The sequence below is a fragment of the Homo sapiens genome, chromosome 6 (genome assembly GCF_000001405.40).
Source record: "Homo sapiens chromosome 6, GRCh38.p14 Primary Assembly".
NCBI classification, from domain to species: Eukaryota; Metazoa; Chordata; class Mammalia; order Primates; family Hominidae; genus Homo; species Homo sapiens.
Window position 1 is genome coordinate 84,949,555 of NC_000006.12, and position 72,089 is coordinate 85,021,643.

General features: G+C 40.0%; 1 long non-coding RNA gene across 1 annotated transcript; it reads right to left on the reverse strand.

Moving 5' to 3' along the window:
- Window positions 1-12,180: 12,180 nt before the first annotated feature.
- Window positions 12,181-18,250, reverse strand: LOC105377881 (uncharacterized). Its single transcript, XR_942746.2, has 3 exons — window positions 18,211-18,250; window positions 15,745-15,949; window positions 12,181-12,259 (listed from the first exon to the last, which is right to left on the reverse strand). It is a non-coding gene; the product is annotated as an uncharacterized LOC105377881 (long non-coding RNA).
- Window positions 18,251-72,089: the final 53,839 nt, after the last annotated feature.

Genomic DNA, 72,089 nt, shown 5'->3' on the forward strand with positions numbered 1-72,089 from the left:
TCTTTTTAGTATTTCTTATAGTTCTGGCTTGGTAGTGGCAAATTCTCTTAGCACTTGTTTGTCTGAAAAATACTTTATCTTGTTTTCATTTATGAAGCTTAGTTTAGCTGGATACAAAATTCTTGGCTGGCAATTATTTTGTTTGAAGAGACTAAAGAAAGGACCCCAACACTTTTTGGCTTGTAGGGTATCTACTGAGAGCTTTGCTGTTAATCTGATAGGTTTTTCTTTATAGGTTACCTCATGCTTTTACCTCACAGCTCTTAAGATTCTTTTCTTTCTCTTGACTTTAGATAATCTGATGACTATGTGCCTGGGTGATGATCTTTTTGCGACGAATTTATAACAGTGCTATTAATTTATTCCACTAATTCTGTTGATGCTAAACTTCAGACTGAAGACAATGCAAAAAATTTTTAAATTATACTTTAAGTTCGGGGATATATGTGCAGAACGTGCAGGTTTGTTATATAGGTATACATGTGCTATGGTGGTTTTCTGCACCCACCAATCCGTCATCTAGGTTTTAAGCCCCACAGGTTCTCACTCATAAATAGGAGTTGAACAATATGAACACATGGACACAGGGAGGGGAACATCACACAGCGGGGTCTGTTGGGGTGGGGGCAAGTGGAGTGATAGCATTAAGACAATGCAAATTCTTCATACAGGAACAAAAGAATAATTAGCAGCCATGATTGACAAGGAAATTGAGGACTGCGTGTTACATTGTAAACCCTGAGAGTAAGAAAACATGCCCAGTATTGGATAATGATTATGAAGAGTACTCAAGAAAATAAATAAAATGGACTGTGTTGTTTTAAAAGAAAGACTGTTAACGCCGGGCACAGTGGCTCACGCCTGTAATCCCAGCACTTTGGGAGGCCAAGGCGGGTGAATCACAAGGTCAGGAGATCAAAACCATCCTTGCTAACACGGTGAAATCTCATCTCTACTAAAAATACAAAAAATTGGCCGGACCTGGTGGCAGGTGCCTGTAGTCCCAGCTACTCAGGAGGCTGAGGCAGGAGAATGTCGTGAACCCAGGAGGTGGAGTTTGCAGTGAGCCAAGATCGCACCACTGCACTCCAGCCTGGGCGACAGAGTCAGACTCCATCTCAAAAAAAATAAAAATAAAAATAAATAAATAAAATAAAGACTGTTATTCCCTCCTCTCAGATGTAAATAAAATTATATTTCTTAAGTTACTGAAACTTAGAAGCATTTCCAGCAACTGTGGTAATAAGCTGGACAATGGCTTGCATGGGAATCATAAACTTCCTTACTTATAATATCTTGATTCTTAGTTAAATAAAGATACTTCCTCTAAGGGGTACACTACCAAATGTAACATTGTCAATATAATATTTTTACTATTATCTGGTTCAAGCCAGATCCCTTCTTGTTTGTTTTTAGTAAAGGCTAAAACCACTAATCTGATTATACAACACTGAGAACTACAGATAGTATAGTACTATATAGCCCTACTCTGAAAACAGAAGTTCATCACTTTTGTTCTTCTTTGAATCTTGGAAAAATTCCCTAAAAACTTTCTGAGCTAGAAGAAACCTTCACAAGTAGGACATTTTCCCATTTACTTCATATGTCAGGTTTTGGCCAGGGCAACAAGGGCACCATATTGCTATACTTTAGAGTCCTTTAACCTCTGGGTCAGGATGATGGTGATGTTTGCTAATGGTACATTCTTTAAGTCACAAATGAGAATGGATCCCTGCTGAACCCCCCACACCCCTCCTAATTGTATAGAGGGCAAAAGGGAGAGAAGGGAGTAAAGGTAACTACACAAACAATTTGAGAATCTCTCAGAATATAATAAATGATAATATTACAATCCCACCCACATTCCATTAGCCAGGACTCATTCACATGGCCACAACCTAACTGCAAGGGAAGCTGTAAAGTATAGCCTTCCTTTGTGTCTAGAAAAAGAAAATTGGATAGTGAACACAGCATTGTTGCATTTATAAGAGCAACTCAACCTCAAGAATAATTAGAGGGATGAAAATTCAAACAGTAAATACAATTTAACCCATTAATTGTCAAGAATTAGAAATTAAAATAATATAAAGGTGGGATGTGGAAATAGAAACAGACATAGACTAGGGGTGGGTTTCTGAATTCATTCTGGTGAGCAGCTAGTGCACTTGAATATGCACATACCCTAAGATCCAGCAATTCTATTTCTGAGTAAATGCTCTATAGTAATTTTTGTATAGATGTCCAAGGAGATTTATATAAGAATGTTGTTTACAGAGTTATGGGTAAAAGTCAAGGCAATGAGAAGGTCTATCAATAAGAAAATACATAAGCAAAATGGAGCATATATCCAATCAGTATAATAATACATAGTGATCAGAAGCAATTAATATACAAAAATATAAACAGATTTTTATGTAAATTTTGCATAAAATTTTAAAAAATATAATAATACTATATATTAGGATGCATATTTTATAAAAATAAGTGAAAGTTGGAATGCAAGGACATGCACAGAATGGGTGCCTATGAGGTGGAAGGGGAATGGTATTGTCTTAGCCCATTTTCTGCTGCTATAACAGAATATCACAGACTGGGTAATTTATAGACAAAAGAAGTTTATTTGGCTCAATGTTCTGGAGGCTGGGAAGTTTAAGAGCATGGCCTCAGTATCTGGTTAGGGTTATCCCATGGCAGAAGGCAGAAGGCAAGAGAGCAGGTGTGAGAGGGTTTGCTTTTTCTCATGAGAACTGACCTACTCCTGCACTAACAGCAATAATCCATTCATGAGGATGGAGCCACTAAGATCTAATCACTGCTTAAAAGTCCCACCTCTTAATGTTGTTACAATGGCAATTAAATTCCAACATGAGTTTGCAGGTATACATTCAAACCAAAACATGGAGGAAGATAGAAAATAAAAAAAATTCCAAAAAGAAGTGGGCAGACCCAGACTTATACTTAGTAGTGTCTCATCAGCTAGGAAGTCTAATTAACAAATTCTGGCTATCTGAGGTTTAGCTCTATTACCTCTGTATACAAACTGTGAGAACCATGGGAGAAATTCAGATTAGGGGATTATGTTGTATGATCATTTCTTCTACTTCTGGTTTTGTTGTTGTTGTTTGTTTTTTGGTTTTTGGTTGTTTTTTTTTTTTTTTTTTTTGAGACAGAGTCTCACTATGTCACCTATGCTGGAGTGCAGTGGAGCGATCTCAACTCACTGCAACCTCCACTTCCTGGGTTCAAGCAATTCTACTGCCTCAGCCTCCCAAGTAACTGGCTGAAACTACAGGCGTGTGCCACCATGCCTGACTTTTTTTTTTTTTTTTTTGTATTTTTAGTAGAGATAGGGTTTCACCAGGTTGGACAGTCTGGTCTCGAACTCTTCACCTCAAGTGATCTGCTTGCCTTGGCCTCCCAAAGTGCTGGGATTACAGGTGTGAGCCAATACGCCGAGTCCATTTCTTCTACTTCTAAGTGGCATTTAAATTATACATGTTTGGATTTAGCTTCCACACATTCTTTGAATTCTATGCCACTAATAGTTTAAGAAGCAGGATTGCTGAAGGAACCAGAGAGATTATCTGGTCCAATCTTATTTCACAGATAAGGAAACTGAGACTTCAAACAGGAAATCTCCAAGGCCTCCTTTTAGTTCTTGGCTTCTTTTTATATGTGCATTTTATTTAAGTTCATTTGAAGAATCTGTTTCCTTTTCTGAACGCTATCTTTCTTCTCTGCAGGATAGCTTTCAGATTCAGGAAAAACAGGAGGCTGAAGAGGATTCAAACCAAAGCTATTTTAAGTGTAAGAATCTAGGCAGATAAATAAGAACATGTTTTTTAACTTACTTAAATTGTGTGCATCTGCATTTATTTGTTTTCAGATTTTGGATGTTCTGTGGGTGGTAGCCCAGGATAAAACACACACAGACATTTGCTTTGGGGCTGCACAGCACAAATAGCATTACCACTGCAGAAAGGAATGTAAAAGCAAAAAGCCAACAATGGGTCAGAATACAGATTTGCAGGCAGTCTAGGCACACGGAAGGTCCATGATTTTCCTCTATCTTTTCCTCCCCTTGGAAGTGAGTCTTCAAAAGAAGCAAACATCTTATTAGTACTTTTAACTAACTACTGCTCTGTGTCCTGGTTACAGTCATCTACTGCCAAGTTGCTATTTGGACAACAATTAATTATCAGCTGTCTGGACTAGCTCATCATAAACATATTACAGTGTTTCATCACTCATGTTTTATTTAATTTCACTTGTCATCAAGGTCCTTGATTGGAGCTTTATGATTTTTTTTTTTTTTTTGAGAGAGGTGATTTTTACTTCTGTTGGAAACTGCCTGTGATTGATCTTATATTTTTCCACAAAGGCATGGATGATCCTCTCTCACCCAACAACATGGCTAAGGCCTGGTGCTCTCTATGGAAGCTCCAAGCAGGAGCTGGACCATTTATTCTAATCATAATGCTAAAGAAGCTAAATGAGAGACACATGAGGATGTTTGGGTGGTATAATCTGTCTTCAGTTACTAATGACATTTCCAGTGTGGAATTGCTAATAGGAAGGCCTCAGGACCACTTCACAAATTTCAGATGGGAGAAATTAGTGAGCACCCATGTAGGTTTTGTGAACAAGGAAAATTTAAAACATGAGATAGTTTTCCATGGAGATGTTTGTATCTTGCCCAATGCTCTGGCAATGATACAGAGCACCCATACTCAACACAAAAAAAAATCTTATGCAAACACTGAAATACACCAAATGATTTTCTCATTACACAGATCACAGGTCTTCTGGTCAGCCTCATAGTGAGGCCAGTGGAATAACTTGGACCAAGCCCTGAAGCTGACACTCAGGTAAGTGGGGACAGGTGTATGAGAGATCTTCTACTGAGATATGTGTCAGTCAGCCAAACACACTCACAGCATGTCCCTGGTCCTCTTCTAACATGGACAAGGTGCATGTGAAATACGCTTCCTCCAGAGGGAAACCACACTCTCCAATGAATTCCTTGATCATAGCCCGTGGGTTTTGTTCCCAGCCAGAAAGGGTAGATTTTGCCCACTGATTATCCAAAGGGATTGAGAAAAGAGCTTTCTATTTGAAGATGCTTCTTGTCATATGAGGCTTTTCAGTCCAACTTTAGGGTTTCCTTCTTTGACGAGGGTTGGAGGAAGGTAAGAATTAAACAATGGGACAAAAGTCTAAAGTCTGTACATATACCACACGCTTAAAACATGAATTTGCCCAAAGACTTTATATCTATAATTTCCCCCAATCAGGTATTATGCACCCATGGCCAGCGTTCTTTGGAGCTGATTCTAACTTTCTAAGAATATTTGAAACAACCCTGTTACTTAGCTCAGGATGATCTGCTTTTGTACATACAAGAGAAAGAGAGAAGGAACTTGAGCTGCAAAAACAGTTAATAAAACTATGTCTTGTTATGAAAGAAACAGCATAATATTAATAATAACCATGTCTTTCATTAGTAAACTACTATGTCTTTCATTTGTATAATTTTGTAAATAATAACCCATAAAATACATTATTATATTGATCAGCAAGAGATATCAGTCATTCTAGATGTACTCAGCAGCTGTTAGTACTAGGAAAAGGTGGGAAGGTAAAAAAGGTAAGTTAGATATAGCTCTTTCCCTCAGGATATTCAGAGTGTACTTTAGGAGTAGATGCATACATGAAATATTGCATAGTAATAAAAGCACTATAAATACTAAAATGACCAAAGGGCTATAGAAACCAGAAAAGGTAGTATAGAGTTTCTATATGAGTATATAAATGTTCCATATATGTATATTGGAATAACTGCAAAAACTTAGTAAAAAGAACGTCTTTTTTTAATCAAACATTTTCTTTATGTCTATTAAATGGCTTTGGGCAAGTTCTTTGGATGAGCAATCAATATGAATACAGAAACCAAAGTAGATTATAAGCTTCATGAGGGCAAGAGTAATACAGGCTTATTCATTACCATGTGATATGGTTTGGCTGTGTCCCCACCCAAATCTCATTTTGAATTGTAGCTCCCATAATCCCCACATGTCATGGGAGGGACCCAGTGGGAGGTAATTAAATCATGGGGATAGGTTTTTCCCATGTTGTTCTCATGATAGTAAATAAGCCTCATGAGATCTGACAGTTTTATAAGGGGCAGTTCCCCTGCACATGCCCTCTTGCCTGCTGCTAGGTAAGACATGCCTTTGCTCCTCTTTCACCTTCCCCTATGATTGTGAGGCCTCCCCAGCCATGTGAACTGTGAATCCATTAAACCTCTTTTTCTTTATAAATTACCCAGTCTTGGGTATGTCTTTATTAGTAGTATGAGAACAGACTAATATAGTAAATTGGTACCAGTACAGTGGGGTGCTGCTATAAGGATACCCAAAAATGGAACTGGGTAAAAGGCAGAGGTTGTAACAGTTTGGAAGGCTCAGAAGAAGACAGAAAGATGTGGGAAAGTTTGGAGCTTCCTAGAGACTTGCTGATTAGTTTTGACCAAAAAGTCCAGGCTTAGGTGGTCTCAGATGGAGAGTTAATTGGGAACTGGAGCAAAGGTGATTCTTGTTATGCTTTAGCAAAAAGAGTGGCAGCATTTTGCCCCTGCCCTAGAGAACTGTGGAACTTTGAACTTGAGAGATGATTTAGGGTATCTGGAGAAAGAAATTTCTAAGCACCAAAGCATTCAAGAGGTGACTTGGGTTGTTAAAAGCATTCAGTTTTTTTTTTATTATTATACTTTAAGTTTTAGGGTACATGTGCACAATGTGCAGGTTTGTTACATATGTATACATGTGCCGTGTTGGCATACTGCACCCATTAACCCGTCATTTAGCATTAGGTATATCTCCTAATGCTATCCCTCCCCACCCGCACCCCACAACAGTCCCCGGAGTGTGATGTTCCCCTTCCTGTGTCCATGTGTTCTCATTGTTCAATTCCCACCTATGAGTGAGAACATGTGGTGCTTGGTTTTTTGTCCTTGCGATAGTTTGCTGAGAATGATGATTTCCAGTTTCATCCATGTCCCTACAAAGGACATGAACTCATCATTTTTTATGGCTGCATAGTATTCCATGGTGTATATGTGCCACATTTTCTTAATCCAGTCTATCTATTGTTGTTGGACATTTGGATTGTTTCCAAGTCTTTGCTATTTTGAATAGTGCCGCGATAAACATACGTGTGCATGTGTCTTTATAATAGCATGATTTATAGTCCTTTGGGTATATACTGAGTAATGGGATGGCTGGGTCAAATGGTATTTCTAGTTCTAGAACCCTGAGGAATTGCCACACTGACTTCCACAATGATTGAACTAGTTTACAGTCCCACCAACAGTGTAAAAGTGTTCCTATTTCTCCACATCCTCTCCAGCACCTGTTGTTTCCTGACTTTTTAATGATCACCATTCTAACTGGTGTGAGATGGTATCTCACTGTGGTTTTGATTTGCATTTCTCTGATGGCCAGTGATGATGAGCATTTTTTCATGTGTTTTTTGGCTGCATAAATGTCTTCTTTTGAGAAATGTCTGTTCATATCCTTCACCCACTTTTTGATGGGGTTGTTTGTTTTTTTCTTGTAAATTTGTTGGGGTTCATTGTAGATTCTGGTTATTAGTCCTTTGTCAGATGAGTAGGTTGCGAAAATTTTCTCCCATTCTGTAGGTTGCCTGTTCACTCTGATGGTAATTTCTTTTGCTGTGCAGAAGCTCTTTAGTTTAATTAGATCCCATTTGTCAATTTTGGCTTTTGTTGCCATTGCTTTTGGTGTTTTAGACATGAAGTCCTTGCCCATGCCTATGTCCTGAATGGTATTGCCTAGCATTTCTTCTAGGGTTTTTATGGTTTTAGGTCTCACATGTAAGTCTTTAATCCATCTTGAATTAATTTTTGTATAAGGTGTAAGGAAGGGATCCAGTTTCAGCTTTCTACATATGGCTAGCCAGTTTTCCCAGCACCATTTATTAAATAGGGAATTCTTTCCCTATTGCTTGTTTTTGTCAGGTTTGTCAAAGATCAGATAGTTGTAGATATGTGGCATTATTTCTGAGGGCTCTGTTCTGTTCCATTGATCTATATCTCTGTTTTGGTACCAGTACCATGCTGTTTTGGTTACTGTAGTCTTGTAGTATAGTTTGAAGTCAGGTAGCATGATGCCTCCGGCTTTGTTCTTTTGGCTTAGGATTGACTTGGTGATGCGGGCTCTTTTGTGGTTCCATATGAACTTTAAAGTAGTTTTTTCCAATTCTGTGAAGAAAGTCATTGGTAGCTTGATGGGGATGGCATTGAATCTATAAATTACCTTGGGCAGTATGGCCATTTTCACAATATTGATTCTTCCTACCCATGAGCATGGAATGTTCTTCCATTTGTTTGTATCCTCTTTTATTTCATTGAGCAGTGGTTTGTAGTTCTCCTTGAAGAGGTCCTTCACATCCCTTGTAAGTTGGATTCCTAGGTATTTTTTTTAAACCTAAATTCCAATTCCAAACCATATCTTTGTGAATACATAAAACTGAATACTTCAAAGAGAATAAAGCATTCAGTTTTATGTATTCACAAAGATATGGTTTGGAATTAGAACTTAGGTTTAAAAAAGGAGCAAAGCCTAAAAGTTCAGAAAATTTGCATCCTGATTATGTGATAGAAAAGAAAAACTCATTTTCTGAGGAAAAATTCAAGCCAGCTGTAGACATTTGCATAAGTAACAAGGAGCCAAATGTTAATCACCAAGACAATGGGGAAAATGTCTCCAGGGCATGTAAGAGGTCTTCACAGCAGCCCCTCCCATCACAAGCCAGGAAGCCTAGGAGGAAAAAATGGTTTCATGGGCCGGGCCCAGGGCCTTGCTGTTTTTGGAGTCTCAGGACTTGGCTCTTTGAGTCCCAGCCATGGCTAAAAGGGGCCAATGTACAGCTCAGCTTGTTGTTTCAGAGTTTGCAAGCCCCAAGCCTTGGCTACTTACACATGGTGTTGGGCCTGTGGGTGCACAGAAGTCAAGAATTGAGGTTTGGGAACCTCCACCTAGATTTCAGAGGATGTATAGAAAGTTCTGTATGTCCAGACAGAGGTGTGCTTCAGGGGCTGAGCCCTCGAGGAGAACCTCTGCTAGGGCAATACAGAAGGGAAATGTGGGGTCAGAGCCCCTACACAGATTCCCCACTTTGGCACTGCCTAGTGGAGCTGTGAGAAGAGGGCCACCATCCTCCAGGTGCCAGAATGTTAGATCCACCAACAGCTTGCACTGTGTGCCTGGAAAAGTCACAGATACTCAACCAGCCTGTGAAAGCAGCCAGGAGTGGGACTGTACCCTGCAAAGCCACAGGGCAGAGCTGCCCAAGACCATGCGAACCCATGTCTTGCATCAACATGACCTGGAAGTGAGACATACGGTCAAAGAGATTATTTTGGAGCTTTAAGATTTGACTGCCCTCAATGGATTTCAGACTTGCATGGGACCTGTAGCCCCTTTTTTTTGGCCAATTTCTCCCATTTGGAATAGGAACCTTTGCCCAATGCCTTTAGCCTCATTGTATCTTGGAAGTAACTAATTTGCTTTTGATTTTCCAGACTCATAGGCCAAAGGGACATGACTTGTCTCAGATGAGACTTTGGACTGTGGATATTTGAGTTAATGCTGAAATGAGTTAAGACTTTAGGGGACTGTTGGGAAGGCATGATGGTTTTGAAATGTGAGGACATGAGACATGGGAGGGGCCAGGGGCAGAATGATATGGTTTGATTGTATCCCCACCCAAATCTCATCTTGAATTGTAGCTCCCATAATCCCCATGTGTCAAGGGAGGTACCTGATGCCAGGTAATTGAATCATGGGGGTAGGTTTTTCCCATGCTGTTCTCATGATAGTGAATAAGGCTCATGAGATCTGATGGTTTCAGAAAGGGCAGTTCCCCTACACATGCCCTCTTGCCTGCTGCCATGTAAGACATGACTTTGCTCCTCCTTCACCTTCTGCTATGATTGTGAGGCCTCCCCAGCCACGTGGAAATGTGAGTCCATTAAAACTTTTCTTTATAAGTTACCCAGTCTTGGGTATGTCTTTATTAGCAGCACGAGAACAGATTAATATACCAATTTCTACCTGTCACAGCACTGAAAAAAATAATGCTAACATAAAATAATTTCAAGTGAAATCACCTAAGAGGAGGGGAAGGTATGGGGTACAGAAGAAACTGGAAGAGAGACCCCAAAAGACTATGGGGGTGGTCTTGCAGTCATGAGATGCACTGCCTTATTAGATGCACTTCCAAGGATGGGAGGGAGAGGGCTTAGGCACATGGTGAAGGCTCTGCGTGGAGGAAGAATGGAGGTTGGTCCTGGGTCTAGCAGATGAAGTTAGATTCCTCTTGGCCCCTCGTCCTAGCCCAGACTTCTAGGGGCTCAAGTAGACACATTATGTTCTTAAGATGGAGGGAAATGGCATCAAGAAGGGAAGTCAGGTCCCAAATAAGGAGAAAAGGATGTTGAATGCATCCACAGAAAAGCCTCCTAAGAAGGAACCAGAGCAAGAGCCCACTGGTGGGGCATTCCACAGGGCAGCTCTGGCTGTGGGAATTGAGGGGTCCACCAGAAGCTGGTGAAGATGTGGCAGAAGAGGGGTGGCTATAGGGCTTTGGCTGGAGATTATGCATCACTCAGATGCGATGCTGGAGGGAGAGAACTGGCCTGAGTGGAGGAGGACAGCTGGAAATGGAGGCTTGAGGGGAGCCAATCAATGCAGGGTTCCAGGGGTGGGAAGCTGCTTTGATAATTGGCTCCTGTCAATCCCGGGTAGGAAAAGCAAGCTGCTGCCAGTCAAGTCCCAGCTCCTAGAAGTCCAGGAAATTGGGCCTTGTCTCCCATAAAGTACTGAACTTTTCTCCAGTAAATTTCCTTGAGGAATGAGGTAGCAGAGTGGGCAAGGTGATACACAGCCAGACTTTGAGTCTGTGTCCCTTGGTTATCATTATCCTTGATGAGACTAACTGGGCTTTAACACGAATTCTGGGAAGCCATACATTTTGGCATTAGAGAGTCAAAGGAACAAATCATTAGGGAAGTTTTTTAACCTGAGATTCTTAGCCCCATCTAGAAAATAGGGATGATAAAGTCTACCTCTTAGGATTCTTGTGAGAATCAAATAATACACAATATACCTGGATTTAACTCAGTGTTAAACCCACAGAGGTTCTCGCACTTTGGGTCTCAGGACACTTTTATACACCTAAGTACTTTGAGGACACCAAACATTTACAATTTCACAAATCTCTTTTATGTCTGCCTAAGTAGAAGAAAGCTGGATTCTTATATTTGCCTCTGCATTCAATCTGTTGCATTACGGTTTTTTGTTGTTGTTGAAGGAAGCAAAAAAAAAATCCAAATTCACAGAGATATGTAGCTGGAAAAGGGCTGAGTATTTTTAATAGCCATTTGGCAATTGAGAATACTCTTCTTTTATACCACACCAAAATTTGATGAGGCTGTTTTCTTTTCTTTTCTTTGTTTTCTTTTCTTTTTTCTTTCTTTTCTTTTCTTTTCCTCTCTCTCTCTCTCTTTCTCACTTTTCTTTTCTTTTCTTTTTTTCTTTTCTTTTCTTTTGAGATAGTCTTGCTCTGTCACCCAGGCTGGAGGCTGGACTGCAGTGGTAAAATCTTGGCTCACTGCGACCTCCGCCTCCTGGGTTCAAGTGATTCTTGTTCCTCAGCCTCCTGAGTAGCTGGGATTACAGGCGTGCACCACCACACCTGGCTAATTTTTGTAATTTTTTTTTTTTTTTTTTTTTGAGATGGAGTCTCGCTCTGTCGCCAGGCTGGAATGCAGTGGCACTATCTCAGTTCACTGCAGTCTCCGCCTCCTGGGTTCATGCAATTCCCCGGCCCCAGCCTCCCGAGTAGCAAGGACTGCAGGCGTACAACACCATGCCCAACTAACTTTTTGTATTTTAGTAGAGATGGGGTTTCACCATGTTGGCCAGGATGGTCTTGATCTCCTGACCTCGTGATCTGCCTGCCTCGGCCTCCAAAACTGCTGGGATTACAGGTGTGAGCCACTGCACCCAGCCAATTTTTTGTAATTTTTAGTAGAGATGGGGTTTTGCTATGTTGGTTAGGCTGGTCTCAAACTTCTGACCTCAAATGATCCATCTGCCTTGGCCTCCCAAAGTGCTGCGATTATAGGCCTGAGACACCATGCTGGGCGGAAGGGTTTCTTTAAATGATGGTTACACTGTGAAATTGAAAATCATATTAATGAACTCAAGTCTGTTGCGTCAAAATCCATTGGTCTATTTGCACTTTGAATAAATATTTTTTACCCATGCCTGGTTTTATAACATCATGCATTGGTCATTAAGAAAATACTGGTTCATTAAAGTATGCGGATCTTCCAAATGTTGATACATTTCTTTACACAATATTTTTCAAAATCACATTTGCTAATATCATCACTGATTTCTTCAGAAAAGTTTTTAAGTATTAGGAGATTTCTAGATCACAATGTCGGATATGAGTTTTCCAAAATCTTAACTTTCATTGAAAGCTAAAACTTTATCTTTAGCAGCAAATATGGTTAAGATGTCCTTCAAACAAGAAGGCCATTTCATTTATTTTCAAGAAAATGTCTGCCAAGCACACAAGTCCAAATAACCATATTTTTCTGTCACTCAATATTTCAAGTAAAAAGAAAATAGTGTCCCAGAAAAAAGGTTGTGAGTTCAGCTTACAACTCAATCACCAAGTGCTTCTCCTCAAGGCAACCATCATACTTGAAGATACAGCAGAAATACTTTATGTGTATACTTCTTATCACACAGAATATTAAAAAGATGTATGATCAACGGATGAGATTTAGTAAATTAACACACTAATTGCTTCACAAGAACATTCTTAGGTAAAGCTAGAATTTTGTCTTATTATGACTGTGTGGTGGTGGAGAATACAGTGATTAAGCATGAATTTTGCCCTCAGCTATTCCCACAAATCACTAGAGTGAGCCCAAAATGAAAAGCCTGTGCTCCAGAAAGTGACATGAACAGACTATTAGGGTGATGGATGTGTTCATTATCTTGACTGTAGGGATGGTTTTAGGGATATATATGTATATCAAAACTTATTGAATTGTGCACTATAAATCCATTTAGCTTACTGTGTGCCAATTTTACCTCAATAAAGCTGTTTAAAGAATGAGTGAAGTTAATTAGAATAGTAGCCATTTAATCTACAAGGAAAGTCATACTTCACCGAGTGGTATGTGCTGGATATAAAATGCTTTAGGAATAAATGCTCGGTGCCATGAAGTGAAACCAGCACTCAGGCAAAAGATTAATTCTTTCAGCAAGGCAACTTACTTCTGCAGAAGGGTGCTACCTGTGTCAATCAAGATTGCAAGAGCACACCAAACAAAGAAGACCAGGGGGTTTTTATCCTTAACGCAGTCCCTACTTCTGTGCCACTCCCCCATGGGCTGGGGTCAGACTGAACAATCTGAGCTGACACGATTGGCTACTTATACATATTTTTCTAAATATAGAAGGGGAGGGGGACGTGAAGTACAAAGGTGGAGCGTGTGAGATGTGCAGTTTCAGGGGAACAATGGGTACAGGTAACCAAGGGAACAGATGTGAGTTATTGATTAGTGCTGAAGGGAAAGGGGTAGGCTGTTTTTTAGTAACTAGGGGCAGGAAGGAACAGGAAAGCTGAGTTTGAGAACAAAAGACAAGGAAGTTAGCAGGCTAAATCTTTGAAGAAAAACTCAGAGAAATTCATTGTATCTTACAATTCCTCCCTTTTAAATTTTCTTATGATTCTTTCTCTTCAAACTTTTTTTTAACATGTCTTGGCTTTGCTGTTCGATTTGATCTTCTCAAAAGAAATGCTTACTTGAATAAGGTGTAGCAGAACTAAGGGAGGCTCTAGTAAGTGCTGTTTGTACAATCCTTTGTATTAGCACACGGATGCATGGTATGACACAACACCTAACAAGAATGAGTACACCTATTACGATTGCAAGAGAAATAAGAATTGAGGCTATGATTCCTTTTCATTTACCAAACCACTTTCCTAGCCATCCTGGAATAGGGTCATTGATTCCAGAATTTTTAGCTAATTAATTGGATAAAGCGATAAGTCCTTGTAAAGCCTTTGTTATGCTCCCTTCGCACACAGTGTTGTTTGGGATGAAGGTACAACATTGGGTTTTAATCACCACACAAACTCCACCTTTTTCGGCTAACGACATGTCCAGAACTATTCTGTTTTCCCAAGCCATTTGGCTAGGAGGCCCTAATTGGTCAGCTACTACTTTGATAGCATCCCTAGCATAATTAATAAACCACTGCTGATTATAATAGATGTAATTTATCCAAGCTACATTTTTAGTAATAGTTACCCATGGAAATACGGATTCAAATCCTGCAGCTATTTGGTCACGGGCTTTGAACATGTCAGGCACTCCTTGTGAGACTCCAATGGCATCTATGTACATTTGAGAGTCAAAAGACCCATAAAGGGCTTCTCTTATTTTTCAGTGTTGTGGTTTTTCTTTTTCTGGTTGATGAACTGCCAGGGTGAAAGGGACAGCCAACTGGACAAGAGCACAAGTGCCACTCCGGTTACTTGGCAGAGTGTCTAATAAGGGTCCACTGTAATACCTCCATCCATCCGTTCGAGGATGACTAAGGGCAGACTGATGGGTAAGCTCTTGGAAGGGCTTAAGCTCACTGCATCCCGTTAAGCTTCCAAGGAACACCAAATTCTCCCCCTGTCCTGAGAGACATGAGGTGAAATTGACGTTGGGAGATAGAAGCTGAGTGGTGCTCAGAGGCTGACCCGCAGGGTGTTGGACTTTGGGATACAGCAGAGAGACAGCTTGGCATGATTTGTTGCCTCAGGCTGTGGAATCCTGGAAAAGAGCTACCATACAGCCCATGCCTGTTTATTGAAGGACCATCCTAGTGGAAAGGGGACAATCTGGGCCTCTGGTCTGCCATGTGCACAAGCATAACAATTTCTTTTGTTTAACGTGCGGACTGAATATTGAATCCATTCCAACCGGGCATTAACATCTTGATATCCTGTTTCAATTGCTAGGGTTTGTCTTCAATCTTTTACTTCTACAATATTTATGTTGGCATTGTTGTTAGGTAGGGTAGAAGGTTCTGATGGAGAAGGAGAAGGGGGATCAATAAAGCGTATTTTAAAGAAGACTGTAGGGTCATATCCATTGGCCTCTGCTCCTGAGCCGTAAAAGCATTCTAAAGGGGGTGCAGGGTTGGTGGAGGTTAAGGGTGTTAATAGAGATAGTTACCGGGTTACAATAGTCAAGTTGACAATTAGAGGAGTTGGTTCTTTTGGTGAGGCAGAGGTAAGATTTTAGGTCAGTACAGCCTTCTGGGGAGGTCCCAACGTGTTCTCTGGTAGTTAGGATGACATCTGCCCATTGAGAACATATCTCTCAACTTGGGGTGCCCTGGTACCCCCACCATGAGCAAGGTGTGGGGTCAGCAGCTTCTCTGAAGGGGCAGAGGTATTTTTCTAAGGTAGTGACATACCTTTGCCAGTATTCATCCTTCTCACAAGGTATAACAAGGCAAGCATCAAAGTTAATGATTTGGGGTGAGTCTAAATTAGTTACATTGATAACAAGGTCAGCAATAGAATGAGGAAAGAAGAAAGGGTAATAGAATAGATAAAAGAGGTTAGACTTTTCTTAACCTTAGTTTGAGGGGGATTTTCCCTTGGATAATGGTCCACAACTTGAGGAATGGTGTTGCTTTCTTGACTCGGGTGTGATGGCTCCATCTTTTCTTGCTGCCTGGACTGCGGTTTCAGTGGTGGGAAGTACTAGGCCGGCTCCTCAGGCTGGTGTTGATGTACTGGGAACTCTAGGGGCAGCGCCTGTACTGGAAAATTTTGAGTTCTGAGGGAAGAGAAAGTGGAAGATAAACCAAGTATGTAGGAATGTTGGCAGTGGATTGTTTTGAGAGGTAGTTTGGAATAGGAAGATAGAAGACATTTGATCTCTGGCAACCAAGTCTCTAGACTTATTTGGCTGAGGGTATAAATTCCTATACACTCATAAACTTTGAGTGTGCTATACATGGCTTGGGGTCTTTAATGGGTCCTCTAATGTAGGTGGGATAGGACTTCCTTCATAAGAGGTTTGAATAACATTTCTCTGAGTTCTCTTTAGCGCCTACAGGAGAAATGGCAGCCAGTCCGGCTTTTCTGATTTGCTAGGTTATTTTCTTGACTCTTGAAAGACAGGCTTTTTGGTACCTGGAGACACAGACAATAGCTATTTTCTTTTCTGGTAACTGAAGGTTATTTAAGACTTACGTGATTAACTCCTCATAAACAAGGCTTTGACTTTTACTATTAATTCAGTCTGAAATTTTCTAAATATATGAATTACCACAGAGGCGTATTTAGAATTAGTATAGATGGTTCTTTCTGGGTCCTGCAGGTACTTTAAAGTTTGACTAAGTGCAGACAGCTTATAAATTTGAATAGACTAATTATTAAACACTTTGATTTTATTTCTCTAGGAACTTTTTTTTATTAATTACTGAACACTTATTGTGTTCTTTTTCCCTTAATCACTTTTGAAGGGGGTTTTTCTTAAGTTTGGCCAGATGTTTGTATGGTACTCACTTAAATCTAAACATGTGTGCTTTCTTTTTAGATTTGGATCTCTTGTTAAGAAATGTGATAGGTTAAGTTCTTAGTAGTTAATGTTAAACCATCCTTTTTAACAGAATAGCTTCATACTTATACATTTGTAATTTTTTTCTGGTGGCACATTTTAATATAAGTGACTTTAAAGAATCAAAGTTCTTTTCTGGTGGATACTTCCACCTTTAACACTGGACTGACCACAATAAATGCTAGTAGATATACCAGCTGAAAGATAGTTCTACTTCTTGCTCAGGAAACTTAGCTGCAGAGATGCCTAGCTGCTTGGAGCCTCAGCTGAAGCCCCGTATTACTTGGCGCTGGCAAAAGTAAGGCAGATGACCTATAATGTAGTCTGCTCGGGGCACAGGCTGTGGCCCAGGCTGTGTGTCCTGTAGAGCCACCGTCAATATGGTGCTGGGACCCTGGACCAGCTGGTGGGGCAGGAGCATGGACTTTGGCTGCCGTGGAGGTGCACTATGGGCCGTACAACTCTGACAACATGTTGCGGCGGATCCTTGATGACAAAAGCCACCTGGCAACTTAGGAGCTTGGAGTCCTTTTGAGGAGGGGGACTTAGGCTGGGGAAGAACAGACTTATGGAGTGATACCTGAGGGGAAGGGGGGGGTGTATTAGGTGGGGGATGGTCTAGGGGATCCTGTGTGCTGTTCTTTTTGCTAGGATCCCCTAAGACCCTTCCTTCACTGTCTTTTTCATTCAAGATGATTCTGTCCTTAATGGGGCGCATGTACAACTAATTTTCCTCCAAAGATTAGTTTTTGACTTGCTCCTTTCAATCCTTGGAGGAGGGGAAAGGACAAGGCCTTGCCACCAACATAGGGCATAATCTATTTCCTCTTGGGAGGCAGGTCTTCTACTAGCAACATTTTCTATTAGAAGTTCACAAATCCATTCCTCATTCAACCCAAATTCTGGCCAGAAAACTAAGGGTTCAAGGATTGATCCTTGAGTCCAATTGGAACAGCAGTATTTTATCATTTGTTGCTCTTCTTATGTTTAATATTTTAATTATCTTTCTAATGTTTTAACACGAGACCTAGGGGACTATCAGGAGGTATCTTTGTTGCTAACTTTATCTTTTTTGCTTGTAATATTTCCCATCCAGGGCCCTGCCTAGGCTCAGTTCCTCGTATTAGGAATCTCTTGCCTAGTGGGAGCTTGCTGTGGCTCAACCCCTCATGTTAGGGATCTCTGGCCTATTTGGGGGGTTCCTTGTTGCTTAACCCTTCATATTTGGTGGTCTCTTGCCTATCCTCCACTGGAAGCTTTGCTAAGGCTCAATTCGTCTATCCTTTAGCTCCACCTGCTGGAGTCTTCTTGCATCCTTCTTTTGCTTTGTCTGCTCTGACTGCTTTCCTCGCGGGAATATTGCAGGTCCCTCTTAGCATTGATGGCAGGTCAGAATAAACCCCTGAAGGGACCCCCTGAAGGGCCACCCTAAGCCTTATGAAGTGACCTCGGAACCGCAGATTAGACTCACTCACTCCGTACAGCAGTAGTGCTTGTTATCATTCATGCACTCAGCCTCCGGAATGCCCCAACCCCCACCCCTAACCACCAAGGAAGTGCTTTGTTGCCCCTGTGACGTTTCCTACATTCTGTCTGAGCACAGAGTTTACCTGGTTGCTGTGGTATTGCAACCCTCTCCTCCCCGCATCGCTGAGAGTCCGGGTTCATTTGTCTCAACGGGGGGGTCTCAATCTCTTGTACCTGAGGCCACTGCAACGGGGCAGTGGGACGCCATCTCCTCTGGGTAGGGTGATGGAAGACCCCTTTCAGAAAGAGAATGGGGATCTCGGACGAGCCCCCAGAATTGTTGGATATAAAATGCTTTAGGAATAAATGCTTGATGCCGTGAAGTGAAACCAGCACTCAGCAAGGCAATTTACTTCTGCAGAAGGGTGCTACCTGCATCAATCAAGATCTCACGAGCACACTGAACAAAGACGACCAGGGGCTTTTTTTATTCTTAACATAGTCCCTACCTCTGTGTCACTCCCCCATCAGCTGGGTCGGACCACACAATCTGAGCTGACCCGATTGGCAACTTGTACATATTTTTCTAAATATAGAAGGGGACGGGGATGTGAGGTACAGAGGTGGACCGTGTGAGATGTGCAGTTTCAGGGGAACAATGACTACAGGTAACCAAGGGAACAGATGTGAGTTATTGATTAGAGCTGACAGGAAAGGGGTAGGCTGTTTGACAGTAACTAGGGGCAAGGAGGAACAGGAAAGTTGAGTTTGAGAACAAAAGACAAGGAAGTTAGCAGGCTAAATCCCTGAAGAGAAACTCAGAGAAATTCACTGTGTCTTACATATGTAAACCCATCTTCAGCAGCTTCATGCGTTATGTAGTTTTTAGCAGATATGCCCTCTTAGAATAACTACTCGCTTTGGAAGTAGACACTTGTGCTTTCTCAGCAGATTTTGTCATCTACCTTTCATGGGGTCATGAATATTACTATGGCCCCATCACGGATGGTATATATTGGCAAAAAATATATATTTTGCAAGTTACACTCTTACCACTTTACTTTTTCAACATAAGTTCAAGTCTTACTTTTTAAGTAAACGTGCACTTTCACCTTTTGAGCTCATTGCTGCTATAGGGTTTATTGTAAAATTTTAAAAGTATAACCTAACATTAGAAAAGTAAATAGCTATAGCTCCTACTGTAAAACAGTCATCCACTATAATAAGAGCCCTCTGACTATCTCTATAGGCAGGACTGCTTGGCCTCTGTTTCCTATCTCACATGTTTCTTTTTGACCTTATCAGGTGGTAGCCTCAAGCCCTTGGCTATTTCACAGGACATGAACAAGTGACTGACAGGAGCAACAGCAACGAATATGTCTCACTACCACTGAAGCCAGTTAGCTGGTCCTGGTCACTTGTGTCTTTACACAGTTTATTAGAAGCCCACTCCATGCTGTCTAGAAAGGGAATATTACATATATTCTAGAATCAGCTGGGAAAGGAGGATTGGGTTATCTATTACTGCTCAACTTTCAGATGTAACTACCCGTTTATGTGTGAACTTACACCTATATTTATGCACTACAGATGTCACAACAGAAGATAGAAGTACAAAATGGGGGGTCTTCCTATTCCTGCTCATTTTCATGCAACTATGAATGATGATAGTACATTGTTTAAAAAGTTACTGGCCTGGCATGGTGGCTCACGCCTGTAATCCCAGCACTTTGGGAGGCCCAGGTGGGTAGATCATGAGGTCAGGAGTTTGAGACCAGCCTGGCCAACATAGTGAAACCCCATCTCTACTAAAAGTACAAATAATTAGCCAGGTATTGTGGCGCATGCCTGTAATCCCAGTTACTTGGGAGGCTGAGGTGGGAGAATTGCTTGAACCTGGGAGGCAGAGGTTGCAGTGAGCCAAGATGATGCCACTGCACTCCAGCCCAGGCGACAGTGTGAGACTCTGTCTCAAAAAAAAAAAAAAAAGTTCCCAACAGAGGTAATGCTAAACCAATAGATCAATAGATGTAACAGGAGCTGTCCTGGGCAAGCTGGGATGTGTGGTTTCCATACTTGCAAGTCACTTTGCCAACTCTATCCACTCTGCTTGAACTCTAAATATTGGAGTGCTCTGCTGGGTACTGGGACCCCTTGACTTCTCCCTGGTTGCTCTCACTTTGACTGATACTGAAACTCTCAAATCTGTATCTCTACTCCCTAAAAATTAAGACTTAAATACCCTACAACCTACTTATATCTCTGCTTAGATATCTAGTGAAATCATCTTACACAGCTCTATGTGTCTCTGAGTAATGAAACACTCAAAACTTAGTGGTGTAAAACCATAACGATTTCATTATGTCCAAGGATTCAGTGGGTAAGAAATTTGGACAGGTCAGAGCAAGATTTGTTTATTTCTGTTCTGTGATGTCTGGGGCCTCGGCTGGAAAAACTCAAACAGCCAGGGTGACTTGAATGGCTGGGGACTAGACTTATCTGGAGGTTTCACTCTCATGTTTGGCGTCTGGGCTGGGATGTCTAAAAAGCTGGGCTCAGCTAAAACTGTCAACCAGACCACCTATATGGGGCTTCTTCATGCGGCTTGGGCTTCTTTTTGTGGCAACTGGGCTCTAAGAGAGGCCCAAGAGGGACCATCCTGAGAGCAAGTGTTTCTCTGCAAAGCTTCCTCTGACCTATCCTTGAAAGTTAGGCAGCATCACTGCCACAGCCTTCTACTGGATATAAGCAAGTCTCTAAGGCCAATGCAGATTTATAGGAAAGGGATGCGACTACACCTCTTGATGGGTGAACAGCAAGGTCACATTGCAGAGGAGCATTCTGGCCACTTTGGAATATACAACCTGCCATACACCCCTAATATGGCTAAAACAGAACTCTATTTCTAATTCACTCATTTCCTTGAATAAATAAAACCACATCTGCCCAATTGCTACAAACTCCAAACCTAGGAATTATTCTTGCTTCCTCTCTTTCTTGCACGCCCCACATTTAATGCACCATCACCACATCATCTCAACTCTACTTCCAATGCATCTCTCAAATACGTTCACTTCTCTGCATCCCTGCCACCACCACCCTGTGGCAAGCCACCACCGTTTCTCACCTAAACCACTGCAATAGCCCAGGAACTGATCTCCTTGTTTCTATTCTTGTTCCCTATAATCTATGTGCTACACAATAGAGAGATTAATACATTTAAAATGTAAATTAGATCATACCACTCCCCTGCATAAAACCTTACTCAGAAGTTAGAATAAAACCCAGATAAATGTCTTCCCCTGGCTTTGACAGTCTTACATGATCTGGCCTCAGGTCTTGACTCCAGCTTCATCTGGTCACCATTTGACCTATCATCTACTCAGTCTCACTCGTATTCACTTTCTTTCCATTTCTCAAATACTCTCAAGGGCTTTATCTCCGCTGTTTCATTTTCCTGGAATATTCGCTGCATTTTGCATGCTGGCCTATTGTCATTTAAGTCAGTTTAAATGTCACTTCCTTGTGGCATATCCAATCTCTTAATATAAAAGTAGCCTATCAGATCACTGCCCTATTCCCTAATTTATTTCACTAATTTAAAACACAATAAGATATAGCAATGTGACACGTAACTTTCTCGTCCATGATAATGAATAAAAAGGCTATAGTTGTATTTTTTACTATTCACATTTTCTTAATTATAGTTCTTTCCTTATTATCAGACACTCCTGTATTCCCCCTTAAAATGACAGCTTCCTAGGAACAGATGCCTTCTCTGCAGACCAGTTCCTGGAAAACCTGCTAACACATCATAGGAGTACAATATTTGCTAGATGATTTGTTGCCTGAAAGTGCTGGTTAACTTACCCATTGCACAGTAAGTGACAAATACATTTCTTTTATAATAATAACCTTATTATTTTAGGTTCCTTAATTTGCTAATAAAGGAACTGAAGCCAGAATGGTCATTTGTCCAGTGTTACAAAGATAGTTGGCAACATCTTTATGACTAGATTACCTTAATTGCTAAAAACAAAAGTACTGCTTTCATACTAAGAAATGAATCTTTTAAAGTCATCTTTTGTTGAGCACCCACTTCATAAATGAGCTGAAGCTGTGATATCTAATTGTAATACTTACTGGCAGTGTGGCACTGGGCAAGCCATGTGGGAGTGTAAAGTCTGGGATTTCTCATTAGGAGACTTCTAAGGACCCTTCCAATAATAAGGATTCAATGACACTATATAGAGACATTCATTTCTTGGGACCTCCCTCACAGGGAAAGCTGAACATGTTACGGGAATGAAAACATCCCTCCCTTACTTTTGTCCATCTTATTTTATCATTCCGTCTCTAATTATAGAATACCATACTTGCACTCCATGGGTGAATGTCCAAGATCAGAAACACATCCTGAAGCAGCACTTTCCTTGGAATACGTGTGACTCCATGAAAAAAGGTCAAATATGATTGGGAAATGCCAAGACCATTCACAGGCACACTAATATTAAAGGATTTGAGAAATTCCTCAGTGGTACTCCCTTGCCCACTTTTATTTTGAAACAGGTTCTCACTCTGTCCCACAGGCTGAAGTGCAGTGGCACAATCATAGCTCACTGGAGCCTCAACCTCCTGGACTCAAGCAATTGTCCAGCCTCAGCCTCCTGAGTAGTACATTGTTTAAAAAGCTGGACTACAGGTGCACACCACCATGCCCAGCTGAGTTTTTAAATTTTATTTTAGAGATAGGGTCTTGCTGTGTTGCCCAGGCTGGTCTCAAATTTCTGGCTTCAAGTGATCCTCCCACCTTGGCCTCCCAAAGTGCTGGAATTACAGGTGTGAGTCACCATGCCCGGCCTAGCCCCCCTTTTTATAACACAATTTTTTCCTAATCCACAATGTTGCCTTAGAGGTTATGATGTATTGAGGTAGAACCAGGTGATTTTCAGGGAATAACTGATTCATGGGCAAGGTTTCCCAAATTCAGTAAGGTGCAAATATGTGACATTTTAATTTCTAGATCATGATTTTAAAATATTTTAAATGTGATTGCAAAAATAGCCTCAATTCTTCACTCTGCCCTATACTTCACCTATGTTCTTAACAATGTGATTTTCCAGCTCCTCCTATTAAAAGGTGGAGTCTATTTCCCTGCCTCTGTAATCTGGAATGACCTTATGACTTGCTTTGACCAATTAAACACAGCATAAGGGACCTTTTGACAGTTGTGCTTGGACCTTAATATGTCTTCCATGCTACTTCTGGATCGTTGTCACTCTCTGAATGAGCCTGGGCTAGCCCTCTGCATGATGTGAGACAATGTGGCTTGGCCATCCTCATTACTCCAACCAACAGCCAGCCAATCACTGGACATGTAAGCAACACCAACCTAGACTAAGCCAGCCCACTGAACCACCAGCTGACCACAGATGAATAAGCCCTGCCAAGATCAGCTGAGCCAGCCCAGACAGCAGAACTATCAGCTAACCTGAATACTTGTAAGCATTAATGCATGGTAGTTGTTTTAAGTCATAATGTTTTGGAGGGGTTTGTTATTCAGGAATTCAATGCTTGATGCACAAGGTGAAACTCATGTTTACTTTCTTTCTTAGTCCATTTTTGCTGCCATAATAGAATAACACAGATTGGCTAATATATAAGGAACAGAAATGTATTGGTTCACAATACATTTCTGTTCATTAGTTAATATGAATAAATTATGTATCATAGTTATTATGAATGAATTATGTATCATAGTTTAAAAAAACAAAAAAGCTGTCTTACTCTCTTAACAATTTGTAACTGAAAAGAGTTTAGAAAAAAAGAAAGGAAAAAAATTCTAGAGAACTATTAAAAATACTGGAAATGAAGCAGCAAATAGAATACAAATATGTTTAACAGCAAAACTTGCTTTTTCTTTATATGGGGAAACATAGAACAATAAATCTACTGCATGCTTATGCTCCCTGGGAAACAACAACAATAACAAAACATAGTGGCCCTAGAAACAAAGAGAAATGATACTGATGGCAGACAGTTGGAAATTAATAATTTTCCTGATCTGCACTCAGGTTTCTCATGCTCCTGGGATACAGGCGGGTGGCCCTTTCAGTGTGTGCACCCCCGGGATTAACATCTGTGTGAACATGGCAATAGAAGAAGGCAGAGTAGATGAATTCCTGAATTGTTCTTACTGACACTCACAGATATGTTTCCTTGGATGATTACAGTTCACAGGTGCAGTGGCCACACACTAATTGAAAGAATTATTTTCTTAACATTCAGTGTCATCTGCAAAGACTTTTGTGAAGAGCATAATTGTTTCAACCAGCTGCTAGGAGCTGTTTTTATTAATTTTTTAAAAAATCAAACGCCAAAGCAGGGGATATTTGTAATATTTCCCCTCTACATTCTTTTAGGGGAATAAACGAAAAACAACAGCCCACAGCTCTATGAGGCTAAGACCTTTGAAGACCAAAGATTTGGGTTCCATAAACAGTGACATCAAAAATGTGTCCTTTTCCTCTCTATTTTTATTCTCACCCCACGATAGGCTATCTTGTGTACAGCATTGCTGGGGAGACACCTGCTGGGATCAGTGAAGCCCAGAGTAGGTCCACGGAGAGTCCATGCACTCTCACTGCCTGATAAAGTTCATCCCAAATTTCCACTGCATATGCTCCTTTAAAGTAGAGAAGATGCTTTAGGTTTCATGATTTCTGTTATTTGAGTGGCTGCCAAATCAATCTCTAAGGCACTGACCCTAATAATGAAAAAATATCCTTATGGAGTCAAATCTCTAATGTGTAAGACTTCCCAAATTTTCCCAAAGGCAACCTGTAAATCACTCTGAACCTAAATGTCACTGCAGTGTCATACTCCTTTCTTTTAATGATTTGCCTTCCCCTTTTTAAGTTTCTCAAGAGGCAAGTGTCTTGGTATGAGCTGCTATAACAAAGTACCATAGCTTATAAACAGAAGTTTATTTCTTGCAGTTCTGGAGGCTGGAAGTCTAATATCAGGGTGGCAGTATGGTTGGGTAACAGTGAGGGCCCTCTTCTGAGTTGCATACTGATAACTTCTTGTATCTTTACATGGTGGAAAGAAAGTTAAGAAGGCTCTCTATTAGTGCCCTTTTATAAAGGCGCTAGTTCTATTTCTGGAGGCCCCACCCTTGTGAAAGCTATACCTCCTAATATATTGGGGGTTAGGATTTTAACACAAGATTTTTTGGGGGACACAAACATTCAGTCCATTGTGGCAAGTTTTTTTTTTTTTTTTTTTTTTTTTTTTTTTTTTTTTTAGGAAAAAAAAGCTCTATAAAAGTGAAAGGTGGGAGAAAAGGAGAAAGTATGCATACTGTCATTCTTATTACAAGGTAGAAGCCATGTATTTTACACCAGTGATTTAGTGAAAGAATTTGGGTGGAAAGTGATAGCCTATACTTCTAAACAATGAAATAAGACAGAGATAAAGATAAAGTCTTATTTTATAATGCAGAATTGGGCTCTCTCAACTATTTGGAATCTTTAGAAATGCTTACTTTAAGCTCAAAATTCATGCTCTGAGCAGGCTTTTGCACATACTTCCCTGAGATTACAGCACTGTTACAACATGGAACTGAAAATCTTAGCATGGTCCTCAAAATGTAATGCATTTATTCTGAAACAGGATTTCTTTACCTACTAATTTTTTTCTTTGTTTCACATTAAAATCAGCGGCAAATTAAATGCAAATGTGTAGAGAAATGAAACACTTGCACTACAAATTTACACACACCAAACCAGAAAAAAAAAGAAGGTTATAGTCCTCTTGCCAATTGTAAATCCCCAGACTTCTAAATACATACACTCAGTGTATTAAAGAACAACTTAACCTTGTTTGGAGGACTTTGACTTTTGCAATTCTCAACATATGTTTGTTCTTCAAACTAGAAATTGCATTTCCATTGGGCTGAATATTAATATATTAGTTTCTTCTAGTGCTTAAGCTACTTGGAAATAAGTCTGTTGCTTTTAAAAATTACCAAGGGTCTTTAAGATAATTAGAATCCCATACAGAAAAGTATGCCAAATGCTAATTAAAATACCAGGTTGTTTTTAAAGACAAAACATAAAGAAGCACTCACACATTCAAAGTCACACAGGGGCAAATTCAGCCATCAAATGCCAATGGCTTTTGCCATCACTCATGGACACCTCTCCCAGCAGGCAGTCTTTCCAGCTAGGTTATTGCAAAGTGTGCCATTTGTTTGACATTAATGCATCACCAAAAGTCACCACATCAACCGAGCCTCACATTATCATTTCGCAAATGCTGGATGTATTAGGTTAAGTGGGGAAATGGTACACTTATACTTTTTAACATTTCTTTGTAATTGTTTCACCTAATGTAGCTCTCAGTCACCCCCATCCTTACTGATCTTCCCAGACCAGAAACAGATGTGCAATGTCATTGTATGCTGGCCATTTAATGATTAAAAACAAAAGAACTGAATAAGGCAGGACAGGGTTGAATGTCACTCATGCAGATATTGAATTTCCTTCTGTATTCAGAGGAACTGTGTGTAAAACCCACAGAGGGAAAGTAGAATTAGAATCAAAACTGCCTTTTGCCTAGATTACTTACATAGCAGAACGCAAAAGATGCCCTTAGTTCTCCCAATACCTCAAGCTATGTATTGTCCATTTGTTAGGAGGACTACAATCCAAGAACCAATTATTTACTTACAAGGAAATGAGCAAGATTCCATACCCCAAAGAGGACTAAATGTAGTTTACTGAACAGCCTGAATATTACAGAGTGTCTTAATCAGTAGTTAAACCCTCATTCTAAAAGATTCAGTTACCTCAGAGAGGAGGCCACCCCGAGAAATGTCCTGTGGAAGCCAAAGCCATGGAGAAGTTGGAGTGTGCTGGGTTAGGGGCAGGTGATCCAGATGTGCACATCTGCTGCAACCCACTCCCTCCCCCAGGCTATGGCTGGGCTGCAGTCTGTCACCAGGGACAGCCAGCACAATGGGGAGGCAAAAGAACAAGGTAAAATGACATTTGGAGGGTTTTCTGAATTATGAGGATATTCTTTGAAATTCCCAGGCATTGTGAAGGGTCTTCAAAGGGATTCTCAACTCCAGGATTTAGTGCTCTGGGCAGTCACCCAGGTACCACAAAATCCCTATGGGTGTGCATCTCCTTTGTTACCCATGTGTATACTCCCTCCCTGACGTCAAAGCCATGTTTGCTCAGCTTGATGAAAATGTGTTTCTTGAAAGCCACATTCTTTTCCTTTTCTGAGCCAGTGAGGTTTCTGCAGAGCTCATGGTGCTGATGTTTCCCCCTCCATAGAAGGGATGGAAAGGACAGTTGTCTCTGTGTCGAGCATATGTTAACCAGACAGGGCTTGTTTGCCTAAGAAACCTTATGTTTATTTTTTGTTTCTGTTTGGCATCTAACCAGCATTGTAGTAAAATGTCTGTCTCTTAGCTTTGTGAATGGGAGGCTTGTGGGATACGTGCCTGTTTTTTATGCATTGGTTCCTTGGTAGAGAATTGTTCTGAGAAATGGTCCTAGTCATAGCTTAGCCTAGCATGTGGCATACCTCTCTCCACCTTGAAGAATAATAAATGTAGGGCTGGGGGATGATAGTGACTCAATGCTATTGTGCAGGGATGGTGATCTTCATGGGTTCTTCCAAGGTCTAAACAAATCTTCTGGACTCTTGCCAAAGTTTTTATTGAATTATAGTACAAGGAGCTGGAAAAAAAGCAAAAGTCATCTTGATTGTCCAGTAGAACTTATTTTAGCTATTTGGAGACTTAGTCATTTACAGCAACATTAAGTGGGATGCCAAAAGTCTTCATCGTTAATTTAGTAGGTATTAGTTTCACTGTAGAGCCTAGAGAGATGTGCCTGAGGCCATCAGCCTGACCTGTTCTGTGTAACCTATTGTAAGACTGAGAAAGGACCTGATATTTGTCACATGTCTATGATGTGAGAGGCTTTCAACATTCATCATCTCACTCTAACCCTATGAGGTGGTTATTTCCATTTCATACCCAGGAAATAGAGGAAGACAGAATTTAACTCAACCAAATTCACATAACTGATAAATGGTGGAGTCAAATCTAATCCCATGCTGCAATGACTCCAAAAATAATTTCAACATCAGAATCTTGAGGAAAAAGTCTCTGACACTATGTACTTCACAGAAAGATCTCATGACTTTATAAGATCTGCTGGTGTTACCGTGGTCCCAGATGTCACTGGTGGTGTTGCCATGGTCATAGATGTCACTGGAAGCTTCTGATGATCTACCCTGTAACTGACTACTCCACCTTAGTGCCCTGACCGCTTTGTTCCCACGCCTCACCTCCCTTACTTCTCAATATTTATTTTCCCATTACAAAAGGGCCTACCTACTCTACAACAAATGCTCTGTGAGTTCCTTGATTGCAAAGGTAAATGAGAAGTCCCTCCCAGAGAGGATTTTGTATTCTAGGGACATTTTCCCCTCACCTCTAAGGACTGAGGTGATTTAAAATGCATTTATTCTCAGAATTGAGAATTTAAAGAATCTCTCTGCACTCATTAACAAAGGCTCACTCCTTTCTACTGTTCTTGGAAGAGTTTTCAACCTGGAGTCTCTGAAATGATAGGGGTATCTATAAGTTATTCAGTCATTTAACTTTGGTCACTAAGAGTTATTTAAAATATTTAATTACATTCAATGGAAATCATGCCTTTATTTGAGATATTTTACAGGCAAATTAAAACATCGATGTCCTTTGTGGATTTATTAGAACTATAGCAAAATATACCTTTGATTCATTAAAATGGGAAAAATAATTGTTAGATAAAAATACAGTGTGAAAAAAAATATTTCCATAGCAGCAATGGCAATGTTGTGAGGTTGGGGAGGGGAGGTACTAATAAAATAACTCCATGGTGGCAAAAAATTGGATGCCACTGATACTTAATGTTTCAATTCAGCACTTGTAGGAAGGGAGTTTAGGGATTATACACTATACTTTGGAAATAGGAAATGAAAGTGATTAACCCAAGATTGCCCCAAATAGTTGCCCGCCTAATGAATAGACTCCAGATCTTCTGATGTCAAGCCCATGATACCTCCTAGAGTACTCTAGTTCAATGAATTTGTGTGCAATGGCTATTTCCTAGAAAATGGTTCAAAGTTCAGACAATATGGTTAAATTTAAACACTTCTACAATTAGATGAACATAATTACACGCTATTTTTTAAAAGATAAATAGTAAAATGCCAAGAGAAACAACATTCACCCAAATCAATTGTGTATTTTCAGGAAAATATTTGTGCCTAGACCACCTACACAACTGTGCAAGCCTCTACCTGGTTGGCCACAAAACATAGATACAGTAGATAGATAAGAACTCAGCCTCAAAAAGATTTCTCAATGAATAGTTAAGAAGTAACAAGATCTGATGTTTAATGAAAATTGCAACCTACAAATAATTTATAACTGTAAACATAGTTTATTTAGTGTCTCATTTCCATTCCTGTCCATTGTTTCCCATATTGAAATGAAGGATCTTACAGGACCTCTGTTACTTAGGATTTTCACCATATTTCTTGATGAAGGAATAGCGCCAAGACACCACAAAGATAATTAGGTCCATGGGCCAAAATGGCAATTATAGCTAAACGAAACAAAAATGAAGGGTGAATATTTTATTCAGTTCAGCTGTTAAGTCTTAATGCGAAGAAAGAGCTTTCTACAAATCTGTAATGGACACCAATTTCTAATCTCTTCCATTATTAGCTTTAGAAAGTCTTATCATGGCATATTTTGGCAGCCAACCAAGCTTGGGATGTTCAGCTTAATAGATTTAAACTGAAATTTTAGGGTTTCCCTTCTTCTGCTATTCAAAGCATACAATTAAACCTCTTGGTGAACTGCTGATAACATTTCTCTAAGCCAAATTTGCCTTTGGATACAAAAGGAACATTCCTGGAGAATGACATAACATTGCCACTGGGCCAAAAGGAAAACATGTTGTGGAAGATTTTTTTTTTAATAACAAAATATATTGTTTCAGGATTATATACAGCAATGTGCTGTATCACTAACAAAATATTAGGACTTTGGGAACTGAAATAACATCCTGCATGTCCATAGTGTGTACGTAGTTAATAGTCATGTCTCTGGGAGACTAGTTTTTTTGACATCAGCATACACAAACTTACTATCATTATAGATGGTGGAGTGAGAAATCAAACTCTAATTAAAAGATTACGTGCTAATATGTGCTTATAAAATTCCTTTGTGATTGCTATAGAGAAATGAAAACACTGCCCCAATAAAAATGAAACCACATAAAAAAATACATTCATTCAACAAATATTTATTGATTATCTAAACTACACCTGGCACAATAACTATGTAAGGAACTAGGGATATAGTAACCTTATTGAGCTTACAGTCTTCTGGGATACAAAGTTATTAATCAAAAACTCATACAAATAATGTCAAATTTCACCTGTGATAAGAGCTGTGAAGAGAATATACGACTAGTGTAGCTTAGCATGCTTTAGCTGTGTGAGCTTGGATAAGCTGCCTAGTTTTTCTGAGCTTTCTTTCTTTGTTTTTAAATGTGATTAATGATGGTCCCGCATCAGAGGGTTGTTGTGGGGGACTGTATGAGATAATCAATGTAAGTCCCTGTCCTAGAGTATATTCTCAATAAGTGTTACCTGTTATTATTGCCATTTTTATTGTTATTTTCATTATTATTAGCAAAGGAGGTCAGAAAAGCCTTCCCTGAAGAAGTGAGCACTAGGCTGGATCTAAGACAAGCTGAAATTACCATAGTGAGAAAGAAAGGGAAAATATTTCTAGATGAGGACACAGCAGGTGTGTATACCCTGTGGAGGGTAGAACCATAGCAAGGAGGATGAATCCAGAGAAGGCTGACATACGAAGGCTGAGACAACACAATGCGAGGCTGCACAGGCAGACAGCATTTGATGCCTTTGTGGATGTAAATATTTAGCTCATCTCTATTATTTATTGTGGATGTATAAACACACACACAAAATACAATTTCCATTTATTGTAGAGAATCTAATTTTACAACGCTATGCAAAGCAAATGTAGCACAATTCTACTCCCGTAATTTCAGAATGGATCATTTATTCATTCATTTATTCACCATCCATTCAGTCTTCTGTGGGCTAAGCATGCAGTTAGAAGCCAAAGTTACAAAGGTGAATCAAGTACCATCCCTGCCATCATGAGGGATTAAAAAAAAATAGACAAATAAAATAACTCATAGAATTACTGAAAAGAGAGATAGACCAATATCTATGAAGGACAGAGGAAAGATTCATTAACTCTGTGGGGAACTGGGTAAAGCATTAAGGAAGAGACTTTTGAGTCATGAAGAATGAATAGAAAGGAAAAGAAAAAAAGGGAAGGAAGAACATGTCATAAGAGTAAAGAGCATGGAGAAGGAGATGTGAAGTGCCCAGCAATGTGGGGTGATCAGTCAAGGTGATCAGGGAAGGAATGGCAGAAGACAAGGTGGGAATGGCTGGAGAAATGCAGAGGATGAGGGCTTCATGGCATTTCATTTGTTAGCAATCTGGAATCAAAAGAGCAAAGCAAGGGCTTCACCACTGGGAGCAAACTGAGACCTTTCCATTTTCTGATTGCACTGGTAACGAAGCCAAAGCAAGAAGAGAAGTTTAGAGAAAAAAGGGTGAAAAGAAATGAACAAAGCCTCCAAGAAATATGGGACTATGTGAAAAGACCAAATCTACATTTGATTAGTGTACCTGAAAGTGATGGGGAGAATGGAACCAAGTTGGGAACACTCTTTAGGATATTATCCAGGAGAACTTCCCCAACCTAGCAAGGCAGGCCAAGATTCAAATTCAGGAAACACAGAGAACACTACAAAGCTACTACTCGAGAAGGGCAACGCCAAGACACATAATTGTCAGATTCACCAAAGTTGAAATGAAGGAAAAAATGTTAAGGGCAGCCAGAGAGAAAGGTCGGGTTAACCACAAAGGGAAGCCCATCAGACTAACAGCTGATCACTCTGCAGAAACCCTACAAGCCAGAAGAGTGGGGGCCAATATTCGGCATTCTTAAAGAAAAGAATTTTCAACCCAGAATTTCATATCCAGCCAAACTAAGCTTCATAAGTGAAGGAGAAATAAAATCCTTTACAGACAAGCAAATGCTGAGAGACTTTGTCACCACCAGGCCTGCCTTACAAGAACTCCTGAAGGAAGCACTAAACATGAAAAGGAACAAATGGTACCAGCCACTGCAAAAACATGCCAAATTGTAAAGACCATTGATGCTATGAAGAAACTGAATCAATTAACGGGCAAAATAACCAGCTAACATCATAATGACAGGATCAAATTCACACATAACAATATTAACCTTAAATGTAAATGGGCTAAATGCCCCAATTAAAAGACACAGACTGGAAAATTGAATAACAAGTCAAGACCCAGCAGTGTGCTGTATTCAGGAAACCCATCTCACGTGCAGAGACACACATAGGCACAAAATAAAGGGATGGAGGAAGATCTACCAAGCAAATGGAAAGCAAAAAAAAAAAAGAAGGAGTTGCAATCCTAGTCTCTGATAAAACAGACTTTAAACGAACAAAGATCAAAAGAGACAAAGAAGGCCATTACATAATGGTAAAGGGATCAATTCAACAAGAAGAGCTAACTATCCTAAATATATATGCACCCAATACAGGAGCACCCAGATTCATAAAGCAAGTCCTTAGAAACCTACAAAGAGACTTAGACTCCCACACAATAATAATGGGAGACTTTAACACCCCACTATCAATATTAGACAGATGAACAAGACAGAAGGTTAACAAGGATATCCAGGACTTAAACTCAGGTCTGCACCAAGGGGACCTAATAGACATCTATAGAACTCTCCACCCCAAATCGAGAGAATATACATCTTTCTCAGCACCACATCACACTTATTCTAAAATTGGCCACATAATCGGAAGTAAAGCTCCCCTCAGCAAATGTAAAAGAACAGAAATCACAACAAACCGTCTCTCAGACCACAGTGCAATCAAATTACAGCTCAGGATTAAGAAACTCACACAAAACCGCACAACTACATGGAAACTGAACAACCTGCTCCTGAATGACTACTGGGTAAATAACAAAATGAAGGCAGAAATAAAAGTGCTCTTTAAAACCAAGGAGAACAAAGACACAATGTACCAGAATCTCTGGGACACAGCTAAAACAGTGTGTAGAGGGAAATTTATAGCACTAAATGCCCACAACAGAAAGCAGGAAAGATCTAAAAATTAACATCCTAATATCACAGTTAAAAAAAACGAGAGAAGCAAGAGCAAACAAATTTAAAAGCTAGCAGAAGTCAAGAAATAACTAAGATGAGAGCAGAACAGAAGAAGATAGAATCACAAAAAACCCTTCAAAAAATCAACAAACACAGGAGCTAGTTTTTTTAAAAGACCAACAAAATTGATAGACTGTTAGCAAGATTAATAAAAAAGAAAAGAGAGAAGAATCAAATAGACACAATAAAAAGTGATAAAGGGGATATCACCACCGATCCCACAGAAATACAAACTACCATCAGAGAATACTATAAACACCTCTATGCAAATAAACTAGAAAATCTAGAAGAAATAGATAAATTCCTGGACACATACACCCTCCCAAGACTAAACCAGGAAGAAGTTGAATATCTAAATAGACCAATAACAAGTTCTGAAATTGAGGCAATAATTAATAGCCTACCAACCAAAAAAAGTCCAGCACCAGAAGGATTCACAGCCATATTCTACCAGAGGTACAAAGTGGAGCTGTGCCATTCCTTCTGAAACTATTTCAATCAATAGAAAAAGAAGGAATCCTCCCTAACTCGTTTTATGAGGCCAGCATCATCCTGATACCAAACCCTGGCAGAGACACAACAACAAAAAAAGAGAATTTTAGACCAATATCCCACACGAACATCCATGTGAAAGTCCTTAATAAAATACTGGCAAACTGAATCCAGCAGCACATCAAAAAGCTTATCCACCATGGTCAAGTTAGCTTCTTCCCTGGGGTGCAAGGCTGGTTCAACACACACAAATTCATAAACGTAATCCATCACATAAACAGAACCAACGACAAAAACCACATGATTATCTCAATAGATGCAGAAGAGGCCTTTGACAAAATTCAACAGCCCTTCATGCTAAAAACTCTCAATAAGCCAGGTATTGATGGAACGTATCTCAAAATAATAAGAGCTATTTATGACAAACACACAGCCAATATCATACTGAATGGGCAAAAACTGGAAGCATTCCCTTTGAAAATCAGCACAAAACAAGGATGCCCCCTCTCACCATTCCAATTCAACATAATGTTGGAAGTTCTGGCCAGGGCAATCAGGCAAGAGAAAGAAATAAAGGGTATTCAATTAGGAAAAGAGGAAGTCAAATTGTCCCTCTTTGCAGATAACATGATTGTATATTTAGAAAACCGCATCGTCTCATCTCAAAATCTCCTTAAGCTGATAAGTAACTTCAGCAAAGTCTCAGGACACAAAATCAATGTGCAAAAATCACAAGCATTCCTATAAAGCAATAACAGTCAAACAGAGAGCCAAATCATGAGTGAACTCCCATTCACAATTACTACAAAGAGAATAAAATACCTACGAATGCAACTTACAAGGAACGTGAGGGACCTCTTCAAGGAGAACTACAAATTGGAAAAAACTACTTTAAAGTTCATATGGAACCAAAAAAGAGCCCACATTGCCAAGACAATCTTAAGCAAAAAGAAGAAAGCTAGAGGCATCATGCTACCTGACTTCAAACTATACTACAAGGCTACAGTAACCAAATTAGCATGGTACTGGTACCAAAACAGATATATAGATGAATAGAACAGAACAGAGGCCTCAGAAATAACACCACACATCTACAACCATCTGACTTTGACAAACCTGAAAAAAACAAGAAATGGGGAAAGACTTCCCTATTTAATGAATAGAACTGGGAAAACTGGTTAGCCATATGTAGAAAGCTGAAACTGGATCCCTTCCTTACATCTTATACAAAAATTAATTCAAGATGGCTTAAAGACTTAAGTGTTAGACCTAAAACCATAAAAACCCTAGAAGAAAACCTAAGCAATACCATTCAGGACTTAGGCATGGGCAAGGACTTCATGACTAAAACACCAAAAGCAATGGCAACAAAAGCCAAAATAGACAAATGGGATCTAATTAAACTAAAGAGCTTCTGCATGGCAAAAGAAACTACCATCAGAATGAACAGGCAACCTACAGAATGGGAGAAAATTTTTGCAAAGGGCTAATATCCAGAATATACAAAGAATTTAAGCAAATTTACAAGAAAAAAAACAACCCCATCAAAAAGTGGGCAAAGGATATGAACAGACACTTCTCAAAAGAAGACATTTATGCAGCCAACAGACGACATGAAAAAATGTTCATCATCACTGGTCATCAGAGAAATGCAAATCAAAACCACAATGAGATACCATCTCATGCCAGTTAGAATGGTGATCATTAAAAAGTCAGGAAACAAAGATCTGGAGAGGATGTGGAGAAATAGGAACACTTTTACACCATTGGTGGCAGTGTAAACTAGTTCAAATGTTGTAGAAGATAGTGTGGCGATTCCTCAAGAATCTAGAACTGGAAATACCATTTGATCCAGCAATACCATTACTGGGTATATACCCAAAATATTATAAATCATTCTACTGTAAAGACACATGCATTCGTAAGTTTATTGCGGTACTATTCACAATAGCAAATACTTGGAACCAACCCAAATGTCCATCAATGAGAGATTGGATAAAGAAAATGTGGCACATATACACCATGGAATACTATGCAGCCATAAAAAAGGATGAATTCATGTCTTTTGCAGGGACATGGATGAAGCTGGAAACCATCATTCTCAGCAAACATCACAAGGACAGAAAACCAAACACTGCACATTCTCACTCATAGGTCGGAATTCATCAATGAGAACACTTGAACACAGGGTGGGGAACATCACACACTGGGCTGTCACTTGGTGGAGGGCTGAGGGGGAGGGATAGCATTAGGATAAATCTCTAATGTAAATGATGAGTTGATGGGTGCAGCAAACCAACATGTCACATGTATACCTATGTAACAAACTTGCACGTTGTACACATGTACCCTAGAACTTAAAGTATAATTTTAGAAAATGCAACCTGTAGTGTCTTGCTCTGAATAGATTGAATAGAATAGATTGTAAACCCAAATGTGCATGAATTATCATTATTGTCTTTAAGAGATTAGTTCTTTAGACGCAATAAAAAGGAAGTCCATACCAAAAGAAGGAAGAGAGTAAGAGATACAGAGAGAAAGGGGGGGAAAAAAAGAAAAACTTGAGCACACTCAATTGTAGCCATTTCTTTAAAGCTGGGAAGATGAATTGATTAAATTATACAAAATCTGAATGCTTGAGAATCTCCTAATTTAAGCTAAGAGCAGAAGGTTAACTCTGTTTTGAGGAATGAACGTCACTAGCTCGTAAAAGTGCAGATACCAAGGCATAAAAGTGGGCAGAGCATTCTTCTATTTCCTGTTAAATCTATTCTTCTGCCTCACAGCCCTTCTTGAGTATGGAGCCTTCCCTAGACCCAATAATCAAAGTGACTTTTCACCTTGTTCTCTGTGTTTCTGCCTCATTCTCCTCCTACTGCATCAAAAATACACAAATACACTCTCAAGAACTAAAGGATGGCTTATCCCTTTTATTTAACATTCAATAGCACTATCAGTGAACCCCAGAAATATTTCCCAAGGGAGAAGCAGAAAACATTTGTCTTACAAGTAATGTTTTCATGGTTATAATGAAGAATCAAAATGTTTACTAAAGTGAAAGAATTATTAGCCGAATCAGTTCAGTCTTTCTTATTAGAAGAAGTTAGGGTTGTAATTGGAAGTGAAATTATTCTACTGATCCCTATGTCAGTTCCAGCTTGTTGACTTTAATGAGGAAGTATAACACTTGGAAATGTGAAAACACAGTGGGTAATATTTATATGAAATCTTCAAAAACCATGGTATTTTGCTCATGTGGAATACTATGGCATTTTGCCTAGATCAGGGAACCAGCAGATTAGCACATTAACACCTTTAGGAAGCATGCATATAATTTGCTTTGAATGTGGTCTTTGACTTCTGGGAGAAATACCTAATGATTTCAAACTGACCAACTACTTTATAAAGCATTTCTTTAAAAAATGCTGGTTGCCAAGAAGCTCCTAGCATCTTTATCATAAAACAAGTCTAAACTCCACTTTTGAACAGAAAAAGTCCTATTTAAAACTCAAGGCAGGGGCACCTGCCATCTTGGAGATTAGGTTGGCTTGGTGGTTCTAGCCTGCCAGGGAGTCCAGACAGTCTAGACTAGGAGGAGTTTCCCACAGTGCAGCACAGCTTCTGTGCCAGATTGTGGTCAGACTGCTTCTTTGAGTGGTACCCCAATCCCCAAAGGCCAGGTCACCTAGAAAGGGAAGCCCATCAGACTAACAGTGGACCTTCATCCCTCCTCACTGGATGGGGCCTCCCTGTGGGAATTTCAGCAACTCTAGCCAGTGTTATATGGAAAGAACTCGAATATTTCCCTGGGACAAAGCGCCTGGGGGTTGGGGGTGGGGTGGCCACAGTTTCTATGGTTCAGTCAACTCAGCCATTCTAACCTGCTAGCTCGGAGAGTCCAGGCAGTCTGGATGAGGAAGTCTTTCCCTCAATGCAGCACATCTACTCTACCAAAAAGCAACCAGACTGCTTCTTTAAGTGAGTCTTCAATCTCATTCCTCCTGACAGGGTGAGACCTCCCAAGATGATTCTCCAGACACCTCCTATAGGAGCATCCAGGCTGGCAACAGGTGAGAATCCCCCTGGGATGGAACTCCCAGAGGAAGGAGCAGATTGCCACCTTTGCTGTTTTGCAGTCTTCACTGGTGATTCCTCCAGGTAAGGGAAAAACCCGAGGCAACTAGGGTCTGGAGTGGTCCCCCAGCAAACCAGTGCAGCCCTACAGAAGAGTGGGTGACTATTAAAAGAAAAAACAAAGAGAAAGCAACAACAACAACATCAACAGAAAAGACCCCACAAAAACCCCATTCAAAGGTCAGCAACCACAAAGATTGAAGTAGATAAGCCCACAAAGATTAGAAAGAATCAATGCAAAAATGCTGAAAACTCAAAAAGCTAGTGAGTACCTCTTTTCCAAATGACCACAGCACTTCTCCAGCAAGGGCACAGAACTGAGCTGAGGCTGAGATGGCTGAATTGACAGAAGTAGGCTTCAGAAGGTGGGTAATAACAAACTTCACTGAGCTAAAAGAGCATGTTGTAACCAAATACAAACAAGCTAAGAAGCATAATAAAACAATACAGGAGCTGATAACAAGAATAGCCATTTATAGGGGAATATAACCAACCTGATGGAGCTGAAAAACACAAGAAATTCACAATACAATTACAAGTATCAATAGCAGAATAGACCAAGCAGAAGAAAATCTCAGAGCTTGAAGACTATCTTTCTGAAATAAGACATGCAGACAAGAATAGAGAAAAAAGAATGAAGAGGAACAGACAAAATCTCTGAGGAATATGGGACTGTAAAAAGACTGAACCTCCAACTGACTGTGGTACCTGAAAGAGACAGGGAGAATGGAACCCAGTTGGAAAACATACTTCAGAATATCATCCAGGAGAACTTCCCCAACCTAGCAAGACAGAGCAACATTTACATTCAGGAGATCCAGAGAACCCCAGTAAGATACTCCATGAGAAGATCAACCCCAAGACACATAATCATTAGATTCTCCAAGGTCAAAATGAAAGAAAAGATGTTAAGAGCAGCCAGACAGAAAGGCCAGGTCATCTACAAAGGGAAACACATCAGACTAACAGTGGACCTCTCAGTGGAAACCCTGTAAGCCAGAAGAGATTGGGGGCCAATATTCCAACATTTCTAAAGAAAAGAATTTCCAACCCAGAATTTCATATCCAGCCAAACTAAGCTTCATAAGTGAAGGAGAAATAAGATCCTTTTCAGACAAGCAAATGCTGAAGGAATGCATCACCACCAGGCTTGCCTTGCAATACCTCTTGAAGGAAGCACTAACAATGGAAAAACGAATCATTACCAGTCACTCCAAAACCACAATGAAGTACACAGACCAGTGATATTATGAAGCAACCACATAAACAAGTCTGCAAAATAACCAGCTAGCATTATGATGACAGTATCAAATTCACATATCACAATATTAACCTTAAATGCAAATGGGCTAGATGCCCCAATTAAAAGACAGAATGGCAAGCTGAATAGAGTCAAGAGCCATCAGTATGCTGTCTTCAAAAGTCTCATGTCATGGGCAAAGAAACACATAGGCTCAAAATAAAAGGGTAGAAGAAAACTTACCCACCAAATGGAAAACATAAAAAAGCAGGGGTTGCAATCTTAGTTTCTGAAAAAACAGACTTTAAACCAACACAGATTAAAAAAAGACAAAGAACAGCATTACATGATGGTAAAGAGTTCAATTCAACAAGAAGAGCTAACTATTCTCTCTCTCTCTCTCGCTCTCTCTCTCTCTCTCTCTCTCTATATATATATATATACACCCAATATATATATACACACCCAATATAGGAGTACCCAGTTTCATAAAGTGAGTTCTTAGGAACCTAAAGAGAGACTTAGACTTCCACACAATAATAGTGGGAGATTATAACACCCCACTGACAATATTAAACAGATCATCGAGACAGAAAATTAACACAGATATTCAGGGCCTAAACTCACCTCTGGATCAAGTGGACCTGATAGATACCTACAGAACTCTATGTCCCAAAACAAAAGAATATGCATTTTTTTCTCATCATTATATGGCATTTACTCTAAAACTGATCACATAATTGAAAGTAAAACACTCCTCAGCAAATACAAAATAACTGAAATTATGACAGTCTCTCAGACTACAGCACAATCAAATTAGAACTCAAGACTGAGAAATTCATTCAAAACCACACAACTACATGGAAATTGAACAACCTGTTCCTGAATGACTCCTAGGTAAATAATGAAATTAAGGCAGAAATCAAGAAGTTCTTCTTTGACACTAATGAGAACAAAGATACAACATACCAGAATCTCTGGGACATGGCTAAAGCAGTGCTAAGAGCGAAATGTATAGCACTAAATGCCCACATCAAAAAGCTAGAAAGATCTCAAGTTAACAACCTAATATCACAAGTAAAGGAACTAGAGAACCAAAAGCAAATAAACTCCAAAGCCCGCAGAAGACAAGAAATAACCAAGATCAGAGAAGAACTGAAAGAGATAGAGATACAAAAAGGCTTTTAAAACATCAACAAATCCAAGTACTGTTTTTTGAAAAAAAATAATAAAATAGACCATTAGCTAGACTAATAAAGAATGAAAGAGAGGGCCGGGCGCGGTGGCTCATACCTGTAATCCCAACACTTTGGGAGGCCGAGGTGGGCAGATCACAAGGTCAGGAGTTCAAGACCAGCCTGACCAACATGATGAAACCCCGTCACTACTAAAAATACAAAAATTAGCCGGGTGTGGTGGTGCACACATGTAATCCCAGCTACTCAGGAGGCTGAGGCAGAAGAATCGCTTGAATCCAGGAGGCAGAGGTTGCAGTAAGCCAAGATGGTTCCACTGCACTTCAGCCTGGGTAACAGAGCGAGACTCCATCTAAATAAAATAAATAAATAAATAAATAATGAAAGAGAGAAGAATCAAATAGACACAATCAGAAATGATAAGGGGGATATCACCACTGACCCCACAGAAATACAAACAACCACGCCAGGCATGGTAGCACTTTGGGAGGCCGAGGCGAGTGGATTACCTGAGCTCAGGAGTTTGAGACCAGTCTGGGTAATGTGCTGAAACTAAATACAAATCTACTAAAATACAAAAAATTAGCCGGGCATGGTGGCATGTGCCTGTAGTCCAAGCTACTCAGGAGGCTGAGGCAGGAGAATTGCTTGAACCCAGGAGGCGGAGGTTGCAGTGAGCCGAGAGCATGCCACTGCACTCCAGCCTGGACAACAGAGTGAGACTCCATCTCCAGAAAAACAAACAAACAAACAAAATATAAACAACTATCAGAGAATCATATAAATGCCTCTATGCACAAAACTAGAAAATCTAGAATAAATGAATAAATTCCTGGAAACATACACCCTGCTAAGACTGAACCAGGAAGAAATTGAATCCCTGAATAGACCAATAATGCGTTTTGAAATTAAAGCAGTAATAAATAGCCTACTAACCAAAAACAGAGCCCAGATGGATTTACATCTGAATTCTACCAGAGGTACAAAGAAGACCTGGTATCATCTCTACTGAAACTATTCCAAGAAATTGAAAAGGAAGGTCTTCTTCCTAACTTATTCTGAGGCCAACTTCATCCTGATACCAAAACCTGGAAGAGATAAAACAAAAAAAGAAAACTTCAGGCCAATATCCCTAATGAACATCAATGCAAAGATCCTCAATAAAATACTGGCAAACCAAATCCAGCAGCACATCAAAAAGCTTACCAACCATGACCAAGTTGGCTTCATCCCAGAATGCAAGGTTGGCTCAACATATACAAATCAATAAATGCAATTCATCACATAAACAGAACTAAAGACAAAAACCACATGATTATCTCAATAGATGCAGAAAAGGCCTTTGATAAAATTCAACATTGCTTTATGTTAAAAACTCTCAATAAACTAGGTATTGAAGGAATACACCTCAAAATAATAGGAGCCATATATAACAAACTCATAGTCAATATCATACTGAATGGGCAAAAGCTGGAAGCATTCCCCTTGAAAACTGGCACAAGACAAGGGTGCCCTCTCTCACCACTCCTATTCAACATGGCATTGGAAGTTCTGGCCAGGGCAATCAGGCAAGAGAAAGAAATAAAGGGTATTCAAATAGGGAGAGAGGAAGTCAAATTATCTTTGTTTGTAGATGACATGATTCTATATCTAGAAAACCCCATTGTCTCAGCCCCAAAGCTTCTTAAGCTGATAAGCAACTTCAGCAAAGTCTCGGGATACAAAATCAATGTGAAAAAATTGTTAGCATTCCTATACACCAACAACAGGCAAACAGGGAACCAAATCATGAATGAACTCCCATTCATAATTGCTACAAAAAGAATAAAATATCTAGGAATACAGCTAACAAGAGAAGTGAAGGACCTCTTCAAGGAGAACTACAAACCACTGCTCAAAGAAATCAGAGAGGACACAAACAAATGAAAAAACATTCTATGCTTATGGATAGCAAGAATCAGTATCACGAAAATACGGCCCAAAGTAATTTATAGATTCAATGTTATATCCTTTAAAATATCACACTGACCAATGGAGCAGAATAGAGAGCTCAGAATAAGACTGCACATCTTCAACCATCTGATCTTTGACAACCCTAACAAAAACAAACAATGGGGAAGGGATTCCCTATTTAATTAATGGTGCTGGGAGAACTGACTAGCCATATGCAGAAAATTGAAACTGGACCCCTTCCTTGCACCTTATATAAAAATTAACCTAAGATGGATTAAAGACTTAAATGTAAAACTTCAAACTATAAAAACCCTGGAAGAAAATCAAGGCAATAGCATTCAGGATGTAGTCACAGGCAAAGATTTCATAACGAAAACACCAAAAGCAATTGCAATAAAAGCAAAAATTGACAAATGGGATCGAATTAAACTAAAGAGCATCTGAACAGCAAAATAAACTATTATCAGAGGTGAACAGACAACTTACAGGATTGGGGAAAATTTTGCAATCTATCCATCTGACAAAGGTCTAATATTCAGAGTCTACAAGGAACTTAAACAAATTTATAAGAAAAACAAACAAACAACCCCATTAAAAAGTGGGCAAAGTACATGAACAGACACTTCTGAAAAGAAGATATACGTGCAGTCAACAAACGTATGAAAAAAAAGCCCAACAACACTGATCATTAGAAAAATCCAAGTCAAAACCACAATGAGATACTATCTCACACCAGTCAGAATGGCAATTATTAAAAAATCAAAAAATAACAGATGCTGGTGAGGTGTGGAGAAAAAGGAACACTTTTACACTGTTGGTGGGAGTGTAAATTAGTTCAATCATTGTGGAAGACAGTGTGGTGATTCCTCAAAGATCTAGAGGCAGAAATACCTCTAGATAGGATTTGACCTATTACATAGGTAACAGGATTTGACCCAGCAATACAATCACTGGGTATTTACCCAAAAGAATAGAAATCATTCTATTATAAATATATATGACACATATATTCATTGCAGCCCTATTCACAATAGCAAAGACATAGAATCAACCCAAATGTCCATTAATAATAGACTGGATAAAGAAAATGTGGTACATACATACCATGGAATACTATATAGCCATAAAAAATAATGAGATCATGTCCTTGGCAGGAACATGGATGGAGTGGGAAGTGGTTATTCTCAGCAAACTAACACAGGAACAGAAAAACAAGCACCACATGTTCTCACTTATAAGTGGGAGCTGAATGATGAGAACACATGGACACATGGAAGGGAACAACACACAGTGGGGCCTGTTCGGGGAGTAGGGGAGGGAGAGCATCAGAAGAATAGCTAATGGATGCTGGGCTTAATACGTAGGTGATGGGTTAATTTGTGCAGCAAATCACCATGGCACACATTTACCTATGTAACAAACCTGCACATCCTGCACATGTACCCTGAAATTTTAAATAAAAGTTGAAGAAAAAAAATTTTAATTCCCTAAAACTATAAATATTAAGAAAATGTGGCACATATACACCATGGAGTACTATGCAGCCATAAAAAATGATGAGTTCGTGTCCTTTGTAGGGACATGGATGAAATTGGAAATCATCATTCTCAGTAAACTATCGCAAGAACAAAAAACCAAACACCGCATATTCTCACTCATAGGTGGGAATTGAACAATGAGATCACATGGACACAGGAAGGGGAATATCACACTCTGGGGACTGTGGTGGGGTGGGGGGAGGGGGGAGGGATAGCATTGGGAGATATACCTAATGCTAGATGACGAGTTAGTGGGTGCAGCGCACCAGCATGGCACATGTATACATATGTAACTAACCTGCACAATGTGCACATGTACCCTAAAACTTAAAGTATAATAAAAAATAAATAAATAAATAAATAAAAGAAATATTTTACTTAACTATTTATATTTATGAATTACAAATAATATTTATAAATATATAATATTTAATATCGCTATTAAAAATAGCTCTTACACTGGTCCTCAATTATATATTTAAAAAGTATATCTTATGTTTAAGTCTTATATTCCAAGAATGGTTCTAAATACTATATCCATATCACTTTACTTAATCTTCCACAAGTTAGGTACTACTATTCTCTACTACTATTCTCATTTTAGAAGGAAAACAACAGAGGCACAGAGAGGTTAAAAGAAAAAAAATAAAAGGGCAGGCGCCGTGGCTCACACCTGTAATCCAGCACTTTGGGAAGCCGAGAAGGGTAGATCACCTGAGGTCAGGAGTTCGAGACCAGCCTGGCCAACATGATGAAATCCCATCTCTACTAAAAATACAAAAAAGTAGCCGGGCATGGTGGTGGGTACCTGTAATCCCAGCTACTTGGGAGGCTGAGGCAGGAGAATTGCTTGAACCCAGGAGGCGGAGGTTGCAGTAAGCTGAGATCGTGCCATTGCACTCCAGCCTGGGCAATAAGAGCGAAACTCCGTCAAAAAAAAAAAAAAAAAAACTTGTCCAAAATCATACAGCTGGTAACTGGTAACGCCTAGATTTGAACATGAGTAGTCATAGTGCAAGATTATGTTTTTAACCACCATGCCACACTAATTCCACGCATGGATAGGCTGAGAGTTCTAATGCTCAAGAAATACCCTATAAACAATAAATATTATTATTATCATTAACAGCATTAACCGTCCACCTTTCCTCTTCCCATTTCTTTTATAAGTAGGGTACTACTATATTTACCATTTAATTAGGCTCAAGCCAAACATGTTAATATGTTGCTATATACCAGGAGATTATAATTTTGCTTTAAAAACACAATGCTTGCACTACTAGAGGTAAAATATTAATCAACCAATGAGAGGCTTAATATCTAAATTGGTATAACAATTCATCGGCAGCTTTGCTTAAAATGATAAAATAAAAAATTTTGTTTTGTCTTATTTTCTATTTAATCCTGCATCAGTTTCTAGTTCCATATTGACTCAAATGCCAGTATGAAGGTGGAATGCAAAAAACCCACAATAGATAACCCACTGCATGGCAGGCAAGAGGAGAGGAAGAAGAAAGAAGAAGAAAGAAGAAAAAGAGGAAAGAAGGAGAAGGAGGGGGAGGGGGAGGAAGAAAAGAATTAACGGTGAGGGCAATAAGGGTGAATTTTGATGTGTTAAAAAGCTAAGGTAGAGGCAGGGGAGGGATGCAGAAAGACAGGACACAGTTGAGAAAACAGCTCCTGGTTCTCAGTGACCCTCAACACTGAAGAAAGTCCCCTGTCTAGGAAGCAAAGAAGAATTAACAACCACGGAGATCACTGGCCAGTTTAGGCATCCAGGTGTTACATATATATATATTTTTTTTCATATATATATATATGAATATATATATATATATATGAACAACCCTACTTCCACAAGAGAAGGTTGTCTTACCAGTATTTGTGTGTGTGTGCCCTCTGTATCCCTGCCCTCCAAATGACGTTTAGGCAACATTACTTGTATCTCTTCTCCTCACAGATTCAAACTGGCCTAGGTGAAGGGGGCATCTAGAACATGACTATCAATAAGGGCTTTGATTCAGGTTAACCAAATATATTTTTGGGTAGCAGAAAGCAGGTAGCTATTCCTTTCTAGGGAATTTTTTTTCAACCTTGTTTCTGTTTTATCCAACAGAGTTGCATTTTCCCTTAGTTTCTTCTTTTTTTTTTTTTTTTTTTTTTTTTTTGAGATGGTTGCTCTGTCACCTAGGCTGAAGTGCAACAGTGTGATTTCAGCTCACTGCAACCTCTGCCTCCTGGGTCAAGCAATTCTCCTGCCTCGGCCTCTGAAATAGCTGGGATTACATATGTGTGCCACCATGCCTGGCTAACTTTTGTATTTTTAGTAGAGACGGGGTTTCACCATGTTGGCCAGGGTGGTCTCGAACTCCTGACCTCAAGTGCTCTGCTTGCCTTGGCCTCCCAAAGTGCTGGGATTACAGGCGTGAGCCACCGTGCCCGGCCTTCTTTTCTTTATCAACGTCTTCCAATACATCATATTCTGACTGGTATCTAAAGAGACCACACACTGAGGTTGACATATTGAAAAAAAAGAAACTAAGAATGTATGAGAAATCAATTCAAGGCTTGTGAACTTAACCATACCGTCTAATAAACTCCATAATAAAGACTAGAACATAAAAGATTGGGTTCTTCGTCATATCATTCCCCTCTGAAACCTCAACTGAAACACTGAAACACTCATTCTGGGCAATTAGAACCAGAGCATTTGGAGTGCATTTTTTTTTCTCTTCCCATTACAGTGCTCAACTTTGTTGGATCTTTTATAAATACTTGCAGCCAATCTGTCTACTTTCTTTGATAAATTGTTGAGAATTATTAAATAAATTATCACTCTCTCTTTTTGTTACCTTTTAAAGAATCATTCAAGAGTTCTGAGCAAAGGAGAATCATTGCAGATTTGTGTTGCAGATCAGTCCCTTTAGAGGCTATGAAGAACAAAGTCAAAGTGGGTGAGGTTGGAAGCAGAAAATCCAAATAGAAGTTGGTGATATCCCAAGGAAAAGGTAATGAGCTACTGAGCCAGGAGAGTGTGGTAGGGAAGAAGAAGATAGGAAATATTTTAAAAATTAGATTTAGCAATTGATTGAATATGTGGCTAAAGGAGACAGGTTTATGGAGGAAGAGCAGGATCAGGAGCAAAAACAAATATTTCATTCTCAAATCAGTTGAGTTTCGAATCTTCAGGGATGAATGAGATAAAAAGGCCCAGCAGAGAGTTGTACTGACATGAAATTTATGGAGACATCTGAAGAGGAGTAATAGACTGAGGCATCATCAACTGCAGGTGATTGGAATTATGAGAATAGATGAGGCAACTCAAGGAGAGCTCAGAGTGGGAGCACATAGTAGGTCAAGGACAGAACTCTTAGCCACAAGGTTAAAGAGGTAAAGGAAAAAAGAAATGTCTGTGAATGATATTGTGCCAAATACAATATATTAATATTCAGGGCTAGTCTCACCTTCCTAAGCACTCCCTTTTACTTTGGAGACTGAAAGCCTTAGAAACTGTGTCACTCCAACTCTCTTGACAGTCATGTCTCCATTTAGATGTTATAAATTTAAGAACTTACATAAGAATAGAAGGCAGAAGAGGAGAAGATGTGGTTCTCTGAGGCTATGTGCTGGCATATCAGCAGATGGCCTTAGATGGCCTCAGATATTTACTAGAGGCTTCTGGGTACTGTCCTGAGAATCATTCAATTCAGTGATACAGACAAGAGTGTTTATTTGCTGTATTTTTACTGGGATTTTGTGAACCTCCAGCAACTTCCTTAAAATTTGCTCCACAATGATTATAATGGTTCTAATTGCCTATATTGAATGTCTTCCTCTTCAAAGTGCTCACAATAAGGTCTGTGTTGGTGAACAAGCCTTTACTAAGACAAAAAGTGTAGTGTCAGAGAGGTATAGAGACAAAAACCTTTTTCATCATGTTGAGAGTAAGTGACCCATGAAAAAAGTAGACAAGAGGCATAGACTCATTCTGGGGAGAGAACCCCTTTTAACAGGGAGAAGAGACATATTAAATGGCACCTAAAAGGGGAGATGAGTCCAAATAACTTGAGTGTGAGCATGTGTGTGTGTACCTTATGATAAGATAGACCCCAGCAGGTTTATAAACTAAGACAAGAGCCCATAGAAAGGGAAAAGGTGAAGACATATGAAATAGTAACTATGACTGATGAAGTAAGATCCTGGACTAGATGGAAGGAGTCAGGACCAGTGCTGGGTAGGCTGGCTGTAAACAGGAAGAGGGGTATTCTATTCTTCTAAGATGATGGCAAGAAAGAGGGTATGAATTGGGAAGTTGGAAGAGGATCCACTTGCCTTGACAGAATAGATTCCCAGTTCAAAGGACAACTGGGTTTGGCCCCAGAGCCATTCATACCACCTTCTTTTGGCAATCAAACCCTTATTCCTCTTGGGAAACCACCCCATTCCATTTTCAACCCTGTGACTCTGGAGTGGCACACACGACCCAGTCCTAACCCACTCAGAACATCACATTCCACTGTCCATAGTGATTGGTCCAGTCATGTGTTGCAACTGAGGTAATAGGCTGTGATGGGATGTTTGCTCTGGCATCTAGTTAACAGGCAGGTATACTTTCCTGCAGGGCTTTGAGCAGAGAGGATATGAGTTATCTTGTTTTCATGGCAGAAAGACTTTTTCTGATAATGGAATTAAAGCAGAAAGAGAGAGAGATTGAGAAAAACCAGGTCCTGGTGATATAGATCAAGTCCCTACTCTGAGCTTCATTTGAAGCCAGACATTCTCTGGACTTTTCGATTAGTTTAACCACTAAATTGGCTGAAAATATCCTAAACCATATAGTGAGGTTGTCTGCTGAAAGTGAAGGGAGAGGGGCATAACTTAAAAAAAAAGAGAGAGAGAGAGAAAATCAGACTGATAGCATAAACAGAAAAGGGAAGAATCTTAACGAATAATCACCCAGCTAGGCCATAAAACACAGTTCAGTTTGGCTGAACTCAACCATGCTAATGTCAAGCCCAAGTCAATAATTTGGTTTTTTAATGTTCTCTGTGGCAACCAAAGAAACTGATTTTTTTCATCACTTCCAATTGCCTTTGTGAAGTATAGACCGCCTTTGGCTGGCTCATATGACACCTAACATCTGGATAAAAATTGAAAAATGTCAGCCATGTGTTTTGTCAAACACAATTACAAACCCCTGGGTAGTTAGAAAATATCTAATAATTGTTTCAGATTTCATCTGAATCATATACACACAGCATTTCTGATTCAAAACTTTCAGAGTTAAGGAACATAATCTCTGCACCCACCATTCCTGTTTTACAAGTCAGCCCCCAGCCCAAATGTGATGTCACCTTCTCCTCCAACTTAATATTTCCCCTGTGTAGTGTTTTCTCAATGCAAATGCATCAAAATTTCAGCTCCATGAGCAACTATTCATGTTGGAATCATATATCTTATATTTCAATTTTGTTACATAAAAGGCAGAATTTACAATATTCAAGTTAGAAGGTATATATGGATTTAAAAGGGTAAAGCAAAACCTTGTTGCTTTTTTTAACCAGGAATGAAGCTGATGTTCAGGAAGGTTAAGTAACTTGTACAATATCCCATTGCTAGTTAGTGGCTAACCTGAGGCTTGAACCCATGACTTTTGGCTACTCCCACTACTATACTATGCCACTTTCACCTGTCATAACCTGCTCAGAAGTAAATTTTGGTTACATTACTATTTTGCAGTAAGGAGCACTTTGTAGCTCTGAATATATTTAGAGCTACCCAAAATACTATCGACCATTCCTAAAATGCTTCCTTTTAAACGTCCATTAAAGTTCAGGACCAGTCTCACCCTTCTAACCACTCCTTCTTACTGAAATCTGAAAATTTATCTATATCATTAAATATCTAAGAACCATAGCTATTGTATCTCTGTCTACACACCATTCCTAGTGAGACAGCCAGGTGGGAAGGGCGCCCAGAAATAAAATCCAACCGGCCGGCGCACTGGGAGAAGTGCACATTGGGGTGGAGCCACAGAAGTCTGCACCATTTGCAGTGGGGAGGAGCCTGGCCCCTCCTCTTCCTGGGTGAAACCTGGGATTCAATCTGTGAGGTGGAAAGCCCACTGGCAGGAAGCAGTGAAATTTCAGAAGCTTCCTGTATTAGTAAAATTAGGTACAATCCTGAGTAAAAGAAAACCAAAACCAAATTATTAAAAAGAAAACCAAATTATTTTTAAAAACCATATTATTAAATTTACTCATAAAGAAAGTTTGGGGTTGGGCAATCCAGGGCTATTATAGTATCCCATGGAATCAGGGTTTCAGGCTTCTTCTACATCATTATTTTGTCGTCTTCAGCTTGAGTTTTTCTACTTTAGGATTTAATACGTTTTCTAAAATTCAAACTATCACATCTGCATTCCAGCCAACAGGAAGAAAAGAGTGCACCACTCCCCTCAAAGTATGAAATATGTATGAACTACATTTCCTGTGAGTTGTACACAATACTGCCACTTTTGTTGGTCAGAGGCTAGTCACAGCTGTATCTACTACAAGGGATATTAGGTAATCAATCCTTATTCTGGATGGTCTTGAACTTACCTAAAAATTTGGAATTTTATTGAAAGGAAAAAGGAGGGAATAGGATTTGGAGACCAATGCCAGTCTGCTACACTATCCTATCAATATCATTGAGTTGCTAAAAATGTGGATTTGAGATATTACACATAAAAGTGTATACTTTAGAATATAAAGCAGTTTTATTGTGCTATCTAGTAATCCACCTTCAAGTATACAGAAAAAGATGTTTCCTTACATAGTGCTATTCCTGGGTGTTTTATATCAAAGTACAGACGTGACCACCGTGAGTATACACCTGCCAACCTCTATTACAGAGAGCCTTTCTAATTGACCATGTGCCATGGTGTTTGCATGGAGGCTATGCCTCCTACAATCTGCTCCCAGCCAATGACTGCCTGAGGCAGGTTTGTTGAGACAGTCTCATTCCTGGTAGACTAGGGACCCTTCTGACAGCCAACTTTGGCTCCAGGACTCTAGACAGTTTCACTGAAACTTCCTTAGATAACACAGCAGTCCGGGATGCTCCACCAAACCTTCTCTTCCTCTTTTCCTCACTTGAGGTCAGATTTGCATCATGGCCTGATGGCTCTCCCTGTCTTCTCCAGCCTGTCCCATGCAGATACTTCCCTTAATAAAATCCTTGCATGTTTAATCCTGTCTTGACATCTGCTTCTTGTAGGACCCAAATTAACATAATATTTGATGAAAACATATAACTCATGGAATTTCTTTTCCATGGTAAAAGAGACTTTTGACAGAACTAAACTATTGTTAAATAAGCACATCTTCAGGATCATGTTATATGTTCACATTCATCTCGAAAAAATTCAAATCTCATAGATTATTTTTAATTATGGTAGCAACTAAATATTTTGTCACATTATTTCTTTTTAGATACAATGGCAACATTTTACTTGGCTTATAACCACAGAGTTGGCATAAGTACCTCATAGTAATAATTTAAAAATCTAAAATAATATGCATATATGTTTAAAAACTATTAGTAAGGGTCTTTTATGTTTACAATTTTTGTTCATTCATTAATCAAATATTGTGTAACCACTGTGCATTAGGTACAAAGTTAGACTCTGGAGAGATAAATAAAATACAACTACCCTCAAGCACTTTGCCACCTGGTCATAGAAAAACATTTGTAACAGCCAACTACCAAGCCCTCTAAGCCACAACCCTTTCTTTATTAGTGGGAATTTTGACCAGGAAAGACCATGGATTCAGACCTCAAAGAGGCCTGCATGCTAGGTCACAAAATAGAAGATGCACATCTGTACTTTTTCTTCAAACTCTTCAGAGTAACCCGTGTGGAAAGGGATCCTGAGAGCAGAGGGTCAGTGAAGAAATGAGAAGCCAGAAATAAGATAATCTAGGACAGCAGAGAGAAGAGTCTGCCCACTCAAAGTCTGACATAGAAAAAGTTTTGGGAGTCATTACCCATCCACAAACTCTGGAGAAGAGTACTGGAAAAAAAGGAAGAACCCAGGAGGAAAACTTGGAAGAAAATATTGCTTATTTGGGCTTTTTGTTGCTGTTGTTTTTACATCTCCCAAGAATCCTTCTAGCAATATTTGGACTACTGTCCTCCAGGTTTTTTGCTAGCTCATACAATGGCAAAAAGTAGAGCTGCTATATTTTTCAGAGCTCTCAGCACAAAACTTCTTTAAAAAAAACAAAATTAAAAACATTTAAAAGTAAATACAGTTTAGCTAATTTCAAATATTTCTCAATAAACTTTTATATTGAATATATCAAATATGAGAATTTTATGAGCAAAACAAATTGTTAAGGCACTACATATTTTCATGTCCCCAAACAACTAAAGTGACTTTTGCTCTATAAAACACTCTTAGAAAATTAAATATTGCCTAAGTTTTAAGTTTTACCAAAATGTCTCTTCTTTCTTAGCTGAATTATTTTTACAGAAATTATATTATTTTATACAGAAGGACTTATGAAAAAGGCAAGCAGCTGTGAATGGCAGGGGTCCAAGGAATAGTTAAAACTCAATGAGGTTATGCACAGTCCTTAGAAGACTTGAAGTTCCTTGCAGACAGACCTTGTCATATACCTGTCCTGTGGCTCTCTACAACTCCTACAACAGATCTGGATGCCCAAATCCTTATGAAGTAGATGCATGGGGGATGGACAGTTGAACAAATGGGAAATAGGAAAGGAGGGAAGAGAGCAGGGATGAGGGATGAGGCCACCTCAGAGCACTCAGCATTGGAAAGAAACTGGGAGGAAGCATGCCAGACTAGGAATCTAGTGACCTTAAGACAGTCAAGAAAACAAACAGCAGATTGTCTTTGTCTTCAAAAATAAACAAGTAGAAGAAGAAGCCAGCTGAACTAATGAAAATTGGTTTCCTATGGCTTTCTCCTAGGAAATAAAAACAGCTCACATAGCATTCTTGGTAGACACAGGTGTCTAGGAAATTAATTGCAAGTTAGCCATGAGGGTGACCAAAAACTTGATCTGCTATGACATTGAGGGTAGGGTATGAGGCCCATGGGCACCAGTACATTAGGACTCTCTACTTCGAATAGTCCTTTCTTCTCTTTGAAGAGCACAAAGACTTGGGTTCATGTGGTCCTGGCGCTGAGCTTCAGTTTGGCTTTAACATCTGCCTTGGGATTGGAAGAGAAACTATTTGAATTTGGTGGGAAATAAAATTCTGGCAACTGCTGCCCGGGCTTGGAAGCTGAGGCATGTTGAAGGCCAGCAGGCTGCAAACCCTTGTGGGTTGTGCTACAAGACAGGGCACTGAGTGCTGCTCAGAGGTCACCTTCCTCACCAGGCTAGTCAGAAGGAACCTCCTCCTTTCTCAAACTTCAGCAGTTTGTGCGTCCCTTATATACTTTATCTTAATCAGCTTTCTGCTCATTATTTTTCAGCTTGTTCTTTCTCTCTTAGAAGATCACAGGTTTCCTGAAAGTAGCATCCCTTTGCTTCCCTGTTTTTGGCTCATAGAGGATGCTCAAAGAATATTTGCTGAATGAATTGATCGAAGGGCAGACCAATGGAACACATCGTAGCAATATCCACTGTCTCTACTTCCCTATAATAAACTCTCTCCTCCTGAGCTTTTGTTATGCTTTCTCCTTCTCTCTCCTGAAATCTCCCTTGGAAAGATTATCAAACACTTCCCAGCAGGTAAATTGAATAGTTTCTCGGATGCTACATCCTTCTGGGCCTCTTCAATATGCATTATGACTATCCTACATTGTTTTAGGGACATCTCACTCTTTTGTGTTCTATTGCCTTGCCTTCTCTTGGATAATTTATTCTGAGTCTTCTCACCTTTTCTTCTATTAGCCAACAGCCATCCACAAAACATCAACTTCAAGTCATTTGACAAAATTTTATTGAGCGCCTACTACAGGACCAGATACTGTGTTCATGTCTCTAGGAGAAAATCACCTCATCTGACTTCAGTTACCACCTCCATGAGCGTATGCAGAATCTGCAATGCCAAGAGGCAGGTCAGCTCTCTTTGCACAGTAAATGTGATGCTGTCAAGCAGACAGAACCGTTGCTGTGGTTAAAGGAACTGCAGGGTGGCTTGGGGTTGTCTAACATTTCTAAATCATAAACTCCCAGGTTCTGTTTTTATTGTCCTCCCCTTACCTGCTCCTCCCCTGACTGATATTATAAATCACTACCCACCTACATGTCATTCCTCTTTCAAATTGCCACCCTTTACTCCCTTTTCCCACTTTCCAGGTTAAAATTGAATAAATTCCACTGCAGAGAATATCATTTTACAGAAGTAACTAATTTCCAAACCCCAAGGCATTGCTGAAATAATTCTTTCCTCTGATGACACTCCCCCTTCACCAAAAACACTACTTGCTTTGTAATTTTACATATCATTTCCTCTGTACTTTCTTCTCAGTTCAGTGTGACAGCCATTGCAGACATCTCCCGTAGGAGATGTGCCATCTGTGTGCAGTAAACAAATAGCACTATGAGGTCTCTGCCCTATAGAGGCTCCCTCCCTTTTTGATGGGGGAGTAAGACAAAGCCTCAAGAAAGAAGTCAGTTCTGTCCCACATTTTTATCTGCCTCCAGTGTGGGTGCTCTCCACTGAGTTGCCAAATTCTTCCTAAAAGTTTGAAAGATCTCTCTCCCCTATGGCAAGTTTCCCAAAGCAGTTATGACCACATCTGCCTCTACAAGGGAACCCCTCTTATGGAAAGAATCCAAACACATGAGCCTTCTGTCTCCAGGATCAAGTTCAGGCCTCCACATTTTGGCTCCAAAGCATGGTCCTGGTCTTCCCCAGCAGCCCAGGAAAGTCCTAGAGGACCTTCTGTGCACTTGACTTTTGGCCAACCTGAAGCTTTGCAGGTTGCACAGTACCTTTCAAATGGGTGGGGAAGAGAAAGGAACAAACATGTAGCCCAGCTGTACTCTAGGGTCTTTAACTCATTCTCAAGCGGCTTGAATTTGGCAAACCCAAAATACTCTTTGCCAAGAACTTTTTTGCCTTAATTTTTTAAACCCATGTGAATTTCCAAGAAAACTTGGTCCGTATGTTTCTGATTCATTTACACTTAACTCATCACAAAGTTGTTGTGAAATAGCCATTTAATGTCCAAGAAGCCTTTAGAAGTCCTTTCCTATGGCTTTTCTCCCTTGCCAATGCTAAATACAATTCCAGTCCAGAATCTCCAACTTAAATTTGGATCTAAACTCAAAACTCAGTTTTCAGAAAGAAAACTCTTGTCTTGATAAAAGATTTCTTGTCAGCAAGTAGCCGATTTAAACTCATAGGAAACAGAATTCCCTGAAGCTCCTGAAACTTCCTCCAATTCAAGATTTCCTCCCCCTTTCCAAACTCATGTTAGATCAAAGGCAGAATGTTGATATATAAATGGACATTGCACCAGGTCCTGCCTCCATTGTAGCAGAAACCCCAGAGAGAACAGTTGCCCTAACATTTGCTATCAGATATTTCAGCTTGAAGTTTTGAGGAGAATTACAGTCACTTCCTCTCAGTATTGAACTTTATAAGCTGCAAGAGGCTTTGATCTCTACAAATTCATCCACCAGTTTCTAACATGCAAAGTAGCCTGACCATCAGCTATAGAAGGCCGGAACTAAAATAAGTATCCATTTACCTCATATACAATATAATCCTAAAATAAGCCAAAATCAAACTGATAGAGTTTAGGAGGAAAAGGATGTTTCAGGACTGTGGTTTCCAGCTGGTCTTTTGGTGTGGGCATTGTGGTATTGGTTTTAGAATCAAATGCTGCAAAGAGGAAGCAGGAGGATCAGGGAAGGTCTTCCATACTTGTTCAGGTGTTTGTACATGGGAGCGAATTCCAAAGCCTCAGGCATCCCGGGGAAAGTGGGCAGAGCTAGCCAGGTTGGAGAGGAAAGTGATGAGGGTGCACGCTGGGTACTTCTTGGCCAGGCATTCACTCACTCAGGCCCAAGTGCCACCTCAGCACCCTCATCTTCCTGCCAGTGCTTTTTAGCAGAACAAAGACTCTTCAGATGAGGGGAGATCAAGACTAGGTCACAGAGGAAAAAAAATTCACTCCCAAACAATCCCCTCCTTCACCTCTGTGCTCTCCTCCCCATCTTTTTTATTTCCTGCTTATTCTTAAATCATTTTCTTAAGCATTTTAAAATGATATTTGCATTTAATCATCTGGAAAAATATCCTTTACAGCAGCTCCAGAACTCTTTCAAATGCCCCTCCATGAATCTAAACATAACTTGAACCATTTCAAACAACTCCCTCTTGGCTCAGTAAAGTTACCATGTTTTTCCCCCTTATTTTAAATTGTGCAAACAATTAGACATTTTGAAAACGGCATACATCAAGTAAAGCAAGTCAGGTTTTAATTACTTTAAAACCTTTATAATCCCTGCTGTCAAAATCAGCCCTCTCCCCTTGGGCATGTAACATTTAGCAATGTTGTGATATCTTTCTGGTTTGACCTAAATATCTATTTACTTAATTAAGTCAGTATAGAGGCTGATAGGTCAAAAATTAGGCATGACTAGTTAAACAGCAGATACCTGCTACAAGATTTCAGAGTTAAGAGGAATTGTAAAATTAAATGCATCTTTAGAGGTTTGTAACTAAGTTCACATTTGTATTTAAATACCAAATAATCTTCCAATTTTTATGCATAGTTTTCAGTCACTGTAACAAAAACATGATGTCCTGCTCATGCTGTGAGCACTGTGCTGGGTTTCCTTGTTTACATTCACAGCTGTAAACACAGTCTAATCCAGACTTGCTTGGAAGGAAATTCCCCATTGTTGCCTGCATTCACCATGTTGAGAAAGCTAGAATTTCATTCTTTTCCTCACATTCTCATTCTTTATGCATTGGTCCTTAGGCATTTAAACTTTTCAGGGTTTGACTTCTCTTCTACCTACCAAAATCCCAACTCAGGTTTACTTTCTCTAAATGTTAACTCCTCTCAGATTTCAAAATAAGTTATAAATAGAAAACTGTGCCAGGAGAATTTATTAAAAGTCATTTATATGCAAATGTCTTTGCTTTAGCCCCACACTTGCCCAACATACAGCTTCCTGACCATGTACTTGAACCCATCCATCTTTCCAGGCAGAGCTTGCCTCTCAGCTCCTGTACCAGAGCCACTCTGGTGACTCCAGGGACAGGGATTTTTAAGTAGAATTTTTAGCTCTTTTAATTGCCCCATCCAAAAGGACCCTAAATCAGTGCAGTGGCAGTAAACGGCATTAAAACAGGCTCTATAGGATTAATCAGAGGAGGGTTGAAAGAGGGTTTTGAAGAAAGGAGACAAAGGAATGAAAAGAAGAGAGAAGTAGATGACAATGGAAAGGAATTAGAAGAAAAGGAAATTAAATATTAAAAAGTAAATACGAGCAAAAGACCATTAAATGTATTAAATGTATTTGTGTATAACATACTTTTATATTTTATTGTATTCCTTGTGATTTTTTATTAGAATAGAGAAAAACTATATCCCTGAGGTTCTGAAAATGGAACAAATATCAAAATTTCTATAGTCCCTGAACTCAAAAAGAGCATCCTATGTACATGGAGTATTTTTAGGGCTAAGGAAAATGCTTGCATGTAATTATTTAATTTTAAAGACAGATTCTTGCAACTGAAATGGCAAGGAACAGACAAGATAGGTCTAACTCCTTTGAGGAACTGGAAGCCCTCTGTAATTTTGCTGCACTTTACAAATGCAAAGACCCCAAAGAAAAATCCAGAAAGCACACTGTTAACATGCAACAACAAAAGATCCTGAAATTACTTCTGAACCAGAGAATCAATAAATAATGTCCAATACACTTAAATATGTTTTAACACATTAAAAAAGTAGACAGTCAGTATAGCATATTAACCAGAAAATCGTAGTACCTGACTACCCCATATAAAGGGAACGGAGTCACAGCAAGTGTGTAAATTAGCAAAAATGAAACCCTAAGTAGAGCAGCCCGGGCCAAATCCTTGTTTATTCAGGAAAACTGAGTGAAAAATCATTGAATGGAAGCAAACTAGAGGGTAGGGAAAAGGTGAAGGGAAGCCACAATGAAAAATAAAAATGGGCAACACTGCAGGAGAGACAACTGTGAACACTTCTCATGAAAGCCATGAGGCCACTCTTGTGAAAAATGCACATGCACATAGTTTTGCAATCAATGTCAAGGAGTTCATAGACCCCCTCAGAGTCTCCTAGGGAACCCTATAGTAAATAATAACATAAACATCTTTGAAGCCTACAGTAGTGTTTAACCAAGGTATTTGCGAAAGAGGAAACTGGAGAAAAACGCAACTGTGTCATTCAGAACAAAATTACTGCCAAAGATTATTTTGCTTAAATTAAGACTGATGACTCCGCTATTAAATCAAAACTTGTGTTAAACTCAGGTATGGATAGTCCTATATCCCATTTTGTTTTCTTTAGAAATATTCTGTTGAAGATAGGGCCATTTCTGAAAGTTTTTAAATGTGAATATCATTTTTAATTTTTTTGATGCTCCTAACTCAATCATTTCATGTGGTAATAAAAATAATTTGTGCTTAAGTGCTCTCCAAGGACTCTGTTCCAAGTTCTGTAATTCCTTTCATTTGGCCTACAGCCTCTGTGACATTTCGCTGCTAAGGGCCTCCCATGGGTTCCATCTGGATCATTGGAGTCTCTGGATAATTTGCATTTACTTTATGTTGAGTCAGTTCCTAATTCCAACATTGCAGTGTCAGAGATGGAATTAGTGCCAAGTTTTCTTGAGAGATTGAGACTTCAACATTTCCGAATATTGTGTCAGAGTGTACTACCTTATGAGGGAACAAATTCAAATAGGGGTAAACAAACAATACAAAAAGAAAGTTTCTGTCTTTGATATGGTTTGGCTCTGTGTCCCCACCCAAATCTCATGTTGAATTGTAATCCCCAATGTTGGAGGTGGGGCCTGGTGGGAGGTGATTGGACTATGGGGATGGTTTCTCGTGGTTTAACACCATCCCCCTTGGTGTTGTCATGGGGAGAGTGAGTCATCGCGAGATCTAGTTATTTAAAAGTGTGTAGCACCTCCCCATGCTCTCTCTCTTTCTCCTGTTCCAGCAATGTAAGAGGAGCTGGCTTCACCTTCACCTTCGCCATGATTGAAGGTTTCCTGAGGCCTCCCCAGAAGCTGAACAGAGGCCAGTATCATGCTTCCTGTACAGCCTGCAGAACTGTGAGCCAATTAAACCTCTTTTCTTTATAAATTACCCAGACTCAGATATTTCCTTATAGCAATACAGAAACAGACTAACATAGTCTCACTCATAAAGAAGTATAAGTCAAACCCATGATGTGATACTACTCTACAGCATTTTTTAAAGATAAAGCAATATTATTTATAAGGGTTAGTAATATTATAAAATGGTACAGTTCTTAGCCAATTGAAGTATATTTTAGTAATACATAGAGAAAATAATAAAAATATTCAGTCCCTTTGACCCAGCAGTTCCATTTTTGGGGAATCTTAAAAGGGTGAAGAAGTAGAAATTACATATACCAAGTTGTTTCCAGCAGCATCATTTATACTAGTGAAAATAAGAAACATCCTAAATATTCAACAGCAACCGACTGGTTATATAATTATGATTAGTCCATAAGGCAGTGGTTCCTAACCTTTTTGGCACCAGGGACTAGTTTTGTGGAAGACAATTTTTCCATGGAAGGGGTGGGGAGTGGCAGGGTAGGGTGTGGGGATAGTTTGGGGATGAAACTGTTCTACCTCAGATCATCAGGCATTAGTTAGATTCTCATAAGGAGAACACAACCTAGATCCCTGCATAACAGCTCAGAATAGGGTTCCTGCTGCTAAAAGAATCTAATGCTGCTGATGATCTGATAGGAGGCAGAGCTCAGACAGTAATGCTCGCTAGCCCTTGGCTTACTTCCTGCCTAACAGGCCATGGACAGGTACCAGTCTGTGGCCCGGGGGTTGTGGACCCCTGCCATAGAGGACACTGTGGTCTATGTTAACTATAATAATTCTACCCACCAACTACCATCCCAGGCCAATGATTGGATTGCAAATGGTCATGACTGAATTCTGAACATAAGAGGAAAAGTTTTCTGAGCAGTTTTGGGGAAAGTTATCTCTCCCCTAAGCAAGAGACACAAGAAGAAACCACCCATCTTCTAACTCTGAGCACTGTCCTCGATGTGGCCCCTGGAGCTGCTGCCCTCATCTTATGCCACACCTGAGAATGAAATCAACACTGAGAAGCGCATTTTGGAGATATGGGAAAGCCCGTGCTTGATGACAACACTGACCTATTGAATCAGTCAACCTAGAGCCTCAGCTTCTATGTAGGTGAAATATTAAACTTTCTTATGCCTTAAGCCAATTTGAGTTGAGTTTCTTTGTAATCTGCTGCCAAAAGAGAACTTAATTTGATATTGCCTATGCATTTTAACAGTGAAGACTAATGTAAACCTGTGGCAAGGATTTGTTAAAAATCTTAAATATGAAAGTAACATCCCCAAAAGTTTATTCAATATATTATAACTAAAAAAAAGACTATATATACATTATACATTATTAAATATTAACAAAATATATCAGAGATGAAGAAATTACAAGTAAGTTATAAAATATTTTGAAGTTTTTCATTAATATTTTAAGAGTTGCCTTCTAACTTTTCTTCATATCATTTCTCAAAATGGTGAGTTCTTAAAGGTTAAAGGACATATCTTACTGATCCAATTTCAAGTACAGTTGCTGGAATATTTTTAGTTTTTATGTCAGCATGAATTAGGTTCTGTTATAGTAATAAGAACAAAGGTTTATTTCTCGCTAGGCTACCACATCCACTGGAGTTAGATGGGGAAGCAGGTTCCTCATCAGAATTGCTCAGGAACTCAGACTGACAGAACAGCCACCATTCTGACCATTGCCTGTCACTATGCTAGAGGTAAGAAAAAAAAAAAAAAAGCATCCAAACTGCATACTGGATTTTAATGCTTTCACTACGTTATTTCCACTTGCATTTCATTAGCCAAAACAGGTCACATGGCCATGCCTGGGTTCAAAGGAAGAGAGAAAGTGTAATTCTCCCATGTCCCTGGAAGCCAGAAATATCTGGCAAATAGCCCTAATGGCGATCACAGGGCTACAACAAATGGCTGTTGGATGCAAAGCACAATTATATGTGCAGAAGGTAGACTTTTTTTATATCCCAGAGAGAAGGAAGAGATGAAGCCTCTATAGAGCAAAATTAGCATAGTGAGACACAAACAGCCCCTCCCTTGCTCTGAGTACACACTCAACTTCACACAGCAATTGATTCAGTATGTGGTTCAAGTTTCAGAATATTATAAATGTAGTGGAGACTTCTGTATCATTCTCAAAGTGCTATTATGAAAGACCATCAGACAGAAAGTAGATTAATTATTACATTAATATCTCCCTCAAAAAATCTGCCTACATCACCAAAAGCCACAAATGGTGAAACTCCCTGATAGGACATACCTCATGCCTCAATCCCCTCCTTGCTATCTTTTTGCATGTGTTTTGGAAGTTTTTTAAATTTTAACATTCTAGTCTCAGATGAAGCATACATTCTAAATTCTGAAACGTGGAGTCTATGTATCATAGTTCATTCCTCATCTCATTTATCTCATCTTCCCTTACATGCCTCTCTGCACAGTGGGAAAACTTTCTTTTGACCCCACTTTCTCCAAAATGGTTCCCTGATTACCCCAGGTCAGAGCACAACCGCCCTTTTTTTTATTGCCAAGCTGTGATGTTTCCATGATTTACACCATTTAACTGTCATTCTTCCCTAGCTGCTTTCTCCAACAGTCTATAAAGTCCTTTGAGAATCATAGGTTGCTAGATGTCTAAATGGGCAAACTGAACACTACATTCTCTCTTCCCAGTCACTGCAAGGACAGGTGGAGTTCCTTCTCAAGGATTTCATCTCTAAGAGCAGTCCGGGAGCATGGCCAGACCCTGGGCTAGGGAGATGGACCAGCAGCTGAGTTAGGTGGATGTATTAGTTTGTCCTCATGCTGCTATAAAGAATTTCCCAAGACTGGGTAATTTATAAAGGAAAGAGGTTTAATTGACTCACAGTTCCACATGCTAGGGTGGCTTCAGGAAACTTAAAATCACGGTGGAAGGGGAAGCAAACACATCCTTCACATGGCGACAGGAGAGAGAAGTGCAGAGCAAAGCAGGCAAAAGCCCCTTATAAAACCATCAGATCTTGTGAAAACTTACTCACTATCACCCAGAACGGCAGCATGGGGGAAACCACCCCCATAATCTAATCACCTCCAATGAGGTCCCTCCCACGACACTTGAGGATTATGGGAACTGCAATTCAAGATGATATTTGGGTGGGGGCGCAGCCAAACCATACCAGTGGGAAAAGATTAGGGCCTCTTTCTCTCTCTCTCTCTCTGTCTCTCACTCTCTCTTTATATATATGTGTGTATATATATACACACATACAAATATATAATACATACATATATATATATAAAAGGAGACATATATATATTTCATCTTACCCTTCCCAGACTGTATCAACCAAAAACCTTTAGGCTGTAAGTACTGGAAACCTTTACTTTATTTCTTTTTTAAGAATGTTTGTTTTAAGGGTAGGGTTAGTTTCAGGCCAGGATTCATCCAGGGACTCAAATGATTTCATCAGGATGTGATTTCTCCTCCTCTGCTTATCTGCCCTCCTTTCTTGCTACTTGCTCAGTGTTGGGCAGATTTTCCTTCATGAGCACACGGTGGACACCAGGAGTTCCAAGGGTCATATCCAGTTCTCAGCAGTCCGAGAAAAGCCCATTGCTTTACACACTGTCCACATCAGGTGTCTCCCCAGTCAACCTGCCAATAAGTGGCCTGGAGGATTAGATATGCAGATTGGATTAGGCTTATCAGGCTTGCCCCTGGGGGTGAGGGTTGGGTTATGTCTACCCAACCCATGGTGGTGGGGGTGCAGGTGATGTTCTGCCAATGGAAATTCAAGGCACTCTGTTATGGAAAAAAGATTGAAAGGATGCCAATAATCCTAACACAGGCTCTCAGCCTGCCTTTCCTAGGTTCTGCTGCTTTTCTTTACTGCTTCAAAATTGGCCTTCCTTTCTTTATCCAGTCTATCACTGATGGACATTTGGGTTGATTCCATGTCTTTGCTATTGTGAATAGTACTGCAATGAACATACATGTGCAAGTATGTTTATAATATAATTATCTGTGGTACATATACACCATAGAATACTATGCAGCCACAAAAAGGAATGAGATTATGTCCTTGGCAGAGACATGGATGGAGCTGTGGGGCATTATCCTCAGCAAAGTAACACAGGAACAGAAAACCAAACACTGTATGTTCTCACTTATAAGTGGGAGCTGAACAATGAGAATACATGGGCACATAGAGAGGGGAACAACACACACTGGGGCCTGTTGTGGGTGGCAGATAAGGGAGGGAGGGAATCAGGAAGAATAGCTAATGGATGCTGGGCTTAATGCTTAGGTGATGGGATGATCTGTGCAGCAAATCATCATGGCACACGTTTACCTATGTAACAAACCTGCACATCCTGCACATGTACCCCAGAACTTAAAATGAGTTGAGAAAAATATAAAAAAGCCTTTCTTTTGTTTCATTCTGTGGGGAAGGGGAAGCGGTGAAGGTAGAAGAAACCTGGTCTCAGTATTCGGTAACAGTGATTACTTCCTGTGTTGGTCCTTCTTAAGCCATATTTCTGTTTTAATGGGGACTTCCTAAAGATCCACTGGTTCAGAAGAAAGATCACTGGCTGGTAGTTTAACATCTAGTGTTGAGTCTCTGCTCAGAGACTTCAGATAACTTACTTTGTGGGCTCGTTCTTTTTATTCATGAATGAAGAAAGATGAACATATCTTCAAGGCATCTCTGGAAGCTATGATTTTATTGTTCTATGAAACTGGGACAGAATTGCAAAAGTTACTTGCTCCATTTCTCATAACTGGCAAGATGTCCCAACTTCATCCTCCCAATTTCAAGGGAGAGGCTCTTTCGAGTATACCACAGCTGACATATTCCAAGACGGATTAGGAAGGTGATGTTAATGGTATTGTTAATCCATTGTATTTGTGGGTAGGGGGGTGTGGTTAAGAAGGCATAGACACCACTCGGTTTTCAAATTGATGAAAGAAATTATATTAAAATTGGTACAAGCACACACCGGGGACTGTTATGGGGTGGGGGGCGGGGCGAGGGATAGCATTAGGAGATATACCTAATGCTAAATGACGAGTTAATGGGTGCAGCACACCAACATGGCACATGTATACATATGTAACAAACCTGCACGTTATGCACATGTACCCTAAAACTTAAAGTATAATAACAATAAAATAAAATAAAATAGGTACAAGCAAGGAAATTTTGACTATTTCTGACCCATGGAGGAAACAAGTTTGGTGTTAGATATACTTGTATCTGGTTTACAGTGAATGTGGGACAGTCATGTGGAAATGCCCAGAAGACATTTAAAATGGAAATGCATCTCGGCAGCTAGGATGGGGCTGAAAAGGTGGAGGCTGAAATGGACTGAATGAAAAGCATCATAGAACGTGGATCAGAGTCCTAGGGGAGATGGCACAGGGGGAGATTCTAAGACTGGAAAGAGTCTACCTTTCAGCGATGAGAGCGGGGCACCATAAAGAGACCTAGAAGAGGAGAATCAGGAAAATTCATGGAAGATTTGCTGAAACCAGATGGGAAGAGACAATTTCTGGATGGCTGGATGAGGGCAAGGGGTAGAGTGAGAACTGAGAGCGCCAAGTGCCTTTGCTCAGGATGGACTTCCACATCTTTCCTGTGAGGGCAGTTTCAGGTCACTGGGTCACTGGGTGGGGGAGGGTTCCAGACAATGATTGTAGGAAGCTAAGGACAAAGTGAGTGTTGAAAGGAAGGTGGTGAACACAGCTGAGGTCAGGCAGCCCCGACTGCCCAGCTGAACAGGAGGGCAAGGGGCTGGGAGTGTGGAAGACATTGAGAAAAGTAAAGGGACCTGAGAACCACAGCTGCGAGGAATAAATGAAGGAAACAACTACATTTGGTTTTTAGAACTTGCCCAGCAGATCTGACTCGCTGACATTAAATTATGCGCACGGCTCCTTGGAAGCACACTGGAACTGGATGTCAAAGCAGTGAGACAGAAAACTGGAACGAACGCTACACAAGATAAACGAAATGAACTTTTGTATTTATTTTGATCCCTCAATACTCCCTGTGGAGACAGTCAACCCTTCAAGGGCCAGGACCCTGTCATCCATCCTCCTTTCGTCTCCCTATTCTGCTTGGCAAAATGTTGTGGAACCCAATGGATCTGGACTTACCAAGGAAAAGGGATGAACCCTCTAAATCAAAGGGATTATTAAGGGGTGAGCAGATATTCCTCCTCAAGAGAAAAACTTGAGAAGTCTATGGACTTCTCAAGGAAAGTGGCATGATTACAAATGGAATTACAAATTCCTTCATTATCCCATAATAAAACTTGAGTGGAAAATACCTTCTCACTTAAAAAAAAATTAATTGGCATTCCACAGATCTTATTTCTTGTGTAAAGAAGTGACCATTTGGGAGGAAGCCAGCCCACTACTGAAACAATCTGCAAAAGCACGTCCTCTTAATCGTCTTTTGTCGAAGAAAAAGGAGAGACAGAATGGATACTTGAAGGGGTGGGGAATGACCTGAAAGTCGCTGTTGCGTTTCCTCCAGGCAGCTTGCTGAAGAGCCCGGCGGCTGTGCTGTCCGTGCTTCCGCCTGGTGGACAGAGTTGGTAATTCTGACTGCTTGGGGACTGTGAGGAAAGGAAAACTTCCTGCTTCCCAATTTTAAAAAAAGAAAAAGAAACAGCAAACATGAGCCAGAAAAGACTGTCCAGTGTAGAGTACCTGTAATGCAGCCGCGACCAGCTTCCTGACAGCTGCAAACACATTCCTTGTGAGGCCACTCTGTAGGCCTGTAAGGCAGAGCAACACTCCTCATGCTGAGTTGGAGAAAAGCAAGGCAGGCGACTGCAGAGGACAGCAGGTGAATCTCTGGTCTCTTGGGGACACAGCCTTTGCTGTGGTTTCAGTCCTGGCATCAGAACTCTTTTTTTTTTTTTTTTTTTTTTTTTCTGGATCTGGGCTGTGTTATCCTGCTGCCCTTTTTGGTTCAGGACTCAGTGATGAAACAATCAGTGACCACAGGGTAGGCAAAACACATTCTGGAGGTTCACTGCTCAGGAAGAGATGTGACAAGTTAATGAGATGCAGCCCAAGTCTCTTCTCCATTGTTTCTCCTGTTTCTTTACAGGCAGCCAAACCATGACAGGAGGTCAGCGTCGGTGGAGGCATGGCTGGTGCGAGCAGACATCAATCACCTTGGGTGGGAGACTGGGTTCTGGCTTCACGTGAAGGTGGAGTCTCTCTCCTATGCTTCACTTCTCTGGAGAAGTATCTCAAAGTCATATCGGCTCAAACACTCAGTCCTTAGCTATTCGCAGCCAAATATCAGTTTAAAAGTGCCCTGTGCTCCTTGTTGCCAGGGCCACCACATTTCTATGACCCTTTTCCGTCACAGCAGAGAAAAACCAAAACAGTCCTCTGCAATTGGTCATTTGGTGTTTCATGAAAAAGAACTGGCAGATAGTTAAACGGCTAAAACCAATGGTTATTAGAAATTTGGGCAGGATCTGTAGATATGCCTTCTCTACTGAACAGAAATGTCCTATCACTTACTGAAATAATTTCATGAAGACAGCTTTGAAGCAGAAAATGAAAAAAAGTATAAATTCCACATAGTAGTGCAAACACAGAGCACTATCTATTGTTTTAAGAAATAACTGACTTTTAAAACCTTCATACAATTTATAAATCAAAATCATTTTTCCCTTGAGAACAATCCAAAAAGAGTAAAGCATTCAAAGCACCAAATTTTCAAAAGACCTATTGGATTTAAAGATTTTATCCAAGGAAATAACTCACTGTATTATTTAAATGGCCATGCAGCTCTTCGAGGCCCAGATGCAAGACACCATCAAAGTAAAAAGTGTTATTAGTAACCCTTGGTGGCCAGCCATCTCCTTCCCCTGCTCTTCCAGGGAAGCATCTGCCTAGTTCCATTTTGTTATTTGATTTCATTATATATTTTTCAGACATCTGCTCCCAGGCTCTCTGAGACAACAGTGAATTCTGCTTAGAGATGAAATTGCACATGAAGGAGAATGTAGAGCAGAATCCCTGAAACCTGATGATCCCTTTAAAGGAGTTTGGAGAACTTCAAGCACAGCCTCTCCACTAAACACCATTCAACTGGAGGCCAAGGAGCCACATTACTGAATTACTCCTTGAAAATAATACAATAGAATAAATGAACAATAGAGAAACCACTCAGCGAATAAGATTCTGTTTATTATGCTGAATTAGATACTCAGCTGTTTGGTTGTAGCAGACTCTGTCAGTGCTCTGCCTCTTGTCTCCTCAGATCCCTCTGCAGTGTGTGTGTGCATGTTGTGTGTGTGTGTTTGTTCTCTCAGCACCTTCCAATTTGTGATTACTCTCATTAGCTAACAACTGTGTCACTTGTTGAAGGGCTGCTCTCAGGCTTCCACTTGGTTGGAAAGGCAGGGAGCATGTGAATTTATGCCTCTTCCACTGCAGACATCCTTAATCAATGACAAACAGGTGTGAAGTATAAATACCCCAGCTCCCTTGCCCTTGATGGAAACTACTCTGAGTGGTAAACTGTGTTGTCTGTAGAGCTTCCGTGCAGGACTGAGCAAAATTTACTGTAGTGGTTTTAAAATATGTCCACAAATTATTTGATGCTCCTCCCTTAAAAAGGTGGAAGCTAATTTTTCTTCTCCTTATATGTAGGCCAGACTTGGTGATTCACTTTTAAAGAATAGAAGATGAGGAGCAATGCTATGTGACTTTCAAGGCTAGGTCATATAAAGAATGGGTTCTGTCTGGCACTCTCTCTTGGACTACACATTCTGGAGAAAACAGCAGCCACATCATGAGGACACTCAAGCAGTCCTGGGAGAGGTCCATGTGGAGAGGAATGAGGTCTTCTGACAACAGCCAGCACTAACTTACCATCCATGTGAGTGAGTGACCTTGGAGGTGGATCCTCCTGCCCCAGATAAGCCTTCAAATGACTGCAGCCCCAGCTGACATCTCAAGTGCAACAACTTGAGAGACCTCCAGGGAGATATACCCAGTCAAGCCACTCATGAAATATTAATCCACGTATACTCAGAGGCATAATAAATATTTATTGTTGTCTTAAGCCACTATGCTTGGGCAGTTTGTTACACAGAAATATATAACTGATACAATTTCTCTCCAAGAGACTGTCCTTAATCCTGCACCTTTGTTTGCCTTCTTCCTTTCCTAATCATGCTTTCCCCTTTATCCCCCTATGGACTTTCCCTAGGAACACTTCCTAATAAATCCCTTTCACAAGAATTGTCTTGGAATCAAGTTCCTGTTTTGGTTAAACCTTCTTGTAAAATAGTCCTCATTCAGGTCCTGTTTCCTGGCTCAAGTTGGCTTTTACTTTTGAAGAATTTTCTAGACTAGTTTTACCTTTTCCCATACTAATTATCCTCAATCCTTTCCTTTACCACCTAGAGCATGGCAACACAATTTCCTCAGTTCATGAACCACAGGTGAGCATGAGGTTGATGTCATGAAAGCAAGCAAAGAGAGGGAAGACCTTTACCTACCCACCAGCTGCCAATGTGAGCATTTCAGCACCTAGCAGACAAACTCCACTCTGCCTCTGCGGTCTCAGAGTGACCCGTGGGAGCTACTAGTTTGGCAGTAGGATGGAAGGTGCCTCTCCTGCCTGGCTGCAACTGCAAGTGGTGAGAGAGTCCTTGTGAGCTTGGGCTGCATTTAAGTCAGACAGCAGTCCATATTTGGATGGAGTGCTTCTCTGGGCATTATGGGAAGGAAACTGTGAACCAATGTGAATTCCTTTTTACAAGTAAACTTCAAGGGAGAACATAGGTTCTATAAAATCTATGCTCTGTCAATTTCTCCCAATGAAGGAAAAAACAAAAACATGAATAATCTTGGGATATTTCCAACATGAAACTCATGGCCTTGAGAAGCAATGCTACTGTAATATGGACTGTGCTGAACCATCAGAAACTGCAAGAGAATATACACAGCCAGAGATGAACAAGAGGTTCTAGGACAGACTCTGTTCTTTGCCTCTTCCAGAAGCTGCTGGCACTTTTTTGCCTCCTGGCTGCATTATTCCAATCTCTGCTTCCATCATCATCCTTGTGATTACACTTAGGGCCCACCTAGATCACTTAGGGGAATCTCTCCATCTCAAAATCCTTAACTTAATCACATCTGCAAAAGTCCTCTTTACCATTTAAGGTAAATATTCACACGTTCCCAGGATTAGGAAGAGCATATCCTTAGAGGACCATTATTTAGCCTATCGCATTGCCCTTCTTTTTGAGCCAGGAAGCTCTCTTCCTGGGCATTGAGTGTTGGCCCTCCTGTTCTTTGCATTAGCAGCTCCAAATACAAAATAAAAAATAACAGTCTTCTGGATAGAAGAGGGCTGAAATGATTTCTCAGTAGACTTGGACCTCCTCGATAAATGGGAAAACTGTACTTTTAACCTGGTTACCTTCAGAACCTTGCCCAGAATAAAATCACAGCTTGTTTGCCAGCTCTAAAGATTGAGTCATTTATCTGGCCCCACAATGAAAAACAATATTTCCAACCCTATTGAGAGATTCTACATCACCTCACCCACATCCCATCCTTCATCCCCCTCAGAACCAAAGGGCAAAGAAGCTAGGAACACCTAGAGTGGCAGCAGTTTCCCTTGGTGAAAACATGATGGAAATGCTGGGAGTTTTATCAGTTTCATTTATCTGAGAAATGTCCTCCGATGCATCATTATGTTCCCAGATCCACAACTGATACCCAGACCAAGGAACATGTAAAGTCGTATGGTGGGGGCTGAAAATATCCAGACTTGTGAAAAACACAGAGCAGGAAGCCTGAACTCCCTCTGGAGATGATGAGAGAGATAGTAAAACTTGAGTTTTCACACAAACACACACACACACACATGCTCACACACACACTATTGCACAGAGATTGAGAGGGAAACCACTATTGCGACAAGAACTCCAGGACTTAAAGAGTCCCTGGTGGTACAAAGGATCCAGATATCAGCTAATATATGCTGCCAAACAAGTGGACTCTCTAGGAGAATCTGACTTGATGAGCCAGCAAGAGGCCTGGCTGGAGAAAGTCCTTCAGGAGGTGTGGGACATGTTAGTGCTTTGGACTCAAGGGATCAGGACATTTTTACAAGTTAAAAAAAAAAGGAAACACAAAAGAGGTCATATGGTAAGGTGCTAGGCTCTTATTGTTTCCGGGCTTAAGTCCTAAAAATCAGGACAAAAGGAAAGAATTAAGTGTGGTTTAACACACACACAAACACACATGCACTGATTTTTTAAACTTATTTATATAAATCGTGTCTACGGAGGATTTTCCAACCTAGGTTGCCTGTGGTGAGAAAACAGAGACTATTTAAATAAGCTTCCAGGGAAGGAATTGCAGGAGACAGTTGCTTTGTAAGCTGGAAACATAGCACATGAGACCCGTTCACCCCTTCACTCAAAGTAAAAGTCTCTCATTTGAACTTGAATCTCTAATCAACAGACTTCATGGCTGCCACCAATCTTTCTCTGTTTCACCTTTATAATCTGTAATATGTTTTCATCTTTAAAAGGGATGTGAGGTTTAACAACCATCTGTATGTTCCTGCAATAATTGGCTGCTCAATTTCTTCATGTGAATTTGTGTTTAAAAAGAGGCGAGATTACTGTAGACTTGTAGTATAGTATGGAACGAACCCAAATGCCCATCAATGATAGACTAAAGAAAATGTGGTACATATACACCATGGAATACTATGCAGGCATAAGAAGGCATGAGATCATGTCCTTTGTAGGGACATGGATGAAGCTGGAAGCCATCTTCCTCAGCAAACTAACACAGGAATAGAAAACCAAACACCACATATTCTCACTCACAAGTGGGAGTTGAACAATGAGAACACACGGACACAGGGATGGCAACAATACACACTGGGGCCTGTTGGTGGCTGGGGGATGAGAGGAGGGAACCTAGAGGATGAGTCAATAGGTGCAGCAAACCACCATGGCACACCTATACCTATGTAACAAACCTGCATGTTCTGCACATGTACCCCAGAACTTAAAGTAAACAACAACAAAAGAGGCCAGATTCATTTAGTCTCAATACTAGGACCCCACTGACTTTAGAGGACATGTGTTCTTATTCCAACAGGTTTCAACGTTCTTTGGTAGCTAGGAAAACGTCCTTCCCTGATCCATCTGCTGTCTGGACCAGAGACTTGAAGAATCCATCAACATGTGGCTATATGTTAGCAGAAGGAAATATGATCTAAACCTGAATCCTTAACAATTATTTTCCATGGAAGAGTAAGGGAGGAAGGAAACCAATTTTCTTGCCTGTTTGCTTAAATTCTTACCCTTTATATGTACTTTATATTCATTATCTTGTTTAATCCTCACAAAACCTGGGGCAAGAATATCTGCAGATGAGTTCTCTATGAGGCTCAGAGAGATTAAGTATCCTGTTTATTATTACACAGTCAGTCAGTCTGATTCCAAAGCCCATGCTCTTTTCTTTTCAGCCTTTAGAGATAAGTCAGAGTCTTAGTGCACTAGCCGTAGCATATTCTCCCTGTAATGGCTATGACATTCCGGTCATAATCATCATGATAT